The sequence below is a fragment of the Acipenser ruthenus genome, chromosome 1, assembly GCF_902713425.1.
Source record: "Acipenser ruthenus chromosome 1, fAciRut3.2 maternal haplotype, whole genome shotgun sequence".
Lineage (NCBI taxonomy): Eukaryota > Metazoa > Chordata > Actinopteri > Acipenseriformes > Acipenseridae > Acipenser > Acipenser ruthenus.
This window is the reverse complement of record NC_081189.1, coordinates 848612-909559: the sequence shown is the minus strand read 5'-3', so window position 1 is coordinate 909559 and position 60948 is coordinate 848612. Positions and strand designations below refer to the sequence as shown.

Here is a 60948-nt window from a genome sequence, read left to right as displayed (position 1 = left end):
TGTATTACAAATCATCCATCAGATAATTAATGACCTGACTGGAAGGCGGTTCACACCCCCTGACTCGGTGGCAGTAGCACATGGAGTGAGGATTGGATCTGCTTGCCTGCACACTTTTGTCAGCCAGCGCTCCTCTACTGTTATGAGCCGCAGCTGCTCCAGCGCAGGACCCCTTGAGAAGCTGCGCGGCTCTGCATACTTTTAAACTGGTGGATGCGTGACCTGGTGACGTCTTTTCAATTTGGACAGGTTTTCCGCAGAATCTGTCCAGACTTTGCTAAGTCTGCTTAAATATTTGAACTATTTTTGTCCCAGATCAAAATACAGTACTGTCTAACAACGGTCGAATTAAAACATACGTTTATATGACCTCTTTATAGCAGGGCCTGTTTCTTCTATACTTTTTCTGATCATGCTGTAAATTATGAAGCTGGTGGAGCACAAAGGGATCTTCGATTGCATCCACTTCTTCTGTGATTAGAATTTCTCTCAACACCACCTCCATTTAGGTTCTGCTCAGCTGTCCAATACCAAAGCTGTCCACGCTGCGTCTGGACAGACCGTGACGTCAGACGCAGACTCCCGTCTGCAATCTAGCCGGCAAAAAAGTGTCGTGACGCACCCTTAATTCTGTCTCATGAATATTCATAAGCCAACTCAGAACGAGGCTAGGGTTAAAACCAAAACAATCATGGCGGCCAACGTTAGTTATAGCGATCGCGATCTGTCTTTTGTGCTGGAATTAACATTTTGAACAATGAAAACTTACATTAAAACCAAATCTAATAACGCTGGACTAAAGCATGTCTCCAAGGTTGTCCAGTCTTACAGGAGGCCTGCGTGCATGCGCGCAGTGATTGATATCAGCAGCGTACATTTCTCACACTTGCTGCGGTTTGTCGACACTACAATGTGAAAGTAATGATGTAAAAAGTCACTATCTTCTCTAACAGCGCCATTCTTTTATAATCATGCATATGCTATAAAGAGTGCTCGAATTGTAAACTTTTAACAAAAGGAACTGCACGGGTTGAATACATTCTGTGCCCCCTTCCACCCACACGAATATACCTGTACTTCCACAACATCACGATCACATCTGTGTTTGAAACACGAATATTACTTCCAGGTAAAGCCTGCATTTCAATCTGGGGTTAAAGGCACTCTGACTGGCATGACTGTGCTGTTTTATTGCACGTGTTGTTTCCTCAGCCAACTCCAAGAACTCGTGGAAACGCGACCGGCAGACTTGAGGAATCCCGCCTGCCGTACACCGCTGACCAGACTTCAAAACCAGTCGCAAAATCTCCTGCCGTACTTTAGCGTGTGGTGCACCCAAGCTTCAGTGGGCGGGGAAAGACCGTCAGAACTCTCAGTTACACCAATCAAAACGAGCGATCCTACAGCAGCCTGACCCCACCAATAGGGGACGACAAGGGGCGCGGTTTCGGTGTAAGTGGGTTAGACTGTCCACGTGTATGTTCCATGTGAGTCTAACACGCAAACCTGGGGTCTGATGCGTGATCGTGCCGTGCAGGAAATACCAACCAAACACAAATAAAACACAATAATATCGAAAGAAAGTAGAAGATGAAGATGAAGATGAAGAGGAAAGTGCAGGAGACGGCGGTGATGGAGATGGAGAAGGAGAACGAGGTACGATGTGATCATAATAAGACTAGTGAGCGCAGATTAAGCACATGACCGCGTTTTAAAAATGTTTATTTCAAATTTGTGGGTTTAAATGATGTGACTTATTAATACGAATATCAGAATCGAACAGTTATTCAGTGAAAATAAAAATAAATAATATATATATAGAGAGAGAGAGAGAGAGAGAGAGAGATACACACTACCGCATTGGCTTTGATGGAACGCCAGGCGGATGAAAATAAGACTCCCATTGTTTATCAGTTATCACACCCATTCCAGGTTTTAATACGAGCTTGATTAGACACAGTATTTATGGAGCAAGCTCAGGTGTGTCTTCCTATACTTAAAGTAAAACCAGGAATGGATCAAGTTGTTGTGCAGTGGGAGCCTTGTTTCCATCCCTAGCCTGACGTCTACTGACACTGTACAGTTTACCCCAAGTGTTTAAAGTTGAAGAATAAATGGTTCCGGGTCAGAACCTGCCAGTGTGAGCAGACTGTGGAGAACATGAACTTTTCCACTGTCTGTTCTGTAAGATAACAGAGTTGAGGACTAGCCCAGCATGACAGCTTTGTGTACATCTCATTCACACCTTTGTGTTCTTTGCAGCTCAAAATCAGATAAGGCATATGTTAGTGTTCTCTTACCTCAAATGGTCATTGTTGATTAATACCTGTCCGATGTTCCATTAGGAAGTTAGTTACCAATTGCACCTCTGCCAAATGTCTGAATTAAGTTCATAAATATTTACTGGTTTGTGTTTGTGTGTGTCCCAGGAGGAGCTGTCGGACCTCTCAGAGGAGGAGGATGGAGACGAGGGGGGTGGTGGTCCAGGGGGCCCACTGAAGAGGAGTCGTGTTCAGGGGAAGAGTTTGGGGGATGGGGTCCTGAAGCCTGTAAAACTGACCAAGCAGGAGCTGTACAAACCCCCCACTAATGAGGAACTGAACCGCCTGCAAGAGACCGAGAGCCTCTTCCACTCCAGCCTGCTGAGGATGCAGGTGAGAGACGCGCTTCCCTTTCAGCCTCCTGGGGCAGCTCTTTTGCTCAGGGTGGTCCTGGGTATCTCGGCTCTTTTTGCTCAGGGTGGGACTGGGTATCTCGGCTCTTTTGCTCAGGGTGATCCTGGGTATCTCGGCTCTTTTGCTCAGGGTGATCCTGGGTATCTCGGCTCTTTTGCTCAGGGTGGTCCTGGGTATCTCGGCTCTTTTGCTCAGGGTGATCCTGGGTATCTCGGCTCTTTTGCTCAGGGTGGGACTGGGTATCTCGGCTCTTTTGCTCAGGGTGGTCCTGGGTATCTCGGCTCTTTTGCTCAGGGTGGTCCTGGGTATCTCGGCTCTTTTGCTCAGGGTGGTCCTGGGTATCTCGGCTCTTTTGCTCAGGGTGGTCCTGGGTATCTCGGCTCTTTTGCTCAGGGTGGTCCTGGGTATCTCGGCTCTTTTGCTCAGGGTGGTCCTGGGTATCTCGGCTCTTTTGCTCAGGGTGGGACTGGGTATCTCGGCTCTTTTGCTCAGGGTGGGACTGGGTATCTCGGCTCTTTTGCTCAGGGTGGTCCTGGGTATCTCGGCTCTTTTGCTCAGGGTGATCCTGGGTATCTCGGCTCTTTTGCTCAGGGTGGGCCTGGGTATCTCGGCTCTTTTGCTCAGGGTGGTCCTGGGTATCTCAGTCAGTGGGTCCTGGTTAAGACTTTAAAGGAGTCCTTAACAAGCTTTTCAAATGAATTCTCTTGGCTCTTATTAGCAGTATCTACTGTACATTATTCCCACTGTTTAAGATGTTGCACCGTGCTGTACTTTGACTTCATGTGTAACCACGTGACATACAGCAAAGGTACCAGGATGCAGCACTGTATCTATAGTGTTAACACTGAAATAAAAAAAAGAAGAAAGGTGGAGGAGAAACAAGATTCTGTACATATTTGGTGTAACAATCATACTAACAATAAGAAGCATGGAAATGGATTGTTTTAGCATACCTTTAAAGAATATATCTGTACTAGCTGAAGTACCCGGCATTGCCTGGGGAAATTCAATATTTCAATATTTCATGCATGACAAATTGGGGAACGGTAGCCTTTTGGTTTCCTATAAGTTACTGATCTTGGGTGTCGCACAATGCGCTCAGACCCCTTTCTCTTAAATTCATCTGCTTGTACTAATCTCTTGTATATGATGCATGTAAGCCCTGTGGTCCTGGATACAGCCTCATGTCCCGTGTATTCCTCTCTGACCCCTGTGATATGGTAGTTCTCACCTGTTTTAATCTGCTTTATATATAAAATGCCCCCAAGTAATGTGGTATACCTCCTGTTAGACACGCCCTGCTCTGTGTCTCCTGCGTGGTCCTGTTTGATTCTCTGTGCACTGTGTGTTTGCTCTGCAGATGGAGGAGCTTCTGAAGGAAGTGACTCTTTCTGAGCGCAGGAGAAAGGCGATCGACTCGCTCGTGCAGGAAGTGACATCGCTGCTGGCTAGTGTCCCTGAGACGACTGACACAGAGGTAAGGGGTTAGTCGCCTAACCTGCTGTAAAATCCATGCGCCTTCCTTAGGGTTTGAACCACAAAATCATGCTACGCCTCTTGTGATGCACGTTCTGCCAGAAATACTAAAAGAAACTGAATAAATTCTAATGTTTTGAGTCCTGAATGTTTTCTTGAAGACATTGAAAGAGTAACAGTGCAACAGTTCACTATGGAGCGATTGAAATAGAGGTTATTCCGCTTAAGAATCTTGTGAGCCAGGACTCTGACTTGCCTGGATATTAACCCCTCTGCCCTGGTGTGTCCCCCCAGCTGAGTGATCAGTCCTGGGTGCCACGTGGTGTGAAGGTGCCCCTGCTGCAGGTCCCCTACTCTGTGAAGGGACGCTTCAGAATGGCACCCCCCCTCTCTGTCAAGCTGGTGGGCAGCTACCCCCTGGGCACCTGCTCCAAACCTGACGTCAATGTGGACCTGGCCGTCACCATGCCAGCGGTAAGAATACAGAACGAGTGGAGGCAGGATCGGTGATGCGGTGGCTTTGATTGGAGCTGCTTTGTGTGCCTCAGTAATTAGTCTGACATGCAGCTATAAATCGTTGGCTCCAGACTACAGCATTATAATGAGGGAGCATATTATGAACAATTGTAATTTGCACGTGCATAGTGAAAGGCACAAAGCTGTCTCGGTGGAAAAGTCCTTTGAGAACTGTCTTGCACCGTTGCAGCAGCTCAGTTATCTGCAAAATAAAAAAACAGGCTTTATAAGTTGCAAGCAGAATTTTTAAATCAATCCTGAATTGAACAGGAGACCAGCGCAGTGATTTCTGAACTGGAGTAACAGGCTGTGAACGGCGCGGGCGAGGCAGCACTCGGGCTGCAGCCTTCTGAACCAGTTGGAGCCGATGTCATTTAGAATCAGTGATAGTTTCAATTTGAAAAGCAAACTTGAAAAAAAAGAAAAGGTTGGAAATACCAACGGGCCGCGTGTCAGGGCTGTCTTTTAATCTGATCAAACAGGTAACACAGCAAGAACGATCCTCGATGTGGTACGGGACTGAAACGCCAGAGCGCTCGTTATGTTTGTTTGTTTGTTTTTATTTATTTTCTGTTCTGTACCACATCGTGGGTCGTTATTGCGGTGTTATCTGTCTGACAGTGTAGCAGTAATCCTTACACTATCAATGCACTAGAGCAGCCATTTGGAAAAGAGCTTTGAAACAGGCTTTAAAGTTTAAGTGTTGTCAGGATGTTAACAATGAAAAGAAACATGACATGTACATTATTTAAACAGTTGTAGCAACATGTGGGGACGTGGAACGCTAGATATTTCGGAACCCGGCTACTTACTCGTTAAAATAGCAAACAATTAAAAAAATAATAATAATAATAATAATTCTCCCTCCCTCCCCCATAAGGTCCTGCACCCAAAGGACTACCTGAACCAGCGTTATCACCGCAAGAGGGCGCTGTACCTCACCGGCCTGGCACACCACCTGTCCTCCAGCCACGCCTTCGGCAGCCTGCGTTTCACCTATCACCATGGGAACCACCTGCGACCCCTCCTTCTACTCACTCCGCAGGGTAAGGTTCGGCCCAGCTGAGACAGAGGCTTCATAGCCAGTCAAAACACGCTGTGTGATGCCAGGCGCTGGGTGGGATTGTGTGAACCAGGCAGCTTGTTTTAAATGTGTAGCTCGAACTATTCACAGTGTGAAAAAGTATTTTAAAATCGACAACCAATTGCCTTATAAGTTGCCTGCTGTTTCCTCGACTCTGTGTCTCTGCCGCTGTCTCCCCAGGTAAGGAGGAGCGCTCGGTGACCCTGCGGCTCCACGTCTGCCCCCCCGCCGGGTTCTTCAAGCCGAGCCGATTCCACCCCCGCAAAAACAACGTGCGCACGGCCTGGTTCCTGGGCCAGGAGACCCCCCAGCAGGGTATGTAGCGCTCCGGGGGGGCAAACTTACCCCCGTCTCTCCAGGAACCATCACCGGGAGCCCAAAATAGTCAAGAGCAGTGCTGTCACAGCTGCACGAGTTTGCAATGATACTGCAGCACACCTGTGGCCCTTCTTAGCTTCATCTGTCTGTACAGTTGCAGTGGTGCAGAGTGAGCTGCAATATACGACCAATACATAGTAGAACTGGAAGCAGTGCAAATTGTAATTCTTCATGCTTTGAAACAGTAGAGCACGGAAACAGATTCTGCAAGTAAACTCATTATCTACCATTCTAATGCTGTATGTATTTCCACACCAATTCCATTTATCAGTAATTCAGTCTAACTGTTTAACGCTCTAGGAAATACAACTGACACTTCATATAAGCAGGTTTTGAGAATACAGTTGGGTCCCAGTTTCACCAGATCTCATCAATCTGGAATCATACAACTGGTAATTCCGGCGAGGAATTCCGTTTGACTATATTGGCATTACCGTCAACTTAAAATCTGCTAATCCAGGGATGGAAATAAGAATCCGATTGCATAGCAATTTGATCCAATCCTGGTTTTACTGTGAGTTTAATAAGACACACCTGAGCTTGTTCCCTATACACCGTGGCTAATCAGGCTTGTATTAAAACCTGGAATGGGGGGAAACTGCTCTGGAATAGGAGTCTTATTTCCATCCCTGTAATTGTGCTGTACCTGTAAACTCAAGAGTGTGGAAATCCTGTGATGGGGACACTAGCTCAGCACTTTGTCTGCTGGTGTGTTGAAGTACGGGAGCTCAGACATCATGCTTGATACAAACTGAAACAAAACAAAGTGTCTCTCCTTTACTGCTTGGGTGTCCCCATGCACATCAGGGAGCAGTGTGGTACTGTGAGAAGCTATGTATGGGTGTTTTCAAGCACGTGTTCTTGAAGGTACAGTCTGCGCTGCTTCACTGGGACGCGTTGGGAGATGTAACAATGTCATGAATAAGCGGCTGCACCAATTAAATGAGAGGCATTTGAGCCGACCTTAGTCACATTGTTTATTTCTACGTGAAATGAGAATGAAATCACATCTTATCACAAGGCGAGACACCTGTGATGCTGACATGCCAACACCGCTCAGGACAATAATGAATTCACGATCAGGGAACAATGGGGTACCTCAGTAACACAAGCACATCACTGACTGTGTACATGCAACACGTGCAAAACGCTTTTTGGGGTGAGGCCGGCCCCCCCTTCTGTTCCTAACTGTCTGTTTTTAATTCTGGTCTGGCTGTGTGTAGACATCAGCGAGCCACCCACCCCTCACTACAACAACTCTGTGCTGAGTGACATGCTGCTGGAGTCCCACAAGAGCTTCCTGTCTGCCAGCGCTGCCGACTTCCCCGGCTTCAGGGAGGGGGTGGCTGTCATCAAGGTGTGGCTGCGTCAGAGAGAGCTCCACCAGGTACAGTGCAGCTGCTCATTCACTCTGAGAACCACTGCCAAAGAGCTCTGTCTGGGGAAACTGCTCAAGACCCCTTTTAGCAAAAGAACAGCAGCACGACTACGGAACAGTTTACCAAAACGTTTGTCTACTTACATTTTTTAGTTTCTTATCATTTTAGCTGCAGGAGCAGCACATCTATCCATCACAGATACAGGACAGGCTGAATGATAATGTGCAGTTATGCAATTCATACCGAAAGGAAGGGTCTGATCATTCTGCTGTCATTTTCCCTGTCTGTGTGTGTGTGCTTTACAGATTGTTTTCATCCTCTCATGGATCTGTGTCTCTCTCCCCTGCAGGGCTATGGCTGTTTCAGTGGCTTCCTGGCCTCCATGCTTGTCGCCTACCTGCTCTCCAAACACAAGATCAACTCCATGATGAGCGCATACCAGGTGCTGAGGAACGTGCTCCAGTTTCTGGGTAAGTGTGATGGGGGGCTCCTCTCATAAAGGATGAAGTGGAGACGGAGAATGTCAGGGCCCCAGACAAGAGGACTGTTTTCTTCCAATCGGCTTTTAAAAACACTCAATGGGAAGTTAATTGCCTTTGATTGGTACCTGGTTGTTGTTAGAGGGAGGACAGCTTTCCTTGTTTTGAAATCGACATGTTCATGAATTTTCAGTGCTGCTTTAAGACACTAGTAAACAGCGCACCCTTACAATGTTCTCGTTCATCTGGCTGTGATGTGAAATATGAACCGCTGTCGCCCCGTCATTCTGTCTTCAGCTAGGTCTGTTTTTATGGGTGTGACAGGACGGCTGATTGTCGGGGAGGTGAAAACAGTAAAGATGAAAAAAAATAGAATTCAGCTGCTTTGAGCATTTTTTTTGTTGGCTGGCACCAAAGTTAATACTTGTAAACTTCAACCAAAGGTTATCTTAACCTGTACAGCGAGCAGCCCCTGACCTAATCAAATGCCCAGATCCACACCTCATGTGACCTGCAGGGGAATCAATCAGCTGATTCCTTCATTGAAGTAATTGTTGATTGAGCGACCAGGGTTTGATTTGCCTTCATTCCAGCAGCGTTGTCTCATGACTCGAACGGAGAGGAGCAGAGGTATTCATCTTCTTGCAGGGATAAGGAATTTTAACTCTATTGTCCCCAAAACACAACATATATCTACTGATCTACTGTGACAAGGGAAACCTAAACACCTGATATTGGGTCTTTTAGTACCCAGCGACTCCATTCCATCTATAGATATACACTCCAAAAACAACGTTAACCAAATACAGCGGCTGACCCTCTCTCTCCCTCTGACCCTCTCTCTCCCTCTGACCCTCTCTCTCCCTCTGACCCTCAGCCACCACGGACCTGACAGAAAGCGGGATTACTCTGGCGAAAGGCACAGACAGCACGCTGGTGAGACGCTGCTTTTGTTTCTCTTCCAGTTTACTGCCTGTCAGTCCAGAATCTGACTCTCTCTCTCTCGTTTCCCCTCCGGTAGCCGGCCCTGTCCGAGTTCCACGATGCTTTCCAGGTGGTGTTTGTTGATCCCTCGGGTCACGTCAACCTCTGCGGAGACATGACTGCCAGCAAATACAGACAGGTGGGTTCTGCTTAGGGGTGTAACAATTACAAATAATAATAATAATAATAATAATAATAATAATAATAATAAGACACATGACATGAGTTGCCCTTGCAGTCTATTATCAATAACTGAAGTGTAACATTTATAAAGCACACCCCCTCCCCACTGCTCCAGGTGAACCACAAAAAACCACACTAGCTTGTTGAAGTCAGCGATGAACAGTTTCTATGTGGTCTCACAGTCGGCATCCTAAGTACACACACAGGTTTCTTATAGTGTGAGTCTTAAAATATGTAGGTCTGGTAATAGGGATGAATTGTCGTGCACCCCGATAGATGTGATGGTCCGGAATGACAACTTGTGTGATGCATAATAAGATCAAATGATCATTTAACAATAGACTGTTTTTAAACACCTAAATACCAACTATAAAACACACTTGTTCGTCATTTAAGAATCACTTGGTGAACTACAATGAGCTCTGTTGTGCTTTTGGTCTTGTACCACGATACAAACGAAACATACCTTTGGTTTGATATAATATATGCTGTAAAGAAGGTACCACGATTCATGGGTCCCCGATGAATCGTTACATCCCTAATACATCCACAGGGCTCTCCTTCTGTCTGCGTGTCAATGACTGTCCCCCTGTCCCTCCCCAGGTACAGCACGAGGCACGTCTCTCCATGCAGGTGTGGGACAACCCCAAACTGGACGGGTTTCATGCCCTCCTGATGACCCCCAAGCCCCTGGTCCGCACCTTCGACCACATCTTTCAGTAAGTACTGCAGTGGTGGGCTTGCTCCACCAGGGGGCAGCACTACACTGATTTAATGATTTTAACATTAAATCAAGGGAAGTAATGTTAAAACTTTACAATGCAGTAGTAAGACCTCATCTAGAATACTGTGTTCAGTTCTGGTCACCTCGTTACAAAAAGGATATTGCTGCTCTAGAAAGAGTGCAAAGAAGAGCGACCAGAATGGTCCCGGGTTTAAAAGGCATGTCGTATGCAGACAGGCTAAAAGAATTGAATCTATTCAGTCTTGAACAAAGAAGACTACGCGGTGATCTGATTCAAGCATTCAGTTTTCTAAAAGGTATCGACAGTGTTGACCCAGGGGACTTTTTCGACCTGAAAAAAGAAACAAGGACCAGGGGTCACAAATGGAGATTAGATAAAGGGGCATTTAGAACAGAAAATAGGCACTTTTTTACACAGAGAATTGTGAGGGTCTGGAACCAACTCCCCAGTAATGTTGTTGAAGCTGACACCCTGGGATCCTTCAAAAAGCTGCTTGATAAGATTCTGGGATCAATAAGCTACTAACAACCAAACGAGCAAGATGGACTGAATGGCCTCCTCATGTTTGTAAACCTTCTTATGTTCTTATTAACCCATAGTGAGGTCAGAAGTTGACCTTTCACATGACCTACAGGGATGGCAGTTAGACTCCTGTTGCATAGCAGTTTCACCCATTCCTGGTTTTATTTCGAGCTTGATTTGCCACAGTGTATAGGTAACAAGCTCTGGTGTATTCAATTAAACTCATAGTAAAACCAGGAATGGATCTTATTTCCATCCCTGCAGTGTACAGCATGTGGCACTGTGTGATCTGGCAGTGTACAGCATGTGACACTGTGTGATCTGGCAGTGTACAGCATGTGGCACTGTGTGATCTGGCAGTGTACAGCATGTGGCACTGTGTGATCTGGCAGTGTACAGCATGTGGCACTGTGTGATCTGGCAGTGTACAGCATGTGGCACTGTGTGATCTGGCAGTGTACAGCATGTGGCACTGTGTGTTCTGGCAGTGTACAGCATGTGGCACTGTGTGATCTGGCAGTGTACAGCATGTGGCACTGTGTGATCTGGCAGTGTACTCGCCAGAAGAATATTTTGTGGTTGTATAACTGGTAGTTGCACAAAAAATGTCACTTCAGTGGAATCCAGAGAAAGGCATGACAGGTTTTGTCTGGGCTTGTTTTATAGACACTACGGTAATGGCCTGCCTTCCAGAGTCCAGGTGTATTTCTTTATTTGCAGTCTCAATGAGGTGGAAGGGACTTGGCCCTACCGTGATATTTGTTAAATAGGGGGAGGTTGGATTCCGTTAGAAATGTTTCGTGACCAATCAGAAGCCACGGTGAGTCGTGCTGTGCTGGGATGCTGGTGACCTGCAGGTGCTGACGAACCCTGCTTGTTTCCCCTCTTCCACAGCCTACCCGCTGTGGTGAAGCTGCAGGCTGCCTGTAAGAAAATGGAGCTGCTGTCTGAGCTCATGGACCACGCTGGGAACTACGTGGCAGCGGCTCTGCCTTTCATCATGTCCCTCCTGCAGCGAGGGCTGGGAGACAGAGTCCGGCTTCTGGCACACTCCCTGCCTCAGAGCCCCGAGGTAAGGTTCTGTCGGAGAGGATCTGCTCTGTACCTTGAGATCTGTATGACCTAGTTCATAACTGCAGTCGTTTTGGAGAGAGCTGCAGAATCCTGCAGACTCTTTCCATTCATGCTGCACAAACAGGTCATTTGATTATTAGGATTGGACTCTCCTCTGAAATCTGCTGAAGATCAGGTGAGGGTCACTAGTGTTGATCGGGCTAATGTACCATTAAAAATAAAAGAGGTAAAGAAGCAGCTGCTTGGATTTGTGATGACTGCTGCTCTTCCTAGACTGTGGAAAGCAGTGACCCACACAAACCCAAGCAGCTGCTGCTTCACGGAAATGGTCCATTAGCCCAGTCAACACCAGTGACCCTCACATGTGGAGAGCGTATCCAAGTAATTGGTCTGTGCAGCTCTACTCTTCTGCAGTGTACACTTTAATCAGGGAGTAATTTAAGACTCCCATCGCGTGGGTATTCCTGTGAGCCGTATTTGTAAGTTACCTGTGCAGATGCTCCATGCAGTGTTTACTGCAATTTAGCTCTTTTTTACTCCAATCTAGTAATATGTATGTTTGTATTTATTTTTCAGTATAAAAAGTATTAATTAATTGTCTAGTCTTTCTGTCTTTCGTAAGGTTACTTAGTGCTGAAACAATGGAGGAAAGAGGGTGAGAACTAGTCTATTGCCTGAGTGACTGCTCCGTTGAGTTGTGAAAAGTAGCAAGTGGGTCAATAGGCAAGTCAAATATTTGTTGATTGTGTTAGTCTGGTTTTTAATTTGTCTCTGTTTTCCTTGTTTGATTTTCAGTGGACGATCGACTCTGAGCCCCCCAAACACAAAGACAAGGGGCTGCTGTCCTTCGGGTTGCTCCTGAATCCCGAGTTCAGTACAAATACACTGGAGAGGGGACCCCCAGCCGACAGCGCACAGGTAGGAACCAGACCACGCCCGTCGGAACCGCACCTCTAACCACGAGACCACACTGCACCCCCGTCAGAACCACACCTCTAACCACGAGACCACACTGCACCCCCGTCAGAACCACACCTCTAACCACGAGACCACACTGCACCCCCGTCAGAACCGCACCTCTAACCACGAGACCACACTGCACCCCCGTCGGAACCGCACCTCTAACCACGAGACCACACTGCACCCCCGTCGGAACCGCACCTCTAACCACGAGACCACACTGCACCCCCGTCGGAACCGCACCTCTAACCACGAGACCACACTGCACCCCCGTCAGAACCACACCTCTAACCACGAGACCACACTGCACCCCCGTCAGAACCACACCGCTAACCACGAGACCACACTGCACCCCCGTCAGAACCACTCCTCTAACCACGAGACCACACTGCACCCCGTCAGAACCACACCTCTAACCACGAGACCACACTGCACCCCGTCAGAACCACACCTCTAACCACGAGACCACACTGCACCCCCGTCAGAACCACACCTCTAACCACGAGACCACACTGCACCCCCGTCAGAACCACACCTCTAACCACGAGACCACACTGCACCCCCGTCAGAACCACACCTCTAACCACGAGACCACACTGCACCCCCGTCAGAACCACACCTCTAACCACGAGACCACACTGCACCCCCGTCAGAACCACACCTCTAACCACGAGACCACTCTGCCTCCCAGTCCTCGGCTCTAACTACTAGACCACACTGCCTCCCAGTCCTCAACTGTAACCACTAGACTACACTTCCTCCCAGTCCCCAGCTCTAACCACTAGACCACACTGCTTCCCAGTCCCCAGCTCTAACCACTAGACCACACTGCCTCTTGCATTGATCCACCCTGTCTGTAAATTAGTCTCCTGCAAGCATTGCACAATCCAAAAGAATTAGAATGAAGACCATTTGAACATGTTGTTGAAATGGTCTTTAAAAAGCTTTAGGAATCCCTGGCATTGTGCTGGTGAGTTTGTAGTCTCCACTGACTCGGGGAGTGATACAGTGTTGTAATGCAGCTTGCTGAGTGTGATCTAGTCTCCACTGACTCAGGAGGAGTGATACAGTGTTGTAGGTGCAGCTAGCTGAGTGTGATCTAGTCTCCACTGACTCAGGGGGAGTGATACAGTGTTGTAGGTGCAGCTAGCTGAGTGTGATCTAGTCTCCACTGACTCAGGGGGAGTGATACAGTGTTGTAATGCAGCTAGCTGAGTGTGATCTAGTCTCCACTGACTCAGGAGGAGTGATACAGTGTTGTAGGTGCAGCTAGCTGAGTGTGATCTAGTCTCCACTGACTCAAGGGGATTGATACAGTGTTGTAGGTGCAGCTAGCTGAGTGTGATCTAGTCTCCACTGACTCAGGAGGATTGATACAGTGCTGTAATGCAGCTAGCTGAGTGTGATCTAGTCTCCACTGACTCAGGGGGAGTGATACAGTGTTGTAATGCAGCTAGCTGAGTGTGATCTAGTCTCCACTGACTCAGGGGGAGTGATACAGTGTTGTAATGCAGCTTGCTGAGTGTGATCTAGTCTCCACTGACTCAGGGGGAGTGATACAGTGTTGTAGGTGCAGCTAGCTGAGTGTGATCTAGTCTCCACTGACTCAGGGGGAGTGATACAGTGTTGTAATGCAGCTAGCTGAGTGTGATCTAGTCTCCACTGACTCAGGGGGAGTGATACAGTGTTGTAGGTGCAGCTAGCTGAGTGTGATCTAGTCTCCACTGACTCAGGCGGATTGATACAGTGTTGTAGGTGCAGCTAGCTGAGTGTGATCTAGTCTCCACTGACTCAGGGGGAGTGATGCAGTGTTGTAGGTGCAGCTAGCTGAGTGTGATCTATTCTCCACTGACTCAGGGGGAGTGATACAGTGTTGTAATGCAGCTAGCTGAGTGTGATCTAGTCTCCACTGACTCGGGGAGTGATACAGTGTTGTAGGTGCAGCTAGCTGAGTGTGATCTAGTCTCCACTGACTCAGGGGGAGTGATACAGTGTTGTAGGTGCAGCTAGCTGAGTGTCATCTAGTCTCCACTGACTCAGGGGGAGTGATACAGTTTTGTAATGCAGCTAGCTGAGTGTGATCTAGTCTCCACTGACTCAGGGGGAGTGATACAGTGTTGTAGGTGCAGCTAGCTGAGTGTGATCTAGTCTCCACTGACTCAGGGGGAGTGATACAGTGTTGTAATGCAGCTAGCTGAGTGTGATCTAGTCTCCACTGACTCAGGGGGAGTGATACAGTGTTGTAGGTGCAGCTTGCTGAGTGTGATCTAGTCTCCACTGACTCAGGGGGAGTGATACAGTGTTGTAATGCAGCTTGCTGAGTGTGATCTAGTCTCCACTGACTCAGGGGGAGTGATACAGTGTTGTAATGCAGCTTGCTGAGTGTGATCTAGTCTCCACTGACTCAGGGGGAGTGATACAGTGTTGTAATGTAGCTTGCTGAGTGTGATCTAGTCTCCACTGACTCAGGGGGAGTGATACAGTGTTGTAGGTGCAGCTTGCTGAGTGTGATCTAGTCTCCACTGACTCAGGAGGATTGATACAGTGTTGTAGGTGCAGCTAGCTGAGTGTCATCTAGTCTCCACTGACTCAGGGGGAGTGATACAGTTTTGTAATGCAGCTAGCTGAGTGTGATCTAGTCTCCACTGACTCAGGGGGAGAGATACAGTGTTGTAGGTGCAGCTAGCTGAGTGTGATCTAGTCTCCACTGACTCGGGGAGTGATACAGTGTTGTAATGCAGCTAGCTGAGTGTGATCTAGTCTCCACTGACTCAGGGGGAGTGATACAGTGTTGTAGGTGCAGCTAGCTGAGTGTGATCTAGTCTCCACTGACTCAGGGGGAGAGATACAGTGTTGTAGGTGCAGCTAGCTGAGTGTGATCTAGTCTCCACTGACTCAGGGGGAGTGATACAGTGTTGTAATGCAGCTAGCTGAGTGTGATCTAGTCTCCACTGACTCAGGGGGATTGATACAGTGTTGTAATGCAGCTAGCTGAGTGTGATCTAGTCTCCACTGACTCAGGGGGAGTGATAGTGTTGTAGGTGCAGCTAGCTGAGTGTGATCTAGTCTCCACTGACTCAGGAGGAGTGATGCAGTGTTGTAATGCAGCTAGCCGAGTGTGATCTAGTCTCCACTGACTCAGGGGGAGTGATGCAGTGCTGTAATGCAGCTAGCTGAGTGTGATCTAGTCTCCACTGACTCAGGGGGAGTGATGCAGTGTTGTAGGTGCAGCTAGCTGAGTGTGATCTAGTCTCCACTGACTCAGGGGGAGTGATACAGTGTTGTAGGTGCAGCTAGCTGAGTGTGATCTAGTCTCCACTGACTCAGGGGGAGTGATACAGTGTTGTAATGCAGCTTGCTGAGTGTGATCTAGTCTCCACTGACTCAGGGGGAGTGATACAGTGTTGTAATGCAGCTAACTGAGTGTGATCTAGTCTCCACTGACTCAGGGGGAGTGATACAGTGTTGTAGGTGCAGCTTGCTGAGTGTGATCTAGTCTCCACTGACTCAGGAGGATTGATACAGTGTTGTAGGTGCAGCTAGCTGAGTGTCATCTAGTCTCCACTGACTCAGGGGGAGTGATACAGTTTTGTAATGCAGCTAGCTGAGTGTGATCTAGTCTCCACTGACTCAGGGGGAGTGATACAGTGTTGTAGGTGCAGCTAGCTGAGTGTGATCTAGTCTCCACTGACTCAGGGGGAGTGATACAGTGTTGTAATGCAGCTAGCTGAGTGTGATCTAGTCTCCACTGACTCAGGGGGAGTGATACAGTGTTGTAGGTGCAGCTTGCTGAGTGTGATCTAGTCTCCACTGACTCAGGGGGAGTGATACAGTGTTGTAATGCAGCTTGCTGAGTGTGATCTAGTCTCCACTGACTCAGGGGGAGTGATACAGTGTTGTAATGCAGCTTGCTGAGTGTGATCTAGTCTCCACTGACTCAGGGGGAGTGATACAGTGTTGTAATGTAGCTTGCTGAGTGTGATCTAGTCTCCACTGACTCAGGGGGAGTGATACAGTGTTGTAGGTGCAGCTAGCTGAGTGTGATCTAGTCTCCACTGACTCAGGGGGAGTGATACAGTGTTGTAATGCAGCTAGCTGAGTGTGATCTAGTCTCCACTGACTCAGGGGGAGTGATACAGTGTTGTAATGCAGCTAGCTGAGTGTGATCTAGTCTCCACTGACTCAGGGGGAGTGATACAGTGTTGTAATGCAGCTAGCTGAGTGTGATCTAGTCTCCACTGACTCGGGGAGTGATACAGTGTTGTACTGCAGCTTGCTGAGTGTGATCTAGTCTCCACTGACTCAGGGGGAGTGATACAGTGTTGTAATGCAGCTAGCTGAGTGTGATCTAGTCTCCACTGACTCAGGGGGAGTGATACAGTGTTGTAGGTGCAGCTAGCTGAGTGTGATCTAGTCTCCACTGACTCAGGGGGAGTGATACAGTGCTGTAATGCAGCTAGCTGAGTGTGATCTAGTCTCCACTGACTCAGGGGGAGTGATACAGTGTTGTAATGCAGCTAGCTGAGTGTGATCTAGTCTCCACTGACTCAGGGGGAGTGATACAGTGTTGTAGGTGCAGCTAGCTGAGTGTGATCTAGTCTCCACTGACTCAGGGGGAGAGATACAGTGTTGTAGGTGCAGCTAGCTGAGTGTGATCTAGTCTCCACTGACTCAGGGGGAGTGATACAGTGTTGTAATGCAGCTAGCTGAGTGTGATCTAGTCTCCACTGACTCAGGGGGAGTGATACAGTGTTGTAATGCAGCTAGCTGAGTGTGATCTAGTCTCCACTGACTCAGGGGGAGAGATACAGTGTTGTAGGTGCAGCTAGCTGAGTGTGATCTAGTCTCCACTGACTCAGGGGGAGTGATACAGTGTTGTAATGCAGCTAGCTGAGTGTGATCTAGTCTCCACTGACTCAGGGGGATTGATACAGTGTTGTAATGCAGCTAGCTGAGTGTGATCTAGTCTCCACTGACTCAGGGGGAGTGATACAGTGTTGTAGGTGCAGCTAGCTGAGTGTGATCTAGTCTCCACTGACTCAGGGGGAGTGATACAGTGTTGTAATGCAGCTAGCTGAGTGTGATCTAGTCTCCACTGACTCAGGGGGAGTGATACAGTGCTGTAATGCAGCTAGCTGAGTGTGATCTAGTCTCCACTGACTCAGGGGGAGTGATACAGTGTTGTAATGCAGCTAGCTGAGTGTGATCTAGTCTCCACTGACTCAGGGGGGGTGATACAGTGCTGTAATGCAGCTAGCTGAGTGTGATCTAGTCTCCACTGACTCAGGGGGAGTGATACAGTGTTGTAATGCAGCTTGCTGAGTGTGATCTAGTCTCCACTGACTCAGGGGGAGTGATACAGTGTTGTAATGTAGCTTGCTGAGTGTGATCTAGTCTCCACTGACTCGGGGGGAGTGATACAGTGTTGTAGGTGCAGCTAGCTGAGTGTGATCTAGTCTCCACTGACTCGGGGGGAGTGATACAGTGTTGTAATGCAGCTAGCTGAGTGTGATCTAGTCTCCACTGACTCAGGGGGAGTGATACAGTGTTGTAATGCAGCTAGCTGAGTGTGATCTAGTCTCCACTGACTCAGGGGGAGTGATACAGTGTTGTAATGCAGCTAGCTGAGTGTGATCTAGTCTCCACTGACTCGGGGAGTGATACAGTGTTGTACTGCAGCTTGCTGAGTGTGATCTAGTCTCCACTGACTCAGGGGGAGTGATACAGTGTTGTAATGCAGCTAGCTGAGTGTGATCTCGTCTCCACTGACTCAGGGGGAGTGATACAGTGTTGTAGGTGCAGCTTGCTGAGTGTGATCTAGTCTCCACTGACTCAGGGGGAGTGATACAGTGTTGTAATGCAGCTAGCTGAGTGTGATCTAGTCTCCACTGACTCAGGGGGATTGATACAGTGTTGTAATGCAGCTAGCTGAGTGTGATCTAGTCTCCACTGACTCAGGAGGATTGATACAGTGTTGTAGGTGCAGCTAGCTGAGTGTGATCTAGTCTCCACTGACTCAGGGGGAGTGATACAGTGTTGTAATGCAGCTAGCTGAGTGTCATCTAGTCTCCACTGACTCAGGGGGAGTGATACAGTGTTGTAATGCAGCTAGCTGATCCTGTTTGTTGTTCCCGTTCTCGTCCTCACAGGCGCTGGAGTTCCGTAAGCTCTGGGGTGAGAGGGCGGAGCTGCGGCGCTTCCAGGACGGCTCGATCTGCGAGGCTGTGGTGTGGCAGGGGGGATCTGCGTTCCAGAAGAGGCTGATCCCGGAGCAGATCATCAAGCACCTGCTGCAGCTGTACGTGTCGACCTCTATTTCTGCCTCTTATTTGTCAGTCTCACCAGGCGCTGCCATTGAGACCCTGTTTACAAGAAAGACCTGGGCAAGAGAATGAAACTGTATGCTGTGTATGGAATTGCATTACAATGTATACCAATGATTGCATAGGGAGCTATATGATACAAGCCCACATCCACTCCAGAGGAGTTGAGAGTGGGTGAAAATCAGCTTGTATCTGACACAGAATTGTGACGTAATTAGCACGATGCAAGCCGTCTTACACAAACTAATACAAAGCAATTTCAGATGGCATCGACGTCACATTGAACACATGCTCCCCTTCTGTGAAATTTTTAACAAAATAGTCCACCATTTAATAATGTCTTGTCTTGCAACACACATTACAAAGTAACCCATCAAGGCAATCCCATGTATTGTACACATGAGGAGCTGCATCTCCTCCGTGACGCCTCTGCTCTTGTACGACAGCCTGTGCTCGCAGCTCAGCATTGCTAACCCTGCACTCTCTTCCTGTTTGCAGACATGCAAATATCCCAGAGTCCTCGGTGCGCTACGTGGGGGCGCTGCTTGATGAGGTCATCAAGGTGGGACGAGAGGTAAGGAGGTGATGATTAAACAGGCGAGTGGGATTGTGAGCACACTGCTCTCAGGACTGTGACAGTGTTGGGTGATACCTGGGCTGAGGTGTGCTAATAGGTTTACGCGAATGTAGAGGCCTAAGTGCGTATCCTAGCAACGCGCTGATGTTGTTTATCTACCGTAATAACACTAAAAGAAGCGCACTCCAGGTTTAATGCAAACCGGCAACTGGAGACTTCAAACTGGGTTCTAATTTGATGCACAGATTCACCAATATGCAATCGAAGCTCGAGAAATTTAAGGACAGATGATCAATAATCAATACGGGAGGGAGGGAGGGCTTTTTCTTTCAGAGCCCCTAAGCTATGGAAAGCTCTACCTCCATGTGTTGGAGAAGCTGGGTCTGTGGGGATTTTTAAGTCTAAACTTAAAACACATTTTTATAAAATGGCATTTTTATCTTCGTGGTTTTAATGAAACATAATTGCAAGCTTTTAATGGTATTTTTTTTATTATTATTTGTATTTTATTGTATTTTTATGGATTTATGTACAGCGCCTTGTGGTACTTCGTATGAAAGGCGCTATATAAATTAAATAAATAAATAATATAAATAAATGTATCGATTTAATTGTTGCACCACTATAGAATTATGAGGCGAGTGATGCTGCAGTTTGGAATGTGGGTATCAAATCCTGTTGCCCGCAGTACTGCTACACGCCTCATAGAGGGCAGTGTAACACAGGACATCCTGAAAATTCTGTTTCCACTGCGGCACTTTTACTAGAACAAAAGAAAATTCATAAACAAGAGGAGGCCATTTGACCCTTTACTAGATAACCCATTCCAAACCCGAAACACTGTGTGAGGAAGTGACTCCTACCCTCTGTCCTGAGTCCATTTCATTTCCAACTGTGTCATCTGGTCCTGGTTTCTGTGCTGCGCTCTAACTATATGACCCTTCTTCTATTGTAAGTGTGTGTCCATTGGAAAGCTGTTGCCAGTGCAGGGATGGAAATAAGAGCCGTTGCATAGCAGTTTGATCCATTCCTGGTTTTACTAGGAGTCTTTAACCCTTTGCGGTCCGACATTACAATTTTCCCTTTCCGGTCCAATGCAGGACCCTGTCCGACATCATCAAAAAGACGTAAAACACAGGTCTCTTTCTCTACTTTCCGGAAAAAGCCGAGAAAGGCATTCAATGGCAGAGTGAGACCGATAGGAGCCGAGAGAAGCCGAAAAAAATAAATAAATAAAAAAAGGGGCGTATCTCATGAATGCAGACAGCCCCGGGACCACAGACATAACACGGCCATAAACAAACAAGATAGCTGCTTCTGCATCCAGCGCTCAAACAATATCACGGACATTTGCAGAGCTTTTTGAGATGTTATAGTCAAAAAATAATGACTTGGATCGCATTATTGAGGAGTTTGGTGATAAAACGAGCGATCAGGAGATGATTTATCGGTATGCACGACTATGAAGAGGTATGTTAAAAATATAGCGAACAAGGGGTGGGGCTGGAGATGCAGTACTGAGTGTCCTGTTGATATGCAGTGCCTTTTAAACCTGTTTTACTGTGAAAAAAATACTTTTAAAACAGCGCGTCTAAAATAAACTGCATGTGTGAAAATAAATTGGACCTAAAGGGTTAATAAGACTCACCTGAGCTTGGAACGCTATGACTATATTGTGTCATTTAAGCAGAAGTTTTTGAGCAGGGGTACAATTAGCATGTCTGATTTTATCAGACAGGTTTGTGCTTTTTCAATAGAAATGAGGAAACAGCTTCTGAAGCGATAACATCTTGTGAGAAACAAAGACGGGACCGAAGTTATACCAGTTAATCCGCGTAGGTGTGAAATGTCTGTGCAGAGTTGAAAAGCCTTACGTTAAACAGGAAAATCACACAATGTTCAGAAACAGAGCTTCAATAATTTCTCACTTCTTTACCATTTAAAGGGCACATAATATGAGTTCAATGTATATAAAACCTTACAAGGTGCATTCAGCTAAAAGCTACAGTAGTTACAATCAACCCCTTTATTAATGCAATGTTGTCAGTCTAGTGTACTTTTATCAGAGTAAAATATATTTTTGGTTACAAGATGGCATTCATTCCCTGATGGCAGATTTGATGAAGCATTGATGAACGGTATGTCTGAGGATGACTAAAATAATGGTTAGTCACTGCGGTGTGCTGTGACCTGGCGCCGCTCTTGAAGGTGCATTTGCTGTGTTCTCCTGTAGGGCGGCAGCACTGGGGAGGAGGCGAGTGTGCAGGTGATCCAGTCCTACGATGACCTGAGCCGCAAGCTGTGGAACCTGGATGGGCTGCCCCTGACGGTGACCTCGGTACAGGGGGCTCACCCCGCGCTGCGCTACACCCAGGTCAGTGCCCTCACATACGAGGGGGGGCGGCAAGCACGAGGACGTTCTGTTCAAGTAACGTACGCTCCCTCTCTGCAGGTGTTTCCTCCTGTCCCGATGAAGCCTGACTACTCCTTTTTCCGGGTGGAGAAATCCCACCGCTCCCTACTGCCCCTGGAAGGGAAGCCCTGCCCTGCATACGTCCCGGCGATCAAGGGTAACCCTGTCTCTGTCTGCATCTGTATCCAGTTCAGTTTGTCTTTGTTGGCATGACGTGTTTTATTAAGTTAGGGCATCATCTTTCATCATTTTAACTCTCTGTCAGGCCTCCCTCCCTCTCTGTCTGTTTGTTTGTTTCTTTCCCTCCCTCTGATTGCTGCTGTTTGTTTTTGTTTGTTGCAGCGATTTGCCCCTCTTCCTCTCTGCCCCCCTGTATCAGAGGTGTCTTGACTTGCCTCCCCCCTGTCTCTCTTGCAGTGGTTTTCCCCACACACTCATAATTATATTTTGATGTCCCTCTTTCGCAGTGATTTGCCACATGGAGGGCAGTGGGAAGTGGCCCCAGGACCGGGAGGCGATCCGGCACATCAAGGCTGCCTTCCACATCCGCCTGGGAGAGCTCCTGGGACAGCAGCACCGACTCATCTGCCGACCCGCACCCACGCACCTCGACGTCTACAAGGTAGGGCCCTGCGTGCGTCCCAAGTGAGGGCATGGCCCACTCGATGGGGCGGCGAGGGGTGTGGAGCACCTGCCTGGTAGGCAAGCGGAAATGCTTATTGATGGGTTAAGGAGTGACCAACTAGGATTCACCCTTGGAAAGAGTAGAGCCTTCAACAGGGTTTTCGATTCGTATTAAAGTATATTGCTAAGGTAGTAGGGGACACCGATCTCATCGTGGTGCGTAGTGCTGATGGGGGAGAGACACCCACTGGGACATTTTTTTTATTTTTTTTATTTTTTTTTATTTTTTAATTTAGTCGTTACCTATTATTTTCTCCCAATTTGGAATGGCCAATTATTTTTTAGGCTAAGCTCACCGCTACCACCCCTGCCCTGACTCGGGAACGGTAAAGACAAACGCACGCTGTCCTTTGAAGCATGTGCCGTCAGCCGACAGCTTTTTTTCACACTGCAGACTCACCAGACAAACGCACGCTGTCCTTTGAAGCATGTGCCGTCAGCCGACAGCTTTTTTTCACACTGCAGACTCGCCATGCAGCCACCCAAGAGCTACAGCGTCGGAGGACAACGCAGCTCTCAGGCAGCTTACAGGCAAGCCCGCAGGCACCCGGCCAGACTACAGGGATGGTTGGTGTGCGGTGAGCCGAGGACAACCTGGCCGACCTAACCCTCCTCTTCCCTCCCGGCGACGCTCGGCCAATTGTGCTCCGCCCCCCTGGGAGCTCCCGTCCACGGTCGGCTGTGGAATAGCCTGGACTCGAACCGGCGACGTCCAGACTATAGAGCGCATCCTGCACTCCACGTGGAGCACCTTTACCGGATGCGCCACTCGGGAGCTCCAGGGAAATTCTTGAAGAGAGATTAAAATGGTGCATTCTGGTGCAGTTGTGGATGTGCTAGACTAGTAGTGGTGTGCTTGTAGTGTCTGATAGAGCTTTATTTCAGCACTGCTCACAGCAAGGCAAGAGCAACAAGAAGAACAATGCTTTTGGAGCATCAAGCCCCTTGCAATACAAGACTGTCTGGCTGAAAGTGTGTGTGGAATTGGAGACCACGCCTTTAACTGTGTACAGCTGGGAATCGGTGCTGCAGCTCCCATACGCAGTGTTAGTCAAGTCCTGACCTGTCAAATCAGCTGCATTACCTAAATATTTAGTTTTTCTCTCAGCAGTACACTTCCTAATTACAGTTCCAAGTATTTCTATGCGTTCTGATTTCACCTTTCTGGTCCGTTTTAGAATCATTTTCCCTGCAACAGCTGACCCTGCTGTAGTACAACTAGGGAATCTGCTGTGTGATTAAATCATCCTTAAACTCCTGATGGACTCAAAACATTACAGCACTTCATTCAAATGATTTTCTTTAAGTTTTCAGAGCATTTTGTTAATGGCACGACATGTGCAACACTGTATTTTTATTTGTGTTTTTCGCTGTTCTTGTTCTAAATTTCTTCAATGCAGCTGTTCATTTTAAGCATTTTTTTTACACAACAGCAGTACTCGCACGTTTGATCACCATCACAACTGCCTCATGAAACTGGGGTTACCATACTCTGCTGGTGTGAATACAGCACCTCTCTGCACTGCAGCATGTGTATATCAGCTGCATGAAACTGGGGTTACCATACTCTGCTGGTGTGAATACAGCACCTCTCTGCACTGCAGCATGTGTATATCTGCTGCATGAAACTGGGGTTCCCATACTCTGCTGGTGTGAATACAGCACCTCTCTGCACTGCAGCATGTGTATATCAGCTGCATGAAACTGGGGTTACCATACTCTGCTGGTGTGAATACAGCACCTCTCTGCACTGCAGCATGTGTATATCAGCTGCATGAAACTGGGGTTACCATACTCTGCTGGTGTGAATACAGCACCTCTCTGCACTGCAGCATGTGTATATCAGCTGCATGAAACTGGGGTTACCATACTCTGCTGGTGTGAATACAGCACCTCTCTGCACTGCAGCATGTGTATATCAGCTGGAAAGGGCTCCCCTGATATCCCATCATGCCTTTCTTCTAAAAGGCATACAGCCTCTATACATGAATCCTCAATATCTCAAACAAGCACCAGGGTACATATTTTTATGAAATCACAACAAAGGGAATTTGCTTTTGTTTTTTTTTTGTCTTCCCCGTGGTGCATATGTATATTTATTATGTACTATATTTCGCCTTACAGTACGATAATACGTCAAAACATGGACTGAATGATAATACCTAAAAATAATCCTAATATTTTTAATAAAGTAGCTGACGCAAATATAGTATTAGGCGGTGGGTCACCTCCTGTGAACAACAGCACAACAATCATTTTCAGCAAGTCCCTGTGCGTAGCATTACAATGCAAACCAGTATGTGAGCAGCATAGACATGCCCCTGATGGGATCTGGGGACACTGTACTCCATGAGCGAGTGTCTTACCTGTGAAAGAGCCAGGCTCCTATCATCCTCATCCTCATCATCATCATCCTCATCCTCATCCTCCTCATCCTCATCCTCATCCTCATCCTCCTCATCATCATCCATCATCATCCTCCTCCTCATCCTCATCCTCCTCCTCATCACAGATTCCATAACGGCACCGCAGCACACCACACTGCCCGTTACTATCACAGCTTGAGAGAGATTTTCAAACAAACAATGCTTGAATTGTATTCGCTGGTAAAAAGAACCATGTAAGTATTAGTTTATTAAGTGTATTATCCCTGGGAGAACTTTAATATGGAAATAAGACTCCCATTGCATAGAAATTTGATCCATTCCTGGCTTCACTATGAGTTTAATAAGACCCACCTGAGCTTGTTACCTGTACGTTGTGTCTAGTCAAGCTCGTATTAAAACCTAGCGTGAGTGAATCTGCTATGCAGTAGGAGCCCGTCCCTGGTGCTAATGCCCTTGTGTTTTCTCTCTCTGTGTTGCAGGACGGGCTGGTGTTCCGGGTGCAGGTGGCCTATCACCGGGAGCTACAAATCCTGAGGGAGACGGTGACTCCCGAGGGGATGGTGCGTTACCGTGACAACGAGGAGGCCCTGCGGCTTGAGCTGGAGACAGTGCACCGGCCCTACCTCACCAGCACACTGCACGGGTACGCAGCCAACACCAGGGGGAGCTCTAACACAGCTATTCTCAACAACATAGAAACTGTTGAAGATTAATAGAGAACAATGCTTTTCCCCTTTACACTGTGCATGTACTGAAGTTTGCTCTGTTTATCAATATGCTTTACCTTGCCTCTCTCTTTACAGTGCTGACCTATTCTTTACCATGCTTTCACTATGCTTTATCACTCTTTGCGGTGCTTTTTCTATGGGAATCGTTTACAAGCGTGTGTGTGTGTCTCTGCTCCAGGCTCCAGCAGCAGCACTCTGTGTTTGGTGCCACGGCCCGACTGGCGAAGCGCTGGGTCGGTGCGCACCTCCTGAGCGCCAGCCTGAGCGAGGAGAGCGTGGACCTGCTGGCAGCATCTCTGTTCCTGCAGCCTGCGCCACACACAGCGCCCAGGTAACAGGGCATAGGCGGACGGGGGGGGGGGTGCCACACTGCTACCATCTGATCGTGATCAGTGCTCATGCTTCCACACAGGAACACTTTTTGCTGTGTAGTAATCTGGCCGTAGAGGTGTCTGCAGAACAGCCTCTTTTTGAGATGGATTACAAACAGTGAGGCAGCATTCCTTTGCATGAGTTGGAGCAGAACATGGGCAAAAATGCAGCGATTTGTGCTGAGGATTGTGCAAAATAAACAATGCAGGCAGTCTTCACTTCCATTTAAAGTAGGAGGCTAGAAATCCTAAGTAGAAAGCAGGGGGGTGTGGGGGTGCAGGGGGGTGTGGGTGTCCTCCCCCTGTGGGGGTGTGGGGGTCCTCCCCCAGTGGAGGTGCAGGGGGGTATGGGGGTCCTCCGCCATTGGGGGTGCAGGGGCCAACGCCCCCCCACCGAAAACCAATTTCAGGGTTTTGCAGGGGTCTAAAACTGCATATCCTGGGCCTAAATATGTGCCTTGATAGGACCCCAAAAATCCAAATAAGCGTGTAACTTTTTGTTTGTTTTTTATGATTGCAGGTGTCCAGATTTAAAGAGCGAGTAAAAGTGACTTATAGTGTCTATGAAAAGAAATGACAAAATAATCTATTTATATTAGAAGCTTAAAACCACAAACTTGTCTTAACACACAGTACATTGTCAAAGTAAGTAAAGTCCACATATTTAAGCAAACTGTTTGGTTTTGCAATAATTTTACACACAGAAAAAAAGCGTGGAAAGACAGAGAAATGATATTTCAGGCACAAAAACACACAGTGGAAAGCAGGGATGGAAATGAGAAGGCTGGATACACTATTCAGTGCTCACATTATATAGATACCATAATACCAGGTGAGCCAGAAGAGAACAATGTGAAGCAATTATAGATTAATTATAGATCTAAGATAAGCAGTATTAATTGGTAGTAAATTTGAATACAGAAAATGTTTTGTTTTCTATTTTTTCATGTATTTCATTTTTTCAGACCAATTCTCAGTTTCTGAAAACATTCATGGAACCACCAGTCCTTCCGTGTATTTTTAGTTTTCCGGGATTCGGAGTGTACATACGATCCCATGACGCCGCTTCTCATTAAATACCGAGTCCGAGAATGCGCAAGAGCATTAATAAATCAATTATAATAAATAAATCAAAATGTGTTCGCAAGAACTGCCATTTCAAACGCTGTTTATTTTACAGTTTTCAGAAGTTCGTTTCTGTTGCAGTTTCTGTAGCATTAATGCGATTTCTACAGCAAGTTGGATTTTTTCTTTTGTTTTTAATTCTGTTAACTGTTGCTTGATTAAAATAAATACAAATAACAATAAGTAATGAATTGGCATTTACTTGAACAATGTAGCTTGAAAGTAAAAGTCCAGTACATAAATATCAAGTAATATGTATATGAAATAGGAGGCTGTGTGGTCCAGTGGTTAAAGAAAAGGGCTTGTAACCAGGAGGTCCCCACCTCAGCCACTGACTCATTGTGTGACCCTGAGCAAGTCACTTAACCTCCTTGTGCTCCGTCTTTCGGGTGAGACGTAGTTGTAAATGACTCTACAGCTGATGCATAGTTCACACACCCTAGTCTCTCTGTAAGTCGCCTTGGATAAAGGCGTCTGCTAAATAAACAAATAATAATAATGAAATGGAAAAACATGGAAATGACTTCTCAAATGGAAAGAGTAGTGTTGAAATGGAAAATTGCACACAAATGGTTTTGGATATTTCTTAATCATTTTTATTAATGCAGATTGGCACAAAGCAACACAAGCTTCCCCCCTTCCTTGGGAGATTAGCATGAGCGATAGGAAATCTGGAGAAGATTCCTCCCTTCCTTGGGAGATTAGCATGAGCGATAGGAAATCTGGAGAAGCTTCCTCCCTTCCTTGGGAGATTAGCATGAGCGATAGGAAATCTGGAGAAGCTTCCCCCCTTCCTTGGGAGATTAGCATGAGCGATAGGAAATCTGGAGAAGCTTCCCTCCTTCCTTGGGAGATTAGCATGAGCGATAGGAAATCTGGAGAAGCTTCCCTCCTTCCTTGGGAGATTAGCATGAGCGATAGGAAATCTGGAGAAGCTTCCCCCCTTCCTTGGGAGATTAGCATGAGTGATGGGAAATCTGGAGAAGCTTCCCCCCTTCCTTGGGAGATTAGCATGAGCGATAGGAAATCTGGAGAAGCTTCCTCCCTTCCTTGGGAGATTAGCATGAGCGATAGGAAATCTGGAGAAGCTTCCCTCCTTCCTTGGGAGATTAGCATGAGCGATAGGAAATCTGGAGAAGATTCCCCCCTTCCTTGGGAGATTAGCATGAGTGATGGGAAATCTGGAGAAGATTCCTCCCTTCCTTGGGAGATTAGCATGAGCGATAGGAAATCTGGAGAATCTTCCCCCCCTTCCTTGGGAGATTAGCATGAGCGATAGGAAATCTGGAGAAGATTCCTCCCTTCCTTGGGAGATTAGCATGAGCGATAGGAAATCTGGAGAAGCTTCCCCCCTTCCTTGGGAGATTAGCATGAGCGATAGGAAATCTGGAGAAGATTCCTCCCTTCCTTGGGAGATTAGCATGAGCGATAGGAAATCTGGAGAATCTTCCCCCCCTTCCTTGGGAGATTAGCATGAGCGATAGGAAATCTGGAGAAGATTCCTCCCTTCCTTGGGAGATTAGCATGAGCGATAGGAAATCTGGAGAAGCTTCCCTCCTTCCTTGGGAGATTAGCATGAGCGATAGGAAATCTGGAGAAGATTCCTCCCTTCCTTGGGAGATTAGCATGAGCGATAGGAAATCTGGAGAATCTTCCCTCCCTTCCTTGGGAGATTAGCATGAGCGATAGGAAATCTGGAGAAGATTCCTCCCTTCCTTGGGAGATTAGCATGAGCGATAGGAAATCTGGAGAAGATTCCTCCCTTCCTTGGGAGATTAGCATGAGCGATAGGAAATCTGGAGAAGCTTCCCTCCTTCCTTGGGAGATTAGCATGAGCGATAGGAAATCTGGAGAAGCTTCCCCTGCAAACAGGTGCTTGCAGTCTGTCTCAGCTTACTAGCTATCTGTATTGAATTATAGTGCGACCGTTAATGTTCATGTAGGAAAAGGGTCAAAGCAGTTAACGTAGATTGTATTCAGTCCATTCAAGACTTCCAATATGTAATACTGTTGTAGCTCAGTATTGCCAGAGCGTGAGGCACTCGGATTGACGAGCCAACTATCCTATATACAGCTTGTGAGTGCGTAGGTGTAGAATGTTTCAAAGTGAAAGCAAAACCATGAATGCCTACAAAAGGAGTTATTTAAGCTACTGACAACAAGATTCAACAAGTCACAGATAACGACTGGTATGTACTGAAACACTAAAACAAAAAAGCGCTTTGTTTGTAATCAAAATGGCAAACTGGTTCGCTGGAAAAAAAAAAATAGGTTTCAGTTTTTTACTGTGGAAATCTGGTACCCCTGGTTTCGATGGCAGTGAGAGCCTGTGCACTCAAAAAGAAGAGGCAACGTGTAAGCGTACAGCTACTGAACGTTTTCAATAAAAATGATCAATCACAGTAAGATGTGCATTACTCGCCTCCACTGCCCTCTGTTTTCAATAAAAATGATCAATCACAGTAAGATGTGCATTACTCGCCTCCACTGCCCTCTGTTTTCAATAAAAATGATCAATCACAGTAAGATGTGCATTACTCGCCTCCACTGCCCTCTGTTTTCTTGGGTATAAAGTGTAAATCGATGATTGATTTGATAACCGCTTCATCGTTCAGCCATCATCACCAACATCACTTGTAAGAAACTGACGGGTCCGTCGCGATTTCACGGTGTCCATGGAAACATAAGTCCGGTAACGAAATGCCCTCAGAGAAGGCATGTTTTACTCGACCTACATACACAATGAATTGTGCAAATTGCTGCTACTTTACTGGAAGAAAATAAACATTTTGAATACTATTCACAGGAACATACAAGCACTGTAAAACCTTTTTTTGTTTGTTTGATATAAATAACAATAAATATTTTAGGTGGCTTATCTGGAAAAGTAGACAGCAATTAAGCCAACCGCGGGCAGGAAATGAGAAGTCTGGATACACTATTCAGAGCTCAATATCTGGCACTGTCAGAACAGTGCTGGACTGTGTGTTAAATATGGAAAGCAGGGATGGAAATGAGAAGGCTGGATACACTATTCAGCGCTCAATATCTGGCACTGTCAGAACAGTGCTGGACTGTGTGTTAAATATGGAAAGCAGGGATGGAAATGAGAAGGCTGGATACACTATTCAGAGCTCAATATCTGGCACTGTCAGAACAGTGCTGGACTGTGTGTTAAATATGGAAAGCAGGGATGGAAATGAGAAGGCTGGATACACTATTCAGCGCTCAATATCTGGCATTTTCAGAACAGTGCTGGACTGTGTGTTAAATATGGAAAGCAGGGATGGAAATTGGACTCCTATTGCACAGCAGTTTCAACCATTCCAGGTTTTGCTACAAGCATGGTTATCCACAGTGTACAGGTAACAAGCTTAGGTGTGTCTTATTAAACTCCTATTATAAACAGGAATGACTCAAACTGCTCTGAAATAGGAGTCTTATTCCCATCCCTGTAAAGGTGCAGGGTTTGTAGAAAATCTATTTTATGAGGTTGCTGGATTTGGAAAAACATTTTCAGATTTCACAGCTGGAGCTCAATTATTAGAGCAATAGAGGAAAGCAGTGAATTCTGGGAGCTACTGTAACCCAACCCTCTCTCTGTTTGTGCAGCTCCCCGCAGGTGGGATTCCTGCGCTTCCTTCACCTGCTCGTCTCATTTGATTGGAGGAACGACCCTCTCATTGTGAACCTCAACGGTGACATCACAGGTGAGACCCCGCCTCCCCTGTGTAGCTAACTGACGCTGCCTCTGTACATCTCACAGCGTTCCAGCAATTAAAACACATAGTGCCTGTGTTACTGCATTGTTTTGTAGCGACATTAAACCTAATAGAATTGTTAGGACAGGGAATTGTTACTATGTTAAGGACATGTCTTTCTATGTCTGGGAGTTAAACCAAATTGCACAATAAAAACAGGGACGTGCACATAGTGTGTCCTGTCAGTGCAGGGCAGCGGGACCTTCATTTTGTGAGCACGTATGTCTGTAGAATTGAGGCGGGTTAAAAACTTTAGTCATACTACCAAATGAAGGGAGGTGACTAGTTATCCAAATGTGCTGTGCATTGCGCAAAGACCAAGAAGTAGGAAGGTGGTGAGTAATGTTTGACCAGAAACCAGGGTTAAAAATAATCTGAGTGGGTTAGCCTTCAGGAGACTAAGCAGCGCACACTGCAATCTTCACTGAAAGACTACGGGTCTGTCCCTTATAAAAGTGTATCATAGTGAAAGCATAGCAAAGTGTAGTAAAGCATAGGAAAGTGCTGGGGATTGTATGCAGAACTCCCGTCTCCTGGCTGCCGTGCGAAGCTCTCTCCTCCTCCTCGTCCTCTTCATTGAAATTCCAATCGCAGTCCTCGCTTTCCAGGTTTCTGTGCAGATCCACCCCAGTTCAAGCGACTTCAGAAGCCGGAAAACAGCTTGCTAAATTCACCATTAGTTGTAGCTGTAATTAATTTTACAACTATTAAAAATATATGCTAGTGCTATTTGTAAAAACATCTGCTGGTTGACACATTTTGTTCCTAGGTAGAATAGCTAAATCAAATAATTTCTGCCAGCAGATAGATAGATAGATAGATAGATCAGCCCTTAGTCCTCTAGTGTCATACACCACTGAGCCGATATATCTGCCTCTAGTCCTCTGAATGTTAAAGCCAAGGTCAGGGTAGCTGACTCTGCCTGAACGGTGGACTTCACCCTTGGGTATACAGTAACGGCTTAGCATCGCTGCGAGTTGGATTGAATGGAAAAACAAGGATTTGACGTGAAGCGCAAACCATATGGTTCAAATCGAGGTAAGTGCATGCCTTATGCTGTTCAGTGCTGGTTTTGGTTGATTAGATTTCCAGTGATCCAATGGTACTTTTTTTTTTTTTTTTTATTACTGTATAATAGCATTTGCATTCACATGGCGCACCTCTCTTTCTCATCCCGCAGCCACGGAAATCACGGAGATTAGAAACGATTTTATCGCCTCCCGCTCCTCGCTGCCTGCCATGTTCATCGCCACCCCCAAAGACAAGAAGAACTCAGTCTGGACCAAAGAGGGGCCGTCCGTGCAGGTAAAGGGGGTCTCTCACCCTCCCCGTGCACCCAGCCTGATCTCTCAGTACACCCAGCCTGGTCTCTCTCCCTATCCCTCCCAGTACACCCAGCCTGGTCTCTCTCCCCGTACACCCAGCCTGGTCTCTCTCCCCGTACACCCAGCCTGGTCTCTCTCCCCGTACACCCAGCCTGGTCTCTCTCCCCGTACACCCAGCCTGGTCTCTTTCCCCGTACACCCAGCCTGGTCTCTCTCCCCGTACACCCAGCCTGGTCTCTCTCCCCGTACACCCAGCCTGGTCTCTCTCCCCGTACACCCAGCCTGGTCTCTCTCCCCGTACACCCAGCCTGGTCTCTCTCCCCGTACACCCAGCCTGGTCTCTCTCCCCGTACACCCAGCCTGGTCTCTCTCCCCGTACACCCAGCCTGGTCTCTCTCTCTATCCCTCCCAGTACACCCAGCCTGGTCTCTCAGTACACCCAGCCTGGTCTCTCTCCCTATCCCTCTCAGTACACCCCAGCCTGGTCTCTCTCCCTATCTCTCCCAGTACACCCAGCCTGGTCTCTCTCCCAGTACACCCAGCCTGGTCTCTCTCCCTATCCCTCCCAGTACACCCAGCCTGGTCTCTCTCCCCATCCCTCCCAGTACACCCAGCCTGGTCTCTCTCTCAGTACACCCAGCCTGGTCTCTCTCCCCGTACACCCAGCCTGGTCTCTCTCTCTATCCCTCCCAGTACACCCAGCCTGGTCTCTCAGTACACCCAGCCTGGTCTCTCTCCCTATCCCTCCCAGTACACCCAGCCTGGTCTCTCTCTCAGTACACCCAGCCTGGTCTCTCTCCCCGTACACTCAGCCTGGTCTCTCTCCCTATCCCTCCCCGTACACCCAGCCTGGTCTCTCTCCCAGTACACCCAGCCTAGTCTCTCTCCCTATCCCTCTCAGTACACCCAGCCTGGTCTCTCTCCCTATCCCTCTCAGTACACCCAGCCTGGTCTCTCTCCCTATCCCTCCCAGTATACCCAGCCTGGTCTCTCTCCCTATCCCTCTCAGTACACCCAGCCTGGTCTCTCTCCCCGTACACCCAGCCTGGTCTCCCCCCCCCCCCCCCCCCAGTACAGCCTGACTGGTCTCTTTTTTTTATGTGTGTATGTGTGTGTGTGTGTCCAGTTTACCTACACTGTCTGCCCTGAGCAAATCCCTCGATAGGCTGATGAATCTTGAATTCTGCTCTGGGTCACATGCTCTGTGTCTCCGAGGATGTGCTCTTCGTTGATGTCATTTTTAATCAGATCAGCATGGTGTCACGGTGTGCCGTGCTAATCTCTGTCCTGTGGGCGCTTTCCTTTCAGATCCTGCAGAGGCTGATCGTTCTGGCTGCAGAGAGCCTGCGGGTCCTGGAGACACAGCTGACGGACCCAAGTCAGCCGCAAGACGTCAAGGTGAGGAGGACAGGACTGTGTGGAAGTGCTTGCAACCCCATTAAAATGGTTTCAGGCAAAAGAAACAGACTTGTCAGAAATGCCTGTAGCTAATGTGCATCGGTCAACTTCAAGTCATTGGTTGAGGCAATCAAGGTTGTTTTCTGTGCTCAGTATTGACATTTTCTGTGCTTGCTGTCTCCCTCCCATTCTGCAGATGGTGCTGCGTCCTCCCCTGGATATCTACGATGTGCTGATTCACCTGAACCCCAAGCAGGTTCCTCTGCATGCACAGGCCGTCGACACGCCGCGCATCGTTTTCAGCAGGGGGGCGCTGCCGAGCGGGGCGGCAGGGGGCTCGGGTAACATGCCCGTCGTCGACTTCAACCCCGTCGCCTGCTACCTGAGCGAGCTGAGAGTACGTCTGTTTAGCTGTCTCTATGGCTGGGTGTCTGTGCTTTCTGTGCTACCTGAGCGAGCTGAGAGTACGTCTGTTTAGCTGTCTCTTTGGGTGGGTGCCTGTGCTGTCTGTGCTACCTGAGCGAGCTGAGAGTACGTCTGTTTAGCTGTCTCTTTGGCTGGGTGCCTGTGCTGTCTGTGCTACCTGAGCGAGCTGAGAGTACGTCTGTTTAGCTGTCTCTATGGCTGGGCGTCTGTGCTGTCTTTATGGCTGGGCGTCTGTGCTGTCTGCTGTCTATGGCTGGGTGTCTGTGCTGTCTCTATGGCTGGGTGTCTCTGCTTTCTCTATGGCTGGGTGTCTCTGCTGTCTCTGGCTGGGTGTCTGTGCTGTCTGCTCTGTCTCTGTGGCTGGGCGTCTGTGCTGTCTCTCCTGGTGGCCGGCTGGCTGCCTGTTTGACAGGCCCTCTGTCTCTCTGTCTGGCTGTCTGTGTGCTCCGCGGCTATATGTTACATGTAGGATGCAAATACCAAATGTGTCGGATAGAACTAGAACAGGCTCACCACGAGAAAGACCTTGGTGATGTAATAGTGTCATCGCTGTCAGCACCCAGCCACACAGTGCAGGAAAGCACTCGAAACAGAATGCTTAGGTATATCGCCAGAAGTGTAGAGTACCAATCCAAGGAGGGTATGAAGAGGCTGTGTAATACACGGGTGAGACCGCACTTCGTATCCAGTTCTGCTCACCACAGTACCAAAGGGACATTGTGACCCTGGAGAGAGGCCAGCGGCGGTCAACCAGACAAGACCTGGGGCTTAACACTAGAACCGGCGCGGTTATACTCATACCTAAAACCACCGCCAGCAGCCATGTGACGGTTACATTTTAAACAACATCAATATTAAAATGAAAGACAAACTATCAGATACAACTCAAGAGTTTTATTCAAGCACATCATATCAAACATCTGCACAGCCGAAACGCCGTATTTAAATGAACAATTAAACATAAAAGGGTTTATTTTCTAACTTGCCACATATAAAGCACTACTTCAAAAAATGACAAAAAATATATATAACGAAAGTAACACATGTTTTCTCTTGCGTGTGTCACTCAGTGCAGCACTGAATCCTGGTTGAGCAGCAGCAGCCTGCAGCTTTGCAGTTTTCTGATCCAACTGCAAAACAAACATTCCCCAGCACCAACACAGCCTATACAGCATGCACACTGACTGAGCACACTGACTGAGCTCACTGACTGAGCATGAGCACACTGAACACACACTGACTGAGCACACGCACACTGACTGAGCACACTGACTGAGCACGCACACACTGACTGACCACGCGAACACACTGACTGAGCACAAACACTGACTGAGCACACTGCCTGAGCACGCGCACACTGCCTGAGCACACTGACTGAGCACACTGACTGACCACGCGCACACTGACTGAGTGAGCACACTGACTGACCACGCGCACACTGACTGAGCACACTGACTGAGCACGCACACACTGACTGACCACGCGAACACACTGACTGAACACAAACACTGACTGAGCACAAACACTGATTGAGCACACTGACTGAGCACGCGCACACTGCCTGAGCACACTGACTGACCACGCGCACACTGACTGAGCACACTGACTGACCACGCGCACACTGACTGAGCACACACTGACTGAGCACGCGCACACTGACTGAGCACACTGACTGAGCACGCACACACTGACTGACCACGCGAACACACTGACTGAGCACAAACACTGACTGAGCACACTGACTGAGCACGCGCACACTGCCTGAGCACACTGACTGAGCACACTGACTGAGCACGCGCACACTGACTGAGTGAGCACACTGACTGAGCACGCGCACTTACTGAACATGCGCACTGAACACGCACACTGATTGAGCATGCACACTGACTGAACACGCGCAATGATTGAGCACACTGACTGAGCATGCGCACTGATTGAGCACACTGACTGAACACGCGCACTGACTGAACACGCGCAATGATTGAGCACACTGACTGAGCATGCGCACTGATTGAGCACACTGACTGAACACGCGCACTGACTGAACACGCGCACACTGACTGAGCACACTGACTGAGCACACTGACTGACCACGCGCACACTGACTGAGCACACTGACTGACCACGCGCACACTGACTGAGCACACACTGACTGAGCACACACTGACTGAGCACGCGCACACTGACTGAGCACACTGACTGAGCACGCACACACTGACCACGCGAACACACTGACTGAACACAAACACTGACTGAGCACAAACACTGATTGAGCACACTGACTGAGCACGCGCACACTGCCTGAGCACACTGACTGACCACGCGCACACTGACTGAGCACACTGACTGAGCACACTGACTGACCACGCGCACACTGACTGAGCACACACTGACTGAGCACGCGTACACTGACTGAGCACGCACACACTGACTGACCACGCGAACACACTGACTGAGCACAAACACTGACTGAGCACACTGACTGAGCACGCGCACACTGCCTGAGCACACTGACTGAGCACACTGACTGAGCACGCGCACTTACTGAACATGCGCACTGAACACGCACACTGATTGAGCATGCACACTGACTGAACACGCGCAATGATTGAGCACACTGACTGAGCATGCGCACTGATTGAGCACACTGACTGAACACGCGCACTGACTGAACACGCGCAATGATTGAGCACACTGACTGAGCATGCGCACTGATTGAGCACACTGACTGAACACGCGCACTGACTGAACACGCGCAATGATTGAGCACACTGACTGAGCACGCAAGCTGACTGAACACGCAAGCTGACTCTGCACGCGAAAGAAACCTTGTTATACACAGGTTACGCACGTCCTGGGTGTGAAGGGGTTAAATCAGGAGGTTGGAATTCGTCAGGAGGTCCTGTAGAACATGCAGAGTCTTGCTGCTTTGCATTGGATTCTGAGGTATTCTCAGGCGTTGTCTGCGACACAGCAGAGGTTGTTGGTATTTAGGTCTTCAGGGCTTAAGACTGCATTTACTGTGAAACGTGATCCGTTCTGGAAGAGAAGCTGTCTTTTTAAGAACGGTAATCAAGGATGAAAGCACTGTCCTACATTCAGAGTCTAAGCAAGCTTCAGCACAAACACTTTAGATAGGCTAAAATAATGACGTCCATTTAGCCTCAAACAAAGAAGAATTAAAGGGGACATGATTTGAAGTCCTTAAAATCTTAAAAGGAGTTGACAAAGTTAAGTCTAACCAATACAGTAAATGCAGCACAGAAACCAGGACCAGAAATTAAGTGGAAATGGACTTGGGACAGAGGGAAGGAGACTCTTCACACAAAGAGGAGTGAGGGGATGGAATGGGTTACCTAGTCATGTTGTTGAAGGAGTCTCTTCTTCACACAGAGAGGGGTGAGGGGATGGAATGGGTTACCTAGTCATGTTGCTGAAGGAGACTCTTCACACAGAGAGGGGTGAGGGGATGGAATGGGTTACCTAGTCATGTTGCTGAAGGAGACTCCTCACACAGAGAGGGGTGAGGGGATGGAATGTGTTACCTAGTCATGTTGCTGAAGGAGACTCTTCCTCACACATAGAGGGGTGAGGGGATGGAATGGGTTACCTAGCCATGTTGCTGAAGGAGACTCTTCTTCACACAGAGAGTGGTGAGGGGATGGAATGGGTTACCTAGTCATGTTGCTGAAGGAGACTCTTCTTCACACAGAGAGGGGTGAGGGGATGGAATGGGTTCCCTAGCCATGTTGCTGAAGGAGACTCTTCTTCACACAGAGAGTGGTGAGGGGATGGAATGGGTTACCTAGTCATGCTGCTGAAGGAGACTCTTCTTCACACAGAGAGGGGTGAGGGGATGGAATGGGTTACCTAGTCATGTTGCTGAAGGAGACTCTTCTTCACACAGAGAGTGGTGAGGGGATGGAATGGGTTACCTAGTCATGCTGCTGATGGAGACTCTTCTTCACATAGAGACGGAATGGAATGGGCTGCCTAGTCATGTCCTTGATGCTGAATCACTGGGATCCTTTAGGACCCGAAATGAAAAAGTCAATTGAAAAGCAGTTTGCCAAAGCTTGTGGCAGATCTGAATGTCTGGCGTGCCTCTAAAGCATTTCGTATCGTATCAGTTCAGCATGATTGAGGCACCCTTACACTGGCATGACTCTAAAGCTTTGTTACACTTCTCAATGTCTTTATTATGGGAGCAGACCGCTTCTCCCAAGAGTTCTCTTTATCACAGCGAAGACGCTGCATTATCTCCTATGGTGATTTACAATTTCCCATCATTATGGCTGCAAATATTTATCTGTCCAGACTCCATCCCTTGATTGCTTCCCCATCACAGCCCTGGGGACCAACCAGCATGAAACTGAACCCCCGGTCTCACGGTCATTCGCCCCATTGCATGTGTTAAAAAAAAGAAATAGCATGTGCCACTCCTTAAAGCACGTTCCTTCTAATGCCTTCAATCTGCAGGCAGATTACCCTGTCTCTGTCCCTGTTGTGACTGAGGCTTATCGCTGTTGCTTCCATCTCTGTAATTGAGCTGTGTACTGATGCTGGTCAGATAACTCTTATTTCCTGCTGGAGGAATGCTTGTACCCCAGGTGGCAATGAAGAGGCTCTTGCGTGCTTCATATAGTATTGTTCAGCTCTTCTCTTCCCTCTGTGCACCACGGCTATTTTAAAACTCTCTAGCACTGATTGGGGGGACAGACACTCTTACATCTTGAGAGGCTGTAGGAGGGGAACTTTGCCCACAAGCGATGGCCAAAAAGGAAATATTTACTGTGCAAGTTTTAACACCATTTAATGGAACTGTCATGGGGTATATTTGCAGAAGTAACAGCGTGGTGGTGCGGTGGCTGGTGCTCATGACCGCTGTGGTGTTTTTTTTCCCAGGATGCCTTTGAAGAGCTGGCGTTGTTTTTCTGTGACCCGTTCGGAGGCACGGTGATTGCAGTGCTGTGGAAACCACAGGCCTTCGCACCCCAGCCATTCCGGGTGAGTGAAGGGAGGAGGGAGCAGCCATGATTCCGGTTCCATCTGAGGTTCCTGTGCCCTAGACAAACGCCCTGTAATCTGGCCCTGGTTACATATGTTGACCCCTGCGCTTACAGTAGTTCCAAGTAGGAACATGTACAGATAGGCGTGTCATAACATGCAGCAAGTCACCGCGGGGAACCAGATGGCTATTCATCTTTCAGTTTCCTTGTGCTTGAGCTCTGAGACATTGACACACCCAGATTAGCCACCTCAACTCCGGGTGTGAAAATACCATAAATCAATGATTATATATATATATATATATGTATATAATATATGCAGTTGGAGTATATGTAATATATATATAGTGCCGTGAAAAAGTATTTGCCCCCTGTCTTATTTTTGCACATTATTCACATTGTATTTGGTCAGATTTTTTGGGGGGTTGTAGTAGTATATAGAGGGAGTCTGAGAGAAAAAATGACACCAAAATTTGGTGCTTCTTTCATTTGTTTGGTGTGCAAGGTAATCAAACATGCAATCTTCAGGTGTGAAAAAGTTATTGCCCCCCCCCCCCCCCCCCCCCCCCCCCGTAGTTAACTCAACCCAATTAAAGCGATAATTAGGGTCAGCTGCTTGAGTACTTTGGTTAACAACCAGTTCTGATTTGGGCCAGCCCTGCCCAATATAAATCTGACTAACTTTGACCCTTGCCATCAGAGTGAAGTTGTCAGCACACAATTTCTAGAGGCATGAACAAAAGAAATTACTGAAGACCTCCGGAAAAGAGTTGTTGATGCCTATCAGTCTGCAAAGGGTTACAAAGCCTTTTCTAAGGCTCTGGGGCTCCACCGAACCACAGTCAGAGCCATATTGTACAAATGAAGAAAGTTTGGGACAGTAGTGAATCTTCCCAGGAGTGGCCGTCCTGCCAAAATGTTTCCAAGAGCAAGGCGTAAAATCATCCAGGAAGTCACAAAGGGGGGGGGGGGGGTTATGCACGTCCTGGGTGTGAAGGGGTTAAATCAGGAGGTCCTGTAGAACATGCAGAGTCTTGCTGCTTTGCATTGGATTCCGAGGTATTCTCAGGCGTTGTCTGCGACACAGCAGAGGTTGTTGGTATTTAGGTCTTCAGGGCTTAAGACTGCATTTACTGTGAAACGTGATCCGTTCTGGAAGAGAAGCTGTCTTTTTAAGAACGGTAATCAAGGATGAAAGCATTTCACACTGTGCACTTCACACCGTGTGACATCTTATGCCAGTGGAAACACTTTTAAACCCGCTGCTCTTCACTAAGATATAGCTATCTACACTGGAGCTGTGTTTTGTTAAGGCAGGGCTGTCCAATCACGGTCCTGGAGGGCCAATCCACTCCACATTTAACAGGTACAGGTATCATGTGAACTAGGGTCTGGATGGAGGTTTAATGGGTTAGGTTAAACAATTCAGACCAGGGTTGGAACAAAGACCAGGAGTGGAAGGGCCCAGCTTTGCCCCCCCCTGGTCTGAGGGCTTATTTGTGGTGCATGGTCTGAAGTCCCCTATCACTCCCAGCCTCACTCCCCTGGTCTGAGGGCTTATTTGTGGTGCATGGTCTGAAGTCCCCTATCACTCCCAGCCTCACTCCCCTGGTCTGAGGGCTTATTTGTGGTGCGTGGTCTGAAGTCCCCTATCACTCCCAGCCTCACTCCCCTGGTCTGAGGGCTTATTTGTGTTGTGCATGGCCTGAAGTCCCCTTCCACTCCCAGCCTCTAACTCAGGGGTGTCAAACTCGGTTCCTGGAGGTCCGCAGTGTCTTCTGGCTTTCGTTCCACCCGAGCTCTCAATTATTTAATTGGTCTAATTATTTGATTAACTGGACACATTTAACACTTCTCTTCAGGCCTCAACATGTTTCATAGGTAGTGTACCTTGAATCAGTGCATTTTTTAACCCGTCAACTGTAAAAGACCTTGAAAAATATTACATATGTCAAATTGAACAAATAATTAGATCAATTATGTCAATTGAGAGCTTAAGTTGGAATGAAAACCAGAAGACCCTGTGGCCCTCGAGGACTGGAGTTTGACACCCCTGCTCTAACTGTTCATTTACTTGTTTTCAGCTCTTGAACAGTAGCAGATTTCAAGTTCGCTGTAACATTTGATAAGTAACTTGAACAGCAACTGTTTAAGAGCTGAAAACAAGTAAAAAGGTCTAATTAAGCTAATGATCAGTTCAGTTAAGGGTCTAGTTCAGTAATTGAGAGCTGGGTTTGAATGAAAACCAGCAGCCACAGGGGGTCCCCAGGACCGAGTTTGAGAAGCCCTGATTTACAGCGATGCCTGATGTTATGAGGTCATGGCTTAGATAAAAAAGAGTAGATTTTAAAAGCTTGCCTTTAGCTTGTGAGGCTGTTAATTGAACTGGATCCTGCCTCTTGTTGTTATTGTAACCACTTGCTCCTGCCTGTACTTGACACAGGGTTGTTGAGGCCTCCTAGACTCAATCTGAGTACAAAGGGTGAAATCACTTTTGTGCTCCAAGGCTTTGGAATGCCTTGCCATGGGACGTCGGTCTTGTTTTTTAAAATCTTATCTGAAGACACGCTTGTTTGAACAAGTCTTTTCTAAACAGCAGGCTCAAGTATTTAGTCGGGTCAAACTGATGAACTTCGTGTTAAGCTGTAGCAGGAGAACTAGGTGCCAGAGAGCAGAGAGCCGCTGGAGACCAGAGATATCTGGATGAAATGCTGTGTCGGCTCAATTTTATTAATTATAACCTGGATACCAGGAATGAGATTCCAGATCCTGCAGGTTATGTTTCACAGCAACAATAGCAATATTGTAAAACAATAAAACAGGACAAATAATAACTGTGCATAAACGCTATCGCCAGGCTTTTTCTATCATCCAGACATGACACTTGATTGATTGAATCCTCCCACTGTTCCCATGGAAAGCATGACAATTTCAGGAAATTACAATCAACCAATTAACCTGTGCAGATTTTTTACCAACACAAATCAGCTGGTCGATCAATCACAAGTCAGGCAACGCAAGGTTAATTCTTCAGCTCGCATTATGCTCTTAATCAACCTGTGATCTGCGTGGCTCCCTGCAGCCCTTCCTCAGATTCCCAGCAGCAGGCAGGCTTTGTTCCTGGTCCCTTTTGTTTGACCTGTAAGTACCACTGCCTGCAGGCCCTACTGTTAGAGAAGTGCTTTTGAGAATACTTCTCATCTTGAAAGGCACTGTATACATGTGGTGTTGGTGTTATACAGCTGACCTTGTAACAGAGTTTCAAGAAGTATGAGCTGGAAAAATAAGAATTGAAAGGAGATTTCCGAGGTGTTGTGTCCGGAGCCGTGTATTCTTGGTGGAGCCTGGTACTCGCGCTCTCCATTCCTGCATGTTGTGTTTCACATCATAAATCCACTGTCTTTTTTTTGGATTGCCTTTCCCTCAGTTTAACGAAAGATCACTATTCAAAGAATGTATACATTTTTTTTTTAAATGGTGCCCCCACAAACATAAGACTATGATTTAAAGGCTATGAACCTCTGAGAAGGGGTGGGTAGTTGCTTATTGCACTGAGGTGGACAAAATTGTGGTACAGGGATGGAAGTAAGATGCAATGTTTTTAAATGGCAGTTGCTGAGATCTTGTCTGTATTTGGTAGCCACTTGTTTGAATTTGCAGAAGCAGATAGTTCCATACATGTGAAATGAATCTGTTTACATGTGAAATGAATCTGTTTAGTTCCTGCTAACATTGTTCATCACAGCTTGGATTTGCTGTTGATTCTTGTAACTGCTGACTCTGCATTGGGTGGGCTTGTATGCTTTATCCGTATTTATGATGCAGTTTCGTATCGGATGTAGTTATTGTGTACTTTGTGTTATGTTCCAGGGCTCCCCCCAGGAATTCTGTGCAGCCGGGCGGCAGAACATTCCAGCCGGGAGCACTTTTAACAGAAAAATAAACTTGCCTTACCTTAAATATATAATACGACAAAGAATTATAATAATGTGTTGTCTTTCGTTGACTATATCTGGTTTTATATTCTGGTAAATTACCTGCTTATTTAGGCACTCTACGATTTGACCGGGGAAAGATAACGTAGGGTTACTGGAGTTCACAAAAAAAATGGTAACCCTTTTCACTTCCTTTTTAGCTTAATTAGCTTATTGCTTCATTTAAATGGTTTTCTTTAAGTTTTCATGTCTATTTTTGTTTTTTTAATGCAGCTGTTCATTTTAACCATTTTTGTACACAGCAGAACTCACACACGTTTGGTCATCATGAAACCGCAGTGTAATAATCCAGCACCGCTGCACTGAAGCATTTGTAGGTCAGCTGACAAGTGTTCAGCTGATATCCCAGCATGCCTTTCTTCTTAAAGGTGTACAACCTCTATACAACCCCCAATATCTCTCACAAGCATTGGATTGCGCAGATCGCCTGCTTGTTTTGAAAACCCTGCATTCATTGTCGCTATTTTTGCCTTGAAAGTAATCGGTTATTTTTTTAGCAGTCATTTTAACGTTTTAGTGTTTAACACAGAAAACCCGCCCCTTCAAGTCTCTGATTGGTTAAATGTTGTGTCAAGACGTAAAACAGCTGTCATGTGGTTCCAACTGATCTCGTCTGCTAGAAGCGCAATCAGATCCTTATTGTTAAAGGCACAGTAGCATCTGAAAGGCCTGGGGAGAACCCTGTGTTGCTATAACATTGATTTTTATTTTTTACATGCGTATTGTACGTTGTCCTGTGTTGCTGCAGCCTGATCCTTATTGGCCAGGTTACCATTGATTGATTGATTGATTTATGAGATTGATTAGATTGATTGATTAGATTGATTGATTGATTGATTGATTGATTGATTGATTGGGATGCTGTGGTGTAACCTCCTCTCTCTTTCTCTCTCTATAAGACGGCCCATGTGAAGGCCCGGCTGGTGCAGGTGAAGGGGAGCGAGGCGCAGACCGTGCCCAACGTGGAGGCCATCCTGGAAGACTTCGAGACCCTCGGGGCGGGGCTGGTGCGGGAGGTGGAGGTGCGCAGCGAGCGGTGGACTGTCTGAGGACCCCCCCCCCCGATCACCCCTCCTGCCTCCCCCAAAGACCCCTCAGGTGTTGAGGCTGTGTGGATCTACTCCATGCCTGATTTGATGACTGTATCTCTACTCTGTGTTGGATTGATGGCGATATCTGATATGCTCCATGCTGGAGTGGTGGCTGCAGCCTGCCCTCTCGGGAGTCCCGTTGTATACATTACGTTTTCTACAGTCATTTTGGTTTTATGCTTTGTTTAATTTGATAATGTAAGGCGACTGCACCTCCTGTTTGGTCTTTCCAGTTGTGGCTGTTTAATAGAGGTGTAGAAGCATAGGCGGTATGCAATACAGGGTCTTTATAATGCAGTCGCCTTGTTATTTCAGACCTGGACTGGACCACAGCCCTTACTAGCTTTTTATTAGAGGTGTAGAAGCATCGGCGGTATGCAATACAGGGTCTTTATAATGCAGTCGCCTTGTTATTTCAGACCTGGACTGGACCACAGCCCTTACTAGCTTTTTATTAGAGGTGTAGAAGCATCGGCGGTATGCAGTACAGGGTCTTTATAATGCAGTCGCCTTGTTATTTCAGACCTGGACTGGACCACAGCCCTTACTAGCTTTTTATTTTTGGTCATTTTGCTGACCCATTCCGGCACAATGAGAATTGAATCTCGACCCACATGTGAAGAAAACAGGCATCTGAATACATACATCATTTCCAATTACACAGATTCCTCTGTAATGTAACCCTGTCCAATTAAAAAACCCTCCTTCTCATCAGTGTCCTCTTGTCATGGCTTCTTTCCCGAGGGAATTTTCATTTCTTCTCCAGGAAGCACACCACAGAGTTGGGTCACTTTCACCCACGCTGCAATTCTTATTTGCAGTCAGACTGGAATTTAATGACTGCATTTTTATGGAACCCCACCTTTCTCTTGCCTGAGCTGTCACTAACAGAGTTAGTGTGTGTGCAAGAATATTTCCACACAATAAGTCTGTTTGCTGTATTTCCACATTTTAAGGTCACTACGTTGGCTTCCTGTGAAGCAACACATTGATTTAAAAATGCTGCTGCTCTCTTAAGTCTCTGGCCCTGGCTGTTTGTGTGAGTTACTCTCTAAACCGGCTCACACTTTAAGAGCTGCAAATGATGGCCTCTTGATCATTCCAAGAGCTTGGTTAAAACCCTGCTGTGTGAGAGCTTGTAGTGTTCAAGCTCCTTCTCTTTGGAACTAAAACCCTGCTGTGTGAGAGCTTGTAGTGTTCAAGCTCCTTCACTTTGGAACTAAAACCCTGCTGTGTGAGAGCTTGTAGTGTTCAAGCGCCTTCACTTCAGCACTAAAACCCTGCTGTGTGAGAGCTTGTAGTGTTCAAGCTCCTTCTCTTTGGAACTAAAACCCTGCTGTGTGAGAGCTTGTAGTGTTCAAGCGCCTTCACTTCAGCACTAAAACCCTGCTGTGTGAGAGCTTGTAGTGTTCAAGCTCCTTCACTTCAGCACTAAAACCCTGCTGTGTGAGAGCTTGTAGTGTTCAAGCTCCTTCACTTCAGCACTAAAACCCTGCTGTGTGAGAGCTTGTAGTGTTCAAGCGCCTTCACTTCAGCACTGAAACCCTGCTGTGTGAGAGCTTGTAGTGTTCAAGCTCCTTCACTTTGGAACTAAAACCCTGCTGTGTGAGAGCTTGTAGTGTTCAAGCTCCTTCACTTCAGCACTAAAACCCTGCTGTGTGAGAGCTTGTAGTGTTCAAGCTCCTTCACTTCAGCACTAAAACCCTGCTGTGTGAGAGCTTGTAGTGTTCAAGCGCCTTCACTTTGGAACTAAAACCCTGCTGTGTGAGAGCTTGTAGTGTTCAAGCTCCTTCACTTCAGCACTGAAACCCTGCTGTGTGAGAGCTTGTAGTGTTCAAGCTCCTTCTCTTTGGAACTAAAACCCTGCTGTGTGAGAGCTTGTAGTGTTCAAGCTCCTTCACTTTGGAACTAAAACCCTGCTGTGTGAGAGCTTGTAGTGTTCAAGCTCCTTCACTTCAGCACTAAAACCCTGCTGTGTGAGAGCTTGTAGTGTTCAAGCTCCTTCACTTTGGCACTAAAACCCTGCTGTGTGAGAGCTTGTAGTGTTCAAGCTCCTTCACTTTGGAACTAAAACCCTGCTGTGTGAGAGCTTGTAGTGTTCAAGCTCCTTCACTTTGGAACTAAAACCCTGCTGTGTGAGAGCTTGTAGTGTTCAAGCTCCTTCACTTTGGAACTAAAACCCTGCTGTGTGAGAGCTTGTAGTGTTCAAGCTCCTTCACTTCAGCACTAAAACCCTGCTGTGTGAGAGCTTGTAGTGTGAGAGCTTGTAGTGTTCAAGCGCCTTCACTTTGGAACTAAAACCCTGCTGTGTGAGAGCTTGTAGTGTTCAAGCTCCTTCACTTCAGCACTAAAACCCTGCTGTGTGAGAGCTTGTAGTGTTCAAGCGCCTTCACTTCAGCACTAAAACCCTGCTGTGTGAGAGCTTGTAGTGTTCAAGCTCCTTCACTTTGGAACTAAAACCCTGCTGTGTGAGAGCTTGTAGTGTTCAAGCTCCTTCACTTCAGCACTAAAACCCTGCTGTGTGAGAGCTTGTAGTGTTCAAGCTCCTTCACTTCAGCACTAAAACCCTGCTGTGTGAGAGCTTGTAGTGTTCAAGCTCCTTCACTTCAGCACTAAAACCCTGCTGTGTGAGAGCTTGTAGTGTTCAAGCTCCTTCACTTCAGCACTAAAACCCTGCTGTGTGAGAGCTTGTAGTGTTCAAGCTCCTTCACTTCAGCACTGAAACCCTGCTGTGTGAGAGCTTGTAGTGTTCAAGCGCCTTCACTTCAGCACTAAAACCCTGCTGTGTGAGAGCTTGTAGTGTTCAAGCTCCTTCACTTCAGCACTAAAACCCTGCTGTGTGAGAGCTTGTAGTGTTCAAGCGCCTTCACTTCAGCACTAAAACCCTGCTGTGTGAGAGCTTGTAGTGTTCAAGCTCCTTCACTTTGGAACTAAAACCCTGCTGTGTGAGAGCTTGTAGTGTTCAAGCTCCTTCACTTCAGCACTAAAACCCTGCTGTGTGAGAGCTTGTAGTGTTCAAGCGCCTTCACTTCAGCACTAAAACCCTGCTGTGTGAGAGCTTGTAGTGTTCAAGCTCCTTCACTTTGGCACTAAAACCCTGCTGTGTGAGAGCTTGTAGTGTTCAAGCTCCTTCACTTCAGCACTAAAACCCTGCTGTGTGAGAGCTTGTAGTGTTCAAGCTCCTTCACTTTGGAACTAAAACCCTGCTGTGTGAGAGCTTGTAGTGTTCAAGCTCCTTCACTTCAGCACTAAAACCCTGCTGTGTGAGAGCTTGTAGTGTTCAAGCTCCTTCTCTTTGGAACTAAAACCCTGCTGTGTGAGAGCTTGTAGTGTTCAAGCTCCTTCACTTCAGCACTGAAACCCTGCTGTGTGAGAGCTTGTAGTGTTCAAGCTCCTTCACTTCAGCACTGAAACCCTGCTGTGTGAGAGCTTGTAGTGTTCAAGCTCCTTCACTTTGGAACTAAAACCCTGCTGTGTGAGAGCTTGTAGTGTTCAAGCTCCTTCACTTTGGAACTAAAACCCTGCTGTGTGAGAGCTTGTAGTGTTCAAGCTCCTTCACTTCAGCACTAAAACCCTGCTGTGTGAGAGCTTGTAGTGTTCAAGCTCCTTCACTTCAGCACTAAAACCCTGCTGTGTGAGAGCTTGTAGTGTTCAAGCTCCTTCACTTCAGCACTGAAACCCTGCTGTGTGAGAGCTTGTAGTGTTCAAGCTCCTTCACTTCAGCACTGAAACCCTGCTGTGTGAGAGCTTGTAGTGTTCAAGCTCCTTCACTTTGGAACTAAAACCCTGCTGTGTGAGAGCTTGTAGTGTTCAAGCTCCTTCACTTTGGAACTAAAACCCTGCTGTGTGAGAGCTTGTAGTGTTCAAGCTCCTTCACTTCAGCACTAAAACCCTGCTGTGTGAGAGCTTGTAGTGTTCAAGCTCCTTCACTTCAGCACTAAAACCCTGCTGTGTGAGAGCTTGTAGTGTTCAAGCTCCTTCACTTCAGCACTGAAACCCTGCTGTGTGAGAGCTTGTAGTGTTCAAGCTCCTTCACTTCAGCACTGAAACCCTGCTGTGTGAGAGCTTGTAGTGTTCAAGCTCCTTCACTTTGGAACTAAAACCCTGCTGTGTGAGAGCTTGTAGTGTTCAAGCTCCTTCACTTTGGAACTAAAACCCTGCTGTGTGAGAGCTTGTAGTGTTCAAGCTCCTTCACTTCAGCACTGAAACCCTGCTGTGTGAGAGCTTGTAGTGTTCAAGCTCCTTCACTTCAGCACTAAAACCCTGCTGTGTGAGAGCTTGTAGTGTTCAAGCTCCTTCACTTTGGAACTAAAACCCTGCTGTGTGAGAGCTTGTAGTGTTCAAGCGCCTTCACTTCAGCACTAAAACCCTGCTGTGTGAGAGCTTGTAGTGTTCAAGCTCCTTCACTTCAGCACTAAAACCCTGCTGTGTGAGAGCTTGTAGTGTTCAAGCTCCTTCACTTTGGAACTAAAACCCTGCTGTGTGAGAGCTTGTAGTGTTCAAGCTCCTTCACTTCAGCACTGAAACCCTGCTGTGTGAGAGCTTGTAGTGTTCAAGCTCCTTCACTTCAGCACTGAAACCCTGCTGTGTGAGAGCTTGTAGTGTTCAAGCTCCTTCACTTCAGCACTGAAACCCTGCTGTGTGAGAGCTTGTAGTGTTCAAGCTCCTTCACTTTGGAACTAAAACCCTGCTGTGTGAGAGCTTGTAGTGTTCAAGCTCCTTCACTTTGGAACTAAAACCCTGCTGTGTGAGAGCTTGTAGTGTTCAAGCTCCTTCACTTCAGCACTAAAACCCTGCTGTGTGAGAGCTTGTAGTGTTCAAGCTCCTTCACTTCAGCACTGAAACCCTGCTGTGTGAGAGCTTGTAGTGTTCAAGCTCCTTCACTTCAGCACTAAAACCCTGCTGTGTGAGAGCTTGTAGTGTTCAAGCTCCTTCTCTTTGGAACTAAAACCCTGCTGTGTGAGAGCTTGTAGTGTTCAAGCTCCTTCACTTCAGCACTAAAACCCTGCTGTGTGAGAGCTTGTAGTGTTCAAGCTCCTTCACTTCAGCACTAAAACCCTGCTGTGTGAGAGCTTGTAGTGTTCAAGCTCCTTCACTTCAGCACTAAAACCCTGCTGTGTGAGAGCTTGTAGTGTTCAAGCTCCTTCACTTCAGCACTAAAACCCTGCTGTGTGAGAGCTTGTAGTGTTCAAGCTCCTTCTCTTTGGAACTAAAACCCTGCTGTGTGAGAGCTTGTAGTGTTCAAGCTCCTTCTCTTTGGAAGTTACTTCCAAGTTTCATCCGGAATGCTGAGTCTATCAGTGTTTTTAAATCTCAACTCAAAACAAATTTCTTTGATTTTACCTTTTCACTTGTGAGCAGTGTGGAGCTCTTTCTGCATTCTGTGTATTTTGTATAAAGCACCCTTAGATGCTTGCACAGGAAAGACTATAAATGAAATTGGTATGGTAAGTGCGCGGATCATCTGAAGCAGGGGTCCCACCGCTGTCTCTGAAATGCCAGCATACCTGAACCAGCAGACTGACGACGAGTGGAGTTCTGAGGAAGTGCTGTCGAGATGGGGAGCGAAGATTGGAACCGCAGTCCCCAGCTTCGAAGATCATCGCTGTCTGTGTGTCTAAAGAGCCGGGCTGCATTGATGGAACAGCCAGGAAGATTTCATTATAAAGTGTGAAAAATAAATAAATAAATTACTCGGTGATTGCCAATGTGTTTTTAGTTAATTAGTTGCCGAATTGTTTTAATGTTTTTTTTATTTTTTTTTATGTGTTGCTAGTACATTGGGTGTCTGTGGAAGGGGAGGGACAGAGCGATCGTTAGGGCAGCTCCACTGGGTTCACATCACTGTGACTGTGGCACTGCAGTCACTGCCATGCCCTGTAATCACTTTGAAAACAGAACTCCTTCCGTGGAAACATTTCAAACGTGCACCAGCATGTCTGAAATGGAAGGATCTGCACTAAGATCATGCTTAAGAGCAGGTGTAATTTGTACTGTGTCATTTTATTTATTTTTCTCTATGGTAGTGTAAGTGGTAATACTGAAAGAAACTAAATCAGTATTTAATAAATATAATTTCTTAAGTTTCTTTTCGTATTACAATATTCTTGCAATCAAACATAAGCAGCATAATCGTCATTGAGAGTCTTGATTTTTAGCCTGGTTACCAACTTTTACACCAAAATGTGTCTTAGTCAGAGCCCCAATCACGAGTGATTCTGTGTTTAGGAATCTGTGGCCGTTCAGTTCCTATCGATTTGTGCCCTTGTGCAGTGCATGAAATGGATCGTTTTGTGCCCTTGTGCAGTGCTTGAAATGGATCGTTTTGTGCCCTTGTGCAGTGCATGAAATGGATCGTTTTGTGCCCTTGTGCAGTGCATGAAATGGATCGTTTTGTGCCCTTGTGCAGTGCATGAAATGGATTGTTTTGTGCCCTTGTGCAGTGCATGAAATGGATCGTTTTGTGCCCTTGTGCAGTGCATGAAATGGATCGTTTTGTGCCCTTGTGCAGTGCATGAAATGGATCGTTTTGTGCCCTTGTGCAGTGCATGAAATGGATCGTTTTGTGCCCTTGTGCAGTGCATGAAATGGATCGTTTTGTGCCCTTGTGCAGTGCATGAAATGGATCGTTTTGTGCCCTTGTGCAGTGCTTGAAATGGATCGTTTTGTGCCCTTGTGCAGTGCATGAAATGGATCGTTTTGTGCCCTTGTGCAGTGCATGAAATGGATCGTTTTGTGCCCTTGTGCAGTGCATGAAATGGATTGTTTTGTGCCCTTGTGCAGTGCATGAAATGGATCGTTTTGTGCCCTTGTGCAGTGCATGAAATGGATCGTTTTGTGCCCTTGTGCAGTGCATGAAATGGATCGTTTTGTGCCCTTGTGCAGTGCATGAAATGGATCGTTTTGTGCCCTTGTGCAGTGCATGAAATGGATCGTTTTGTGCCCTTGTGCAGTGCATGAAATGGATCGTTTTGTGCCCTTGTGCAGTGCATGAAATGGATCGTTTTGTGCCCTTGTGCAGTGCATGAAATGGATCGTTTTGTGCCCTTGTGCAGTGCATGAAATGGATCGTTTTGTGCCCTTGTGCAGTGCATGAAATGGATCGTTTTGTGCCCTTGTGCAGTGCATGAAATGGATCGTTTTGTGCCCTTGTGCAGTGCATGAAATGGATCGCTTTGTGCCCTTGTGCAGTGCTTGAAATGGATCGTTTTGTGCCCTTGTGCAGTGCATGAAATGGATCGCTTTGTGCCCTTGTGCAGTGCATGAAATGGATCGCTTTGTGCCCTTGTGCAGTGCATGAAATGGATCGTTTTGTGGTGCGTGAAAAAAAACGATTGTGCAGGGGCATCACTGTCTAAAAAACGAAATGCTCGCAAATATGAAAAAAGCTGCCTGGAGATTGCATTTGCCTTTGATGGCACTGCAGATTATTTATTTATTTATTTATTTATTTATTTATTTATTTGCAGACGCCCTTAACCAGGGTGACTTACAATTGTTACAAAATATCACTGCACAAAGTATCACATTACAGATGTCACATTGTAAAGTATCACATTACATTAAAATATCACATTACAGATGAGAGCAGAGAATACAGTAAATAATGACAAGTAAGAGCAGTTCACTTCAGTTAAAAGAATTTGCTTCTGCCAGTAAAGTCCAGTATGAGCATGTAGTAAGTACGATGATGAGTGGCGGCTCTGGTGATGTGCTGGTTAATGACAGACTATTAAAAACAAAAGTGCAACCTGAGAAACGTGTGCTTTTAAAAGCTTGTAGCGATTTCAGTAATCTTCAGAAACACTAGTCTCGAGTTCATCAACAGCAGTGTGGAGTAGTGGTTAGGGCTCTGGACTCTTGACCGGAGGGTTGTGGGTTCAATCCCCAGTGGGGGACACTGCTGTTGTACCCCTGAGCAAGGTACTTTACCTAGATTGCTCCAGTAAAAACCCAACTGTATAAATGGGTAATTGTATGTAAAAATAATGTGATATCTGTATAATGTGAAATAATGTATAATGTGATATCTTGTAACAATTGTAAGTCGTCCTGGATAAGGGCGTCTGCTAAGAAATAAATAATAATTATAATAATAATTTTAAGAAAGAGTGAAAAAAGGTACCAGGAATGTGTTTTTTTATTTTACTTAAATGTTGGGTTTTTTGAGCATTGGAATCAGGTGTGGTGGTGTGTGCACGGGGTTACATCAGTCCACAGGACAAGATGTACTGGAATTTTGGCAAATCATTCACTGCATGTGCGGTGTCATTTTAAACCAGAGTGAGAAGCCCTGGTCTAGTCTGACTATCCAGTAGTCTGGAGTACCAGAAATCATTTCAATTATCACCTGAGCTGGAATCAATCACAAGAGGTGAAAGACCAATGTGCTATAATAATCCCTGCCTCACCTAATCCCTGATCTGGAATCAATCACAAGAGGTGAAAGACCAGTGTGCTATACTAATCCCTGCCTCACCTAATCCCTGATCTGGAATCAATCACAAGAGGTGAAAGACCAGTGTGCTATACTAATCCCTGCCTCATCTAATCCCAGATCTGGAATCAATCACAAGAGGTGAAAGACCAGTGTGCTATACTAATCCCTGCCTCACCTAATCCCTGATCTGGAATCAATCACAAGAGGTGAAAGACCAGTGTGCTATACTAATCCCTGCCTCATCTAATCCCAGATCTGGAATCAATCACAAGAGGTGAAAGACCAGTGTGCTATACTAATCCCTGCCTCACCTAATCCCTGATCTGGAATCAATCACAAGAGGTGAAAGACCAGTGTGCTATACTAATCCCTGCCTCACCTAATCCCTGAGCTGGAGTCAGTCACAAGAGGTGAAAGACCAGTGTGCTATACTAATCCCTGCCTCACCTAATCCCTGAGCTGGAGTCAGTCACAAGAGGTGAAAGACCAGTGTGCTATAATAATCCCTGCCTCACCTAATCCCTGATCTGGAATCAATCACAAGAGGTGAAAGACCAGTGTGCTATACTAATCCCTGCCTCACCTAATCCCTGATCTGGAATCAATCACAAGAGGTGAAAGACCAGTGTGCTATACTAATCCCTGCCTCACCTAATCCCTGATCTGGAATCAATCACAAGAGGTGAAAGACCAGTGTGCTATACTAATCCCTGCCTCACCTAATCCCTGATCTGGAGTCAGTCACAAGAGGTGAAAGACCAGTGTGCTATACTAATCCCTGCCTCACCTAATCCCTGATCTGGAATCAATCACAAGAGGTGAAAGACCAATGTGCTATAATAATCCCTGCCTCACCTAATCCCTGATCTGGAATCAATCACAAGAGGTGAAAGACCAGTGTGCTATACTAATCCCTGCCTCACCTAATCCCTGATCTGGAATCAATCACAAGAGGTGAAAGACCAGTGTGCTATACTAATCCCTGCCTCACCTAATCCCTGATCTGGAATCAATCACAAGAGGTGAAAGACCAGTGTGCTATACTAATCCCTGCCTCACCTAATCCCTGATCTGGAATCAATCACAAGAGGTGAAAGACCAGTGTGCTATACTAATCCCTGCCTCACCTAATCCCTGATCTGGAATCAATCACAAGAGGTGAAAGACCAGTGTGCTATACTAATCCCTGCCTCACCTAATCCCTGATCTGGAATCAATCACAAGAGGTGAAAGACCAGTGTGCTATACTAATCCCTGCCTCACCTAATCCCTGATCTGGAATCAATCACAAGAGGTGAAAGACCAGTGTGCTATACTAATCCCTGCCTCACCTAATCCCTGATCTGGAATCAATCACAAGAGGTGAAAGACCAGTGTGCTATACTAATCCCTGCCTCACCTAATCCCTGATCTGGAATCAGTCACAAGAGGTGAAAGACCAGTGTGCTATACTAATCCCTGCCTCACCTAATCCCTGATCTGGAATCAATCACAAGAGGTGAAAGACCAGTGTGCTATACTAATCCCTGCCTCACCTAATCCCTGATCTGGAGTCAGTCACAAGAGGTGAAACCTCACCTAAGCATTTAACAGTGTACAGTGCCAGCAGACCCTTTGTTTGGTTTTACATCAAACCCTTTATTGAATTACCCAGTCTAATAAACCAGCTGTTATGCAGGTAGGTCTCTGCCTTATTTTTGTGTTTACAGACTGCTTTCTTAAGGTTAGGCCCTTCAATCACTGGAACTGGTTCAAGTCCTCCCCGACCAGATCAGTTTTCAAATTGCAAGCAAAGTTCATGTTTAATTTGTCATTTCTTCTTTAGTGCTAATAGTGGTTCGCAGTGCCTAATGTAGCTGAACAGGTGGGCCACAGGTAAAAAAAAAAAAAGTTTGGGAACCCTGATTTAAGAATACAAATCCATCAAAATTAGAACACGGTTATATTATACTCCCAGGGGAATAGTACATGTAGACACCAGTCAATGCAAATCTGCTAACTGTGCGAAGATGATAACTGTCACTACCTTACCTTGCACTTCATGATCTGTTATGTATTCTAGTTTTGGAGATGCATGCCGCTAGCCTGCCAGGACAGCCAGTCGGCTCCATGCACGAGCTTTCACTGGATCCAAACAGTCTCTTGGTTGTTTTGGGTGGAATGGGGGGGGGAGGAGGTGCACCTGCAGGCAGCTGTAGGGAGGGGCAGGCGGGGGGAGAGAGACGTACAAGGGTCAGGGAGAACAAGCAGGGTTGAAGAGGACTTGCCTATGACAGCTGGTCAAAGTAAAAAAAAGAACACTCACACATTATTGGCATTTAACATACAGCCAGAATAGTAACTAATTGGCCACTTACTGAAGAACTGCCACAGTTTACAGTGTAAAGTTAGTTAGATATTCAAATCTGTCCATATAAGTCAATTGAAGTCTATTGATCACTTACTTGGAGTCCATGTTATTAAAACACCAGTAATGTTATTTAAAAGTTATTTAGACTTCTAGTTCTAGTTATCATGTTTGGCAACAACAAAAATATATTTGAATGTATGACGAAACTACACTAGACTGACAGCATGTTAAATGCTAGAAATTGCATGAATAAAGGGTTTGATTGTATTGTAGTTATACAACTGCAGGGAATGCTGGAGAAACAGCTGAGAAATCCAGGAATATGAGCGCTGTCCTTCAACAATATCATTGTTTATTATTTATCACATCTCATTAGACACACAACTCTGGAGTTGTTTAAAAATAACACATTAAAAATGTTTTTGAAAAATGTCTTACAAATTGTAACATTGCACAAGCCAGTCTACTTCGGATCTGGGATAGGGTTACAACCAGTCCCCTTCAACGTGTGGAAATTGCACCATTTTAAAACCATGCAGGACGCTGCACCTTGAACAAATCGGAACCATGTCCTCCACAGCTGTAAAGACTAAACCAAACCAGAGGCGGTTTCGGTGCTTGTCCAATGACACGACAGCATCCTGTCTTACACTTCTATACAAGGTGTAAATGGCAACCGCTACTTAGTTTTGGTTTAGTTTTTGGGTCAGGGTAGTTTGCTTTGATTTTTATTAGAATGATATTTTATTTACAAAGAGAGTTGTGTGTGTGTTTTATTTTTGACGCTGCATTGATTTCGCTTTTGTTTTGTGTCTGTCTAACCCCCAGCGAGACACCACCTGGAAGTTGGTTGCCTCTTCCCAGTTCCTTATTCATGGTACACTTGTCAAAGCACCGTGTCCTTTTTGACTACATGGAAGTTGGTTGCCTCTTCCCAGTTCCTTATTCGCGGTACAGTTGTCAAAGCAGCGTGTCCTTTTTGACCACCTGGAAGTTGGTAACTTATTCCCAGTTCCTTATTCGAGGTATAGTTGACAAAGCAGCGTGTCATTTTTCTGTGTGTTTTATCTAACTTCCACATCTTGCTCAATAAATATATTGCTACCATTTAAAAGATAATCGCTCTCTCTTTCAAGAAAAATGAAAATATTAATAACAAATCTGTATCAGCAGCATAGCGGTACCCCATATATTACCCGCTTGTTTTGCCCCATTTACCCCCTTAGATGCTTTGCTCACTAAATATCGAGGTACCCCTAGATAGGTTATCATATAGTTATAGGTTGACCAACTTGCAGTACGTGTCATGTTTGCCTGCTGTTTTTGTATCAAAATCCGTTTTGGGCCGGGATAAATACATATGGGGGACATAGAGGGGTTCCCCCTGTGTGAGAATCAGCTTTGAAATAAGTGGCCCAAAATGATTTAACCCCTGAAATACACAAGTTACTTATTCAATTTGTGTTACATTTGCGGAGGCAAATAAGCTGGAATGTGAATAAGAAACTGGCGAAATAAGAAGCTGGCGAAATAAGAAGCTGGTGAATAAGAAGCTGGTGAATTAGAAGCTGGTGAATTAGAAGCTGGCCAAATAAGAAGCTGGTGAATAAGAAGCTGGTGAATTAGAAGCTGGCCAAATAAGCTGGTGAATAAGAAGCTGGCCAAATAAGAAGCTGGTGAATAAGAAGCTGGTGAATTAGAAGCTGGCCAAATAAGAAGCTGGAGAATAAGAAGCTGGTGAATAAGAAGCTGGTGAATTAGAAGCTGGCCAAATAAGAAGCTGGAGAATAAGAAGCTGGTGAATAAGAAGCTGGTGAATAAGAAGCTGGCCAAATAAGAAGCTGGTGAATAAGAAGCTGGTGAATTAGAAGCTGGCCAAATAAGAAGCTGGAGAATAAGAAGCTGGCCAAATAAGAAGCTGGAGAATAAGAAGCTGGTGAATTAGAAGCTGGCCAAATAAGCTGGTGAATAAGAAGCTGGCCAAATAAGAAGCTGGTGAATAAGAAGCTGGTGAATTAGAAGCTGGCCAAATAAGCTGGTGAATAAGAAGCTGGCCAAATAAGAAGCTGGTGAATAAGAAGCTGGTGAATTAGAAGCTGGCCAAATAAGAAGCTGGAGAATAAGAAGCTGGTGAATAAGAAGCTGGTGAATTAGAAGCTGGCCAAATAAGAAGCTGGAGAATAAGAAGCTGGTGAATAAGAAGCTGGTGAATAAGAAGCTGGCCAAATAAGAAGCTGGTGAATAAGAAGCTGGTGAATTAGAAGCTGGCCAAATAAGAAGCTGGAGAATAAGAAGCTGGTGAATAAGAAGCTGGAGAATAAGAAGCTGGTGAATTAGAAGCTGGCCAAATAAGAAGCTGGTGAGTAAGAAGCTGGTGAATAAGAAGCCAACTTCAGCATCATTCTTTGGATCCTGTGTATAAACAAGTTACTAAGAGCAAAGGGATTTGTATTGGTTACACTTTGGAGTGCTGCTGCTCCTGGGGTACGGCTTGCTCATTAAAATATTAAGTGTTTTTGCAAAGAGGAGATGATGGGGCAAAACAAGCGGGTAATATATGGGGTACCGCTATGCTGCTGATACAGATTTTATTATTTTCTTTTTTCTTGAAAGAGGGAGCGATTATCTTTTAAATGGTAGCAATATATTTATTGAGCAAGATGTGTAAGTGAGTTAAAACACACGCTGCTTTGTCAAGTATACCGCGAATAAGGAACCGGGAATAAGGAACCAACTTCCAGGTGGTCTGCCAGACCCTCTGCTGCTTTGCCTAACCCGGACCAGGGTTCTAATATTCTGGCCATTTCTTTTTGTTCTCCTCCAGCAGTTCTATCATATTTGGGGCTCGCTTGCTTGCTGAAGTCAGTTGTGGTTTGAGGTAGTCATGTATGGGGCACCAAGTGTAAAAAAAGCCTTAACATTTTAACACATCTTTTTTCCAAGTACTTTTTTTGCAGGACTTTTTTGAGTGCTTACAATGTATCCTCCTGTGTGCTCTGTTTTCATAATCGCCTCTGATACAATGAAAGTGGTGAGTGAGTGCAGACTTGTCGACTCTGCCTTATTTGCCTGGATGCTCCTGTTCTGTTTTTTTTTAAACTTCTCCTGGACAACTCCCGGGACAGATTTTTTGCTCAGAACTCTACTGTTAAACTCTCTTATGCCTTTAATTCAGGGATCTCCATCCCTGGTCCTGGAGAGCCCCTGTGCTGCAGGTTTCATAGGTGTCTTTACATCATCAGTGACTAAAGAGCTGGAACACCTGTTCATCTTGACTAATTTAAGACAGTAATTGGTGCAATTAAGTAACTGAGAACTCGGTTGAAATGAAAGCCAGCAGACCCAGTAGCTCTTCCAGGACCGGGGTTGGAGACCCCTTTAATGTCTGCAAAAGTCATGGCCGGTGTGTGGTTACTGCAATCCCCACCTCTACCTAGCAGGGTTTAGGACCCAGGGGAGCCCTGTGGCAGGCATGCATTCAGTGCTTAAGGCAAGTTCACATACTCAGTCACGCACCTGCACCCCCCCTCTCCCCCCCCAAATTATACATGAGGAGATAATTACCTCAAATAAAAAAAGATAATGCTAAGAGTGAGAGGATGTCTATTTAAATAACCATTAAATAGCATATGTTTAAATGGTTTAATTAGTCTTATCAATTTTCTCCTAGTCAGTCTTAACTATTTAACAAAGTGTCCCGGTTTTGAGCTTTGAAAATCTGGTCACCCTATATACTGACAGTGGGACATGGGAGCAGGAATGATGTTTGTGGTGAGCACGAGAGAGCACAAAAACACCAAAAAGACAGCGACGCTCAGAAAGCAGTGCTTCAATAACATTTTGCCAAAGGAAAAACAGAGACTAAGAAAGTTATGTATGCAGAGACCGTTGCATGTTGTGACTAGTTCAGCAACCCTGTCGCAGACATATTCCCAGACTCACATTGCAAAGTATTCTGCAGGAAAGTCTAAAAGTCACACAAATAGTGAAAGTGTTTCTATTACAATTTCAGCATCAACATTGCTTTAGGAATGCAGATTGATTGATAGTGTGTTTATATACAGTGTGCTCATTTAAAGTAGAAGATAGTTGACAATGAAATGTTACTGACAGTGGTATTATTGATCCTCCACATGTGTGCAGTGGAATTAATAATGTTGCAATACCATGTTGTTATAGGTGGCATAGCTCATCCTTTGATGACGAGGTCAGCGTGCAGCACCAAACTCAGCCTTCAGGTTTGTGGTGTGATGAAAGTAACAACACCAACTGTGTATGCTTTGCTGTCGTGCAAAATCAACTACCGTTGACAAAGTATTGGCTGCTGCCCAATCAGCCACCTACAACTACAGTGCAAGAAGAACCACACGGGCCAAGAGAGAATTGGATTGTGAGTCGTGTCATGATTGTTTCTCTGTTTAATATTGTTCCTTTTGAAAAGCAATTAGAAGGAAGTAATAAAGAGCAATAGTTGTATTTCTTGTTCCTTTTAAAAGCAATTAGAAGGAAGTAATACAGTGGAATAGTTGTGTGCCTTTGTCTTATGTAGGTATTCAGGCCACAAAGATTTCAGTTTACAAACGCCCCCTTATTTTGAAAACTCAATGTTGACAGGTACGCTATATTGAGTTCTGAAAAACAAAATGAATTGCCATGAATGCGATTCTTATATCTATGGTCCTAACCCCAACCCTTATGTTAAGGTAGGTGTGTGTGTGTGTGTGTGTGTGTGTGTGTGTGTGTGTGTGTGTGTGTGTTGGAATTAAATTATTTAAATCATAAGGTACCAAGAACAAAGTACACAGAAAGAGTACTTGAAACTGCAAGCGCAAGTCAAAAAGGAAGTTAGAAAGGTCAAGAGAGAGATAGAAATGAACATTGCTAAGGGGGCTAAAACCAATTCTAGCAATTCTTCCAATATTATAACAGCAAAAGAACATTCAAGGAGGAGGTCTAAGAGATACAAAATGGCAAAATCATCGATGAAGAGAAAAAATAGCAAATTTATTTAATGATTACAAAGGAGGATACGGACAACATGCCCCACATGTCGACCTGTTCCTATCCAGTTTTAAATAACTTTAGCATAACAGAGGCAGAAGTGTTAAAGGGACTAGGAGCTATTAAAATAAACAAATCCCCTGGGCCGGATGAGATCCTCCCAATAGAACTCGAAGAAATGAAAAAAGTTATTTACAAACCGCTAACCAAGATCATGCAACAGTCTCTTGACAAAGGGGTTATACTGACAGACTGGAGAATTGCGAATGTAATACCGATCCACAAAAAGGGAAACAAAACCGAACCAGGTAACTACAGACCAATAAGCCTGACTTCTATTATATGTAAACTTACATAAATTATAATAAGATCCAAAATGGAAAATTACCTATATGGTAACAGTATCCTGTGAGACAGCCCGCATGGTTTTAGGAAAAGGAGCTGCAACATCGACAATGGATAACTGCCAAGCATACGACATGGCTTATTTAGAGTAGATTTCCAGAAAGCTTTTGACAAAGTCCCGCATAAAAGATTAATCCTCAAACTGAACGCAGTAGGGATTTAAGGAAATGCATGGATTAGGGAGTGGTTAACGTAGAAAACAGAAAGTACTGATTAGAGGAGAAACCTCAAAATGGAACGAGGTAACCAGTGGTGTACCACAGGAATCAGTATTAAGTCCTCTGCTCTTCCTAATATTCATGACTTAGATTCTGGTATAGTAAGCAAACTTGTTAAATTTGCAGACAACACAAAAATAGGAGGAGTGGCAAACACTGTTGCAGCAACAAGGCTCATTCATAATGATCTGGACAGCATTCAGAACTGGGCAGACACATGGCAAATGACATTTAATAGAGAAAAGTGTAAGGTACTGCACGCAAGCAATAAAAATGTGCATTATAAATACCATATCAAGCAATCAAGCAATCAATCTTTATTTGATATAGCATCTTTCATAGTGGAGCACCATCACAAAGTGCTTTACAAGATGCAGTAACAACAAGAAAATCCATAATCCAAATGCATAATACATGATATACAGTAAGAAAAAAAATAAGAACATAAGAAAGATTACAAACGAG

General features: G+C 46.1%; 1 protein-coding gene across 1 annotated transcript; it reads left to right on the top strand.

Annotated features, from left to right (window-relative positions):
• Nucleotides 1-1423: 1423 nt before the first annotated feature.
• On the top strand, nucleotides 1424-44780 carry LOC117973519 (nucleolar protein 6-like). The gene is made up of 26 exons (XM_059024888.1): nucleotides 1424-1656; nucleotides 2430-2654; nucleotides 4036-4152; nucleotides 4446-4625; nucleotides 5548-5718; nucleotides 5937-6066; nucleotides 7353-7516; nucleotides 7858-7978; nucleotides 8865-8923; nucleotides 9009-9110; nucleotides 9758-9873; nucleotides 11317-11494; nucleotides 12292-12414; nucleotides 18606-18754; nucleotides 19278-19353; nucleotides 21590-21730; nucleotides 21809-21926; nucleotides 22237-22391; nucleotides 25320-25483; nucleotides 25747-25899; nucleotides 30677-30774; nucleotides 32006-32130; nucleotides 33459-33548; nucleotides 33745-33945; nucleotides 38880-38981; nucleotides 43878-44780. The coding sequence occupies exons 1-26, from the start codon at nucleotides 1591-1593 to the stop codon at nucleotides 44025-44027; spliced, it is 3474 nt and encodes a 1157-aa protein (XP_058880871.1). The 5' UTR covers nucleotides 1424-1590; the 3' UTR covers nucleotides 44028-44780.
• The last annotated feature ends 16168 nt before the right edge of the window (nucleotides 44781-60948 follow it).

Coding starts and splice junctions, on each gene's coding strand:
- LOC117973519 (XM_059024888.1), top strand. CDS start 1,591: ATGAAGATGAAGATGAAGAGGAAAGTGCAGGAGACGGCGGTGATGGAG. Junction 1,657..2,429: donor AGATGGAGAAGGAGAACGAG/GTACGATGTGAT, acceptor TGTGTGTCCCAG/GAGGAGCTGTCGGACCTCTC. Junction 25,484..25,746: donor CTCACCAGCACACTGCACGG/GTACGCAGCCAA, acceptor TCTCTGCTCCAG/GCTCCAGCAGCAGCACTCTG.